This window comes from Taudactylus pleione, unplaced genomic scaffold (genome assembly GCF_031769625.1).
Source record: "Taudactylus pleione unplaced genomic scaffold, aTauple2 ptg001066l, whole genome shotgun sequence".
In the NCBI taxonomy this organism is placed as follows: Eukaryota; Metazoa; Chordata; class Amphibia; order Anura; family Myobatrachidae; genus Taudactylus; species Taudactylus pleione.
In genome coordinates, this window is record NW_028285467.1 from 714292 (window position 1) to 775952 (window position 61661).

At 56.3% G+C, this 61661-nt stretch overlaps 1 protein-coding gene across 1 annotated transcript; it reads right to left on the bottom strand.

Moving 5' to 3' along the window:
* Positions 1-25417: 25417 nt before the first annotated feature.
* Positions 25418-52791, bottom strand: LOC148453894 (uncharacterized). The gene is made up of 8 exons (XM_088461550.1): positions 52698-52791; positions 48299-48376; positions 48070-48196; positions 47415-47495; positions 37535-37648; positions 36928-37017; positions 36506-36664; positions 25418-26706 (listed from the first exon to the last, which is right to left on the bottom strand). The coding sequence occupies exons 2-8, from the start codon at positions 48344-48346 to the stop codon at positions 25559-25561; spliced, it is 1767 nt and encodes a 588-aa protein (XP_088317676.1). The 5' UTR covers positions 48347-48376; positions 52698-52791; the 3' UTR covers positions 25418-25558.
* Between the last annotated feature and the right edge of the window lie 8870 nt (positions 52792-61661).

Sequence of the window (61661 nt, forward strand, 5' to 3'; positions counted from 1 at the left end):
TCAGCAGAGCGATGGCCTCCAGTTACCCAGCTCCGGGGCCGCACAGCGCATACATTCAGCAGAGCGATGGCCTCCAGTTACCCAGCTCCGGGGCCGCACAGCGCATACATTCAGCAGAGCAATGGCCTCCAGTTACCCAGCTCCGAGGCCGCACAGCGCATACATTCTGCAGAGCGATGGCCTCCAGTTACCCAGCTCCGAGGCCGCACAGCGCATACATTCTGCAGAGCGATGGCCTCCAGTTACCCAGCTCCGGGGCCGCACAGCGCATACATTCTGCAGAGCGATGGCCTCCAGTTACCCAGCTACGGGGCCGCACAGCGCATACATTCTGCAGAGCGATGGCCTCCAGTTACCCAGCTCCGGGGCCGCGCAGCGCATACATTCAGCAGAGCGATGGCCTCCAGTTACCCAGCTCCGGGGCCGCACAGCGCATACATTCAGCAGAGCGATGGCCTCCAGTTACCCAGCTCCGGGGCCGCACAGCGCATACATTCAGCAGAGCAATGGCCTCCAGTTACCCAGCTCCGAGGCCGCACAGCGCATACATTCTGCAGAGCGATGGCCTCCAGTTAGCCAGCTCCGGGGCCGCACAGCGCATACATTCTGCAGAGCGATGCCTCCAGTTACCCAGCTCCGGGGCCGCACAGCGCATACATTCAGCAGAGCGATGGCCTCCAGTTACCCAGCTCCGGGGCCGCACAGCGCATACATTCTGCAGAGCGATGGCCTCCAGTTACCCAGCTCCGGGGCCGCACAGCGCATACATTCAGCAGAGCGATGGCCTCCAGTTACCCAGCTCCGGGGCCGCACAGCGCATACATTCTGCAGAGCGATGGCCTCCAGTTACCCAGCTACGGGGCCGCACAGCGCATACATTCTGCAGAGCGATGGCCTCCAGTTACCCAGCTCCGGGGCCGCGCAGCGCATACATTCAGCAGAGCGATGGCCTCCAGTTACCCAGCTCCGGGGCCGCACAGCGCATACATTCAGCAGAGCGATGGCCTCCAGTTACCCAGCTCCGGGGCCGCACAGCGCATACATTCAGCAGAGCGATGGCCTCCAGTTACCCAGCTCCGGGGCCGCACAGCGCATACATTCAGCAGAGCGATGGCCTCCAGTTACCCAGCTCCGGGGCCGCACAGCGCAAACATTCAGCAGAGCGATGGCCTCCAGTTACCCAGCTCCGGGGCCGCACAGCGCATACATTCAGCAGAGCGATGGCCTCCAGTTACCCAGCTCCGGGGCCGCACAGCGCATACATTCTGCAGAGCGATGGCCTCCAGTTACCCAGCTCCGGGGCCGCACAGCGCATACATTCTGCAGAGCGATGGCCTCCAGTTACCCAGCTCCGGGGCCGCACAGCGCATACATTCTGCAGAGCGACGGCCTCCAGTTACCCAGCTCCGGTGCCGCACAGCGCATACATTCTGCAGAGCGACGGCCTCCAGTTACCCAGCTCCGGGGCCGCACAGCGCATACTTTCTGCAGAGCGACGGCCTCCAGTTACCCAGCTCCGGGGCCGCACAGCGCATAGATTCTGCAGAGCGATGGCCTCCAGTTACCCAGCTCCGAGGCCTCATAGCGCATACATTCTGCAGAGCGATGTCCTCCAGTTACCCAGCTCCGAGGCCGCACAGCGCATACATTCTGCAGAGCGATGGCCTCCAGTTACCCAGCTCCGGGGCCGCACAGCGCATACATTCTGCAGAGCGATGGGCCTCCAGTTACCCAGCCCCGGGGCTGCACAGGGCATACATTCTGCAGAGCGATGGCCTCCAGTTACCCAGCTCAGAAGACAGTAGCCCTTTACTGCTCTGCAGAGATGGACTGAAGCAGGGACAAGATAAAATGGCTGCTCAGTATCTCAGTTGGGAGGGGAGAGATGAGGGAGAATCCCTGTGGCATGGCTGTCACAGTGAGGGAGCGCGCCAAGGTAGCGGGGGGGGGGACTGAATGGGGAGAACTTACACCACCCTTGCTGAACAAGATCTCCAAGGGCAATGGCTGCTTCAAGTGAAGTGCCCCATTGCCTGTGCCCTGGTGGTCTAGTGGAGGCACCAGGCGGCCTTGGCCCACCGCAGTCAGCACCACCATTGGTCTCCCAAACCGGTGGTGACAGTCACTAAAGCATGGCTCCCTGTAAGCTCTTACATAATCCAGAGCAACATCCATCCCCCACCCCCCAATATCTATTGCATAATTTTTCCAGTCATCCACATACAGCACACGTGGGCACCTCTCATGTTACCTATGGCTGGGTGGGGGCTGCCATATGGAGCATGAGAGGTGCCATCGTGCTGTATGTGGATGACTAGGAAAATTAAGCAATAGTAATAATCAGTCCTGATCTAAAAATAATATTTACTCATAAACATGATGTAATAGGTTTCAGATCATCTATGTGGACATCGGCCATCTATGTTCAGCACGCCCAGAAATCAGGCGCCCTCCTTTTCTGGGACACTCCCCATCAACACCCCCAATGCCAGCAGCATCTCTACCTGGTCACGATGTTTGGGGCACTGCAAGCGACATCACAGCCTCTGATCTGCACATGCCCAAATTCAAAACCATCTAAGACGTAGGTACAGCAGGGGGTTTGCGTAGATCACTGAAATATGCCCAGAGATGCGAGATTGCAATGCTGGGCACAACTGCTAGCGATCCGCTGACTGAGGTGCCTAAAAACAAGAGATATGGTAAGAACTTACCTTTGTTATCTCTGTTTCTACGAAGTCCATAGGGTCCACAGGGTTGACCTTGGGGTATAGCTGGATCTGGATCCATAGGCACCACGCAGTTAAAGCTTTTGCTGCTCCCAGGATGCACTTGGATCCATCCTCCTCTATACCCTGCCCCGAGCCACAGGCACCTCAGTTGGTAAGCAGCCAAGGCCGGAGGAGGAGACTAAACAGAGAGAAGGAAGGCTGGAACACACAAGAAACCATACTCACAGAAATGGGAGACGGAAAACCGGTGACCATCCACACAGCCCATATGAAGCCAGATGCATCAGGGCGGGCACCCTGTGGACCCTATGGACTTAGTAGAAACAGAAATAACAAAGGTAAGTTCTTACCATATCTCTTCTTTCTACTTCAGGGTCCATAGGGGGTCCACAGGGTTGACCTTGGGGATGTCCGAAAGTAGTTCAACTAAGGGCGGGGATGCTCCTGTGCAGAAAGGAGAACCCGGCGCCCGAAGGATGCATCCTGAGAGGCAAAGGTGTCAAATGCATAGAACCTCAAAAATATCTGAGTGGAAGACCAGGTGGCCGCCTTACATAGCTGAACAGCAGAGGCGCCACGTTAAGCAGCCCAAGAAGGACCCACAGACCGAGTGGAATGAGCCTTAACGGAGGCTGGAACAGATAAACCCTCCTGCGCATAAGCCTCACAAATAACAGAACAAAGCCAATGAGCTAAAGTTTGTTTGTTGGCAGGCCAACCCCTCCTGTGAAAACCAAAGAGGACAAACAAGGAATCAGACTTCCTAACGGAATCAGTCCAGTCAACATAAACTCTGAGAGCACAGACTACATCCAAGGAAGCCTCACCAGCTGAAAGATCAGGTGACTGAAAAGCTGGCACAACAAGTTCCTGATTAATGTGGAACTTAGAAACCACTTTAGGCAAATACTCAGGACAAGTGCGAAGTACCACTCTGTCCTGGTGAAAAATCAGAAAAGGGGGACAACAGGAAAGCGCCCCCAATTCTGACACCCTCCTGGCAGAAGCAATTGCCAGGAGAAAAACAGTCTTAAAACGTTAACCACTTGAGTTCCACTGACTCAAGAGGCTCAAAAGGAGGACCCTGCAGGACCCGAAGAACCACCGCCAAGTCCCAAGGAGCCACAGGAGGCACAAAGGGAGGCTGGATTCGAAGAACACCTTGGAAAAAAGTGTGAACATCTGGCAGTGTAGCAATCCTTCGTTGGAACCACACAGATAGTGCGGACACATGAACCTTCAGGGCGGAAAGACGTAAGCCTAGGTCCAACCCTGACTGAAGAAATTCCAAAATCCTAGAAACTCGGAACACCTGAGAATCATAGTTTCTGGACTCACACCACTGAAAGTAAGTGTGCCACACCCTGTGGTAAATCCGTGCGGAAGCAGGCTTGCGTGCCCTGAGCATGGTACTAATAACCGAACCCGAGAAGCCCCGAGACCTTAAGATGGCTGTCTCAAGAGCCACGCTGTCAAAGACAGCCGACCCAGATCTGGGTAAAGGCAGGGCCCTTGAGACAATAGGTCCTGACGCTGAGGAAGAAGGTACGGAGCGTCGATGGAGAGGCTCCTCAGATCGGAGTACCAAGGACGTCTGGGCCACGCTGGAGCCACCAGCACAAGCATGCCGCCGTCCTGCTTGAATTTCCACAGAACCCAAGGGAGCAGGAATATCAAAGGAAATAGATATGCCAGTTGAAACATCCATTTCACCGACAGTGCGTCCACCAGACTTGCGCCTGCGCCTCTTATCCTTGACCCGTACATTGGCAACTTGTGATTGTGATGGGAGGCCATCAAGTCCAGCTCCTGCAGCCCCCATCTGTCCACGAGTAGCTGAAATACCTCTGGGTGAAGCGACAATTCCCCAGGATGCACATTGTGACTGCTGAGGAAGTCCGCCTCCCAATTGAGGACTCCGGGGATGAAGACCGCCGAGATTGCTGGAATGTGGCACTCCGCCCAAGCAAGGATGCGAGACACCTCCCTGGTGGTTGATGTATGTCACCATGGTGGCCTTGTCGTATTGAACTTAAACCGACCTTCCTTGAAGAGCGGGGCCGGACGACTGTAGGGCCCTGTACATGGCTCACAGTTTCAGAATGTTGATGGGGAGAAGTGCTTCTTTCGCAGTCCAACATCCCTGAAGTGACGAGCCTGTCACTGCCCCCCAACCCCGGAGACTGGCATCTGTTGTGAGCAGGACCCAATACGGGATCCAAAAGGGGCACCGCTCGACTAGATGAGCTGTCTGAAGCCACCAAGCCAAAGACTGCCGAACCTCTGGGGACAGTCCCTGCAGGGGCCTGGAAAGGAACTGGGCAAACTCCACCATGTCGAATGCCGACACCATGGACCCCAGAACTCTCATTGCCGAATGGACTGACAGTCGGCAACTGCTCAGGCAACTGTGTATCCGCAGCTGTAGGGAGGAGACCTTTTCCGGAGTCAGGAAGATCCTTTGCTGACGAGAATCTAGCAGGGCTCCCAAATGAACCATCCGCTGTGATGGAATCAGGGAGGACTTTTTCCAATTTATCAACCACACGTGCGCTTGCAGACAACCGATCGTCAGGTGGAGATGTTGAAGCAGTACCTCCGGAGAGCTCACCAGCAAAAGGAGGTCGACTAGATACGGCAGCAGCCGTACATTCTGGCTTCGAAGATGGGCGGCCATGATCGCCATCACTTTGGTGAATACCCTTGGTGCCGTGGAGAGACCAAAGGGAAACGCCCAAAACTGATAGTGATGCTGCAGGATAGCGAACCTCAGATACCGCTGGTGCTATCGGAACATGGAGGTAGGCGTCCTGGATATCCAGGAAGAACATGCAATTCCCAGGTTCCATCGCCAGAATGATGGAACATAACGTTTCCATCCTGAACTTGGGAACTCTGAGGAATTTGTTCAGAGACTTCAAAATGAGGATAGGGCGATGAGAACCATTTGGTTTCTGCACAAGAAACAGAGTAGAGTAGTACCCCGCCCCCAGTTGTGACTGAGGAACGGGAACAATGACCCCTGCTTTCAGCAAGGACTCTACAGCTTCCTGAATGTGCAAAGCTTTGGTTTTGTCCTGAGAAGGACTCGTGCAGAAAAACTGGTGGGGCGGTCTGTGCCGAAAAGACAGGGTGTATCCCTGGGAGACCACTTCTCGAACCAAGGCATACATGGTGGTATTGTGCCAGCACTGGGCAAATTGAAGAAGTCGGCCTCCCACTCTGGGGTCCCCTAGAGGGAGGCCCGTCCCATCAGGCAGAAGGTTTATCTTCCTGCTTGGAAGAAGGGCGCCTGGCACTCCAAGCCTGCTTCTTGGGCTTAGAAGAGGCCTTGGTCGCCGACTGCCTCGGGAAGGACTGACCTTTGGCCATGCCCTGAACCCAAAAGGACCGACAGGCAGAGCTCCGTACCTTGGTAGGTGCAGAAGCCGAAGGGAGGAAGGCTGACTTAGACTTAGCTAGAGTATCCACTATTTTGTCCAAGTCTGGACCAAAAAGCAACACTCCATTAAAAGGTAAGGCCTCCAGGCCCTTTTTGGAGTCTGCGTCCGCTCTCCAAGACCGCAGCCACAAGGACCGACGTGCCGACACAGCTGCAGCCGACACCCTAGAGGTCAGCAGGCTTGCATCCAACGATGCTTCCCCAATGTAGGAAGCCGCATCCCTCATTTGTCCTATCGACACTCTCTGGATCTCCGGAGCATCATCCGGAAAGGTATCCTCCAAAGCGTTGGCCCAGCTCTCGATGGCCTTAGCCACCCAAGAGATAGCCATGGACGGACGGGATACTGCCCCTGAGAGAGTAGATAGACGTTAAACAAATCTCCACTTTCCTGTCCGTGGGATCTTTCAGGGAGGAGATCGACGGCAAAGGCAACGTAGCGCTCTTAATTAAGCGGGTGACATGGGAATCCACCGCAGGTGGAGTTTCCCATTTCCTGCAATGAGCCTCAGGAAAAGGATAGTTTGAAGCCAACCATTTCTGCGGTTGGAATCTCTTGCTGGGCAACTGCCAGGCCCCCGCCAAATGATCCGTCAACTGGTCGGGAAAAACAGTCGAAGCTACTTTGGCCTTTTTAAAATTAGGGAACTTCGACCTGGGAGCCGGCACATCCTCCTCTATATGAAGGATGGCCCGCACCGCCCTAACCAATGCCGGCACATTAATGGAGGACTTAGCCTCCACCTCCTGGGCCCCGGCATCCGAGTCAGAATCTTCATGGATCTCCCCGTCATCCGAAGACACGTCCGTGAACTGCGCCGCCAGCGAAGCAGAAAAGGGCCGCTTGGACGCCTTTGGGGGCAAATCACTGTGCAACAGACTGGAAAGCTGATGACGAAGCCGCCAGGCTCTGTACAGAGCTGGAGAGGACCTCCACCCAGGGAGGGGGTACCGTTTGAGGATACCCCTGAAAGGGTATCGACTGCTGCGTCACCGTGGGAGATTGCACGTATACAGGCAATCCCGCATACGGACCCACAGTCTGAGACCCGGGAGGAGACTGCACCAGACGCGTCACACCCGGGGAACGGGGGATGGTAGACTGGGGCAACGCCCTAGAAGGGACCGCAAACCGGTCCGCGATCGACGCCAGCACTTGTGTAAACATCGCCCAAGGAGGATCCTGCGCCACCGGGGGTTTAGAGGGACCAGGTACCAGCTGGCACCGCCTGCACAGACCGTCCTGAGACAAATCCGCCCCATCAACCCCTGCCGAACAGCGTCGGCAGGAAAACAACACAGGAGCCACAGAGCGCTCATTCTCCTCATCAGACATGACACAAAACTTTTGTAATAAAAATGTATCACCGAAAAGAGGTGAGGCGTATAACACCAGCGCACTCCCAAGTATGCAACACAAACAGCCCACAATAAGGCACTGAGTAGCACATTGCTGTATGTGATGGACCTCACAAATACGTAGATCTATATAAGTGAGGTACACAGAAAGAATTCCCCTCCCCCACGCACCTGCGGGCTGTAGAAGGAAAGGGATAGGTATAAGCTGACAGTAAGTAGAAAAAAAGCACAGACAGGCAGCACTAGCAAAAGTCACATACCATGCAGGAAGATATACTCACTGCACCTTCAGCTACAATCAACCTCCCAGATTCAGTGTCTGGGAGGGCTACAGCGCTGCAAACACTGTCCTTTGAAGGGGGAGAGGTACGCAGGGGGCCGGTCCACTGTACACCGCCCGGGAGCTCTGCGATGCTGTCTGGAGAAGATGGCCACCGGAGCTCTGAGGAGGAGTGGCTGGGAGATAACAGCCCAGCAACGCCAGCACACGAGAGAAGGCGCGCTGGGCTGAGGGGAGGAGCCGCTAAAGCAGGGAAGGCTGCCGCCCCTGCTAGTAATAAACCCCCAGGGATGCCGGTTCCCTGCCGGAACTTACACCCTGGTGGTCCAGCGGACACGCGGAGTATGCCACAGAGGGGGGGGCGCCGCCGCTACTAGCGCCGCCGGTCTGTCCCCAGAGACCGGCGGCTAAAGACTGCATTTCTCCCGCTTACCTGGCCCCGTGCGTCCAGCAGCAGTCTGTGGGAGGTCCCGGAGCCATGCTAGTACTGACTCCGGGGTCCCACTTTATTAAAATAAAGCTATGGGGCAGCTTATGCAGCCCCACTGCCCAGGGTGACCCGACTCCGGCCGGGCACCAACTAAAAACTGAGGTGCCTGTGGCTCGGGGGCGGGGTATAGAGGAGAACGGACCCAAGTGCATCCTGGGAGCAGCAAAGCTTTAACTGCGTGGTGCCCTTGGATCCAGATCCAGCTATACCCCAAGGTCAACCCTGTGGACCCCCTATGGACCCTGAAGTAGAAAGGGGCGAGCTGTCGATCAACATTAACAGCCGCCCCTTTTGTAGCGAGCTCCAGAGCGAGAGAGTTTCTCTCTCGCTCCGGGGCTTGCACACACGCAGTGCGGCCGCAGGGCCACCCATCGCCCTGGTTGCGAGCACATCGGTGCTTGCGACCGGGTCTGAATGACCCCCAGAGTCTTCGCAGTGAACCACTTGACATCCACTGATTCCAGTGGCTCGAATGTAGGTTTCTGAAGTGTGTGGAGCACCACTGAAAAATCCCAATCGAGCCACAGGAGGGACAAAGGGAGGTTGTATACGTAGAACACCTTGCAGGAAGAGGAGCAATTCTGCGCTGGAACCAGATGGACAGAGCAGAGAAGTGTACTTTCAGAGATGCTAGACGGAGTCCAACATCCAGTCCAGCCTGAAGAAAGGCAAGTATTCTAGAAATCTTAAAAAGTTGAGGGTCATATTTTGTAGGAGTACACCATTGGAAATATGTAGCCATATCGGGTAATAAATCCTGGCAGATGCCAGTTTATGTGCTCTGAGCATGGTCTGGACCACAGAGCTAGAAAGTCTCTTAGACCTTAGGAGGGATGTCTCAAGTGCCAAGCCGTTAAAGACAGATGGGCCAGGTCCGGATTCTAGACAGGGACCCTGAGACAACAGGTCTGGTCATAGAGGAAGTTGGAGAGGAGCGTCTATGGAGAGATTTTGAAGATCGGAGTACCAATGGCATCTGGGCCAAGCCGGAGCTACCAACAGGACTGTGCCCCCTTCCTGTTTTAACTTCCAAAGAACCAGAGGAAGAAGGTAAACTGGAGGGAAGAGGTACGCCAAATGGAAGGTCCACCTCACAGATAATGCATCCACAAAGGCTGCGTTGGGGTCCCTTGTCCTGGCTCCATACACTGGAAGTTTGTGGTTGTGTCATGAGGCCATGAGATCCACATCTGGTAGACCCCAATTGTCCACCAGGAGCTGAAAGCCTTCTGGATGTAGAGACCACTCCCCTGCATGCATGTCGTGACAGCTGCAGAAATCCACTTCCCAATTGAGAATTCTTGGGATGAACACTGAGGAGATGGATAGGAGATGGCGTTCGGCCCATGTGAGAATGCGGGACATTTCTGCCATTGCTGTCCGACTTCGAGTGTCTCCTTGGTGATTGAGGAAGGCCACTGCCGTGGCATTGTTGGACTGTACTTGTACTGGTCTGCCCTGAAGAATATCCTGTGCCAGGGTGAGAGCTCTGTAGATGGCTTGGAATTCCAGGACATTGATAGGCAAGATCACCTCGAGTGCTGGCCAGCCACTGCGCGTTTAGGAGTGCCCAGTCTGGGATCCAAAAAGGGCGCCCCCTTGTTTAAGTGGGACGTCTGTAGCCACCAGGCTAGGGACAGTTGAACCTCCAGGGAGAGGTCCATCATCTGGGATCTGAGCAGATGGGACAGCCCATTCCACCTGGAGAGAACCAGGTGTTGTAGGGGTCTGGAGTGAAACTGAGCAAACTCCACCATGTGAAAGGTGGACACCATGGATCCCAGGGTCTGCATTGCAGAGTAAAGTGACACTTGGTGACTGTGTAGTAGTCTGCGGACCTGATGCTGTAATACCGAGATTCTGTCTGCTGTTGGGAAGATACTCTGAACCTGAGAGTCCAGGAAGGCTTCCAGATGTACCATTCTTTGAGAAGGTGTCGGAACGATGAAATCTGATGATTTGCATTATATGCAGAGGGCAAGAATGCTGTCTTGGAAGCTGCCATGGTAGTCACAATTTTGTCCAATTCTGGGCCAAACAGGATCTCCCCAGAATAAGGCAGAGACTCCAATGCCTTTTTAGAGTCTGAGTCTGCCTTGCATGAGCGCAGCCAGGCAATACGGCGGGCTACTACAGAAGTGGCAGATGCCTTGGACGCTAGGACAGCAGTATCCAGAGTTGCTTCACCCAAATAGGAGGCTGCATCTCTAATGTGAGATATATAGGACAAGCTGTTCCCTCGACGCATCAGAGGGAAATTACTCTTCTAGGGCCTCTGCCCAACTCTCAATGGCTTTTGCCGCCCAGGCCATAGCCCTAGCAGGACAAGTAATAGCACCTGTAATAGAGTATATGGATTTGTGACAAGCTTCTATACGTCTATCTATAGTCTCCTTCAAGTAGGTTGCAGTATGGATGGGTAAGGTAGCATTCTTTACCAGACGTGTTACGTGGGAATCCACTGCTGGGGGAACTTCCCATTTAGTGCAATCAGTAGCGGGAAGAGGGTAAAAGGAACTAATACGTTTAGGCAGCTGAAGTCTTTTACTGGGCATATTCCATGCCTCACTCATATGATCAGATAGCTGGTCAGAGTGAGGAAACTCTGGCAAAACTACCTTCTGTCGCTTAAATACTGGCTGTTTTGCCCTAGGAGCGGGTTCTGTCTCTTCTATTTGCAGAATAGATTTTACAGCTCTCACCAGTGCAGGTATATTCAATTTAGAGGGGGGTTCCTCATCTCCCGAAGGGGAGTCAGAGTGAGTGAGGTCTGCATATTCTGCCTCCCCAGATGATAAATCAGAATCTGATAGCTGGGAGGACAGTGAAGATAACACAGTACGCTTAGTAGAGTTACTAGGTAAGGGTCTCTCCTTTTGCAGCATTTGGTGAAAGGCTATAGAGGAATCCGCCAGACTCTGCACTGAGGTAGAAAGTATGTCTACCCATGGGGGAGGCAAAGGATGTGCAGGCAGTACCTGCTGTGGCCATCCCATAGGGGGAGCCACCAGGTGGACCGCAGTTTTTGCCAGAACCTGTGAAAAAGTAGCCCAGGGTGGGTCCTGAGGAGAGGACACCGGGGCTGATGGGCTGAGCAGGACGTACAGGATACCAGAGTGGGAGGAGCAGGCTGCTTGTTATTCCAACCTCTGCCAGACATAGCTGTAAGATTAATGTAACACACAATCTGGCACAGTGCAGTGAGCAACCCAGATGTATGTGTAATATGGCACAGTGTAGTGCACACCAGCGATTTATAGTATGTGAGAGCCATCACAATATAGGGAGATATGAGGTACAATGAATACCCTATACCTTAGTATGTCAGGGTTATCGTGGAATAACAAGAGATATGGTAAGAACTTACCTTTGTTATCTCTGTTTCTACGAAGTCCATAGGGTCAACAGGGTGACCTTGGGGTATAGTTGGATCCTGGATCCTCGGGCACCACGGAGTTAAAGCTTTCAGCTGCTCCCAGGATGCACTCGGGTCCATCCTCCTCTATACCCCGCCCCCGAGCCACAGGCACCTCAGTTGGTGAGCACCCCAGGCCGGAGGAGGAGACGAAACAGAGAGAAGGAAGACTGGAACACACAAGAACCATACTCACAAAAATGGGAGACGGAAAACCGGTGACCAGTCACAGAGCCCATATGAAGCTAGGTGCGTCAGGGCGGGTGCCCTGTGGACCCTATGGACTTCGTAGAAACAGAGATAACAAAGGTAAGTTCTTACCATATCTCTTGTTTTCTACTTCAGGGTCCACAGGGTGACCTTGGGGATGTCCCAAAGCAGTCCAACTAAGGGCGGGGACGCTCCTAGTCTGATAGGAGAACCCGGCGCCCAAAGGATGCATCCTGAGAGGCAAAGGTGTCAAACGCATAGAACCTCAAAAAGGTCTGAATGGAAGACCAGGTGGTCGCCTTACACAGCTGAACAGCAGAGGCGTCACGGCTAGCAGCCCAAGAAGGGCCCACAGACCGAGTGGAATGAGCCTTAACAGAGGCTGGAACAGGTAAACCCTCATGCATAAAAGCCTCAATAATAACAGAACGAAGCCAACGGGCTAGAGTCTGTTTGTTGGCAGGCCAACCCCTCTTGTGAAAACTGAAGAGGACAAACAATGAATCAGACTTCCTCACAGAACTAGTCCTGTCCACATAAACCTGGAGTGCACGGACAACGTCTAAGGAAGCCTCCCCAGCAGAAAGATCAGGCGACTGAAAGGCTGGTACAACAATTTCCTGACTAATGTGGAACCTGGAAACCACCTTAAGCAGGAAATCAGGACGAGTGCGGAGCACCGCTCTGTCCTGATGAAAAACCAGAAAAGGGGAACGACAGGAAAGCGCCCCCAAATCCGAAACCCTCCTGGCAGAAGCAATTGCCAAGAGGAAAACCGTCTTAAAAGTTAGCCACTTGAGCTCAACTGACTCCAAGGGCTCAAAAGGAGGACCCTGTAAGGCCCGAAGAACCACCTCCAAATCCCACGGGGCCACAGGTGGCACAAAGGGAGGCTGGATTCTTAAAACACCCTGGAAAAAGGTGTGTACGTCCGGCATAGCAGCAATCCTGCGCTAGAACCACACCGACAGAGCAGACACGTGCACATTCAGTGAGGAAAGACGTAATCCTAAATCCAAACCCGACTGAAGGAAAGCCAGAATACGCGAAACCCAGAACACCTGGGGATCATATCTTCTGGCCTCGCACCACTGAAAGTAAGTGTGGTAAATCCTCGCGGAAGCAGGCTTGCACGCCCTCAGCATGGTGGTAATAATGGAGCTAGAAAAACCCCGAGACCTCAGGACGGCTGTCTCAAGAGCCACGCCGTCAAAGATAGTCGACCCAGATCCGGGTGAAGACAGGGCCCCTGAGACAACAGGTCCCGTCGTTGAGGCAGGAGGTACGGAGCGTCGATGGACAGGCTCCGCAGATCGGAGTACCACGGCCTTCAGGGCCACGCTGGGGCCACCAGGATCAGTGTGCCTCCGTCCTGCTTGAACTTGCACAGGACCCGAGACAGCAGAGATATCGGAGGAAACAAGTAAGCCAGGCGAAACAGCCATTTCACCGACAGCGCGTTTATCAGACTTGCGCCTGCGTCCCTTGTCCTTGACCCATACACGGGCAGCTTGTGATTGTGACGGGACGCCATCAGGTCCAGCTCTGGCAGCCCCCACTTGTCCACGAGTAGTTGGAATACCTCTGGATGAAGCGACCATTCCCCGGGATGCACGTCGTAACGGCTGAGGAAGTCTGCCTCCCAATTGAGGACTCCCGGGATGAAGACTGCCGAGAGAGCTGGAAGATAGCGTTCCGCCCAAGCCAGGACGCGGGACACCTCCGACATCGCAGCTCGACTGCGAGTCCCTCCCTGGTGATTGATGTACGCCACCGTGGTGGCGTTGTCTGACTGCACCTGAACGGCCCTTCCGTGAAGAGCGGTGCCGGACGACTGCAGGGCTCTGTACACTGCCCGCAGTTCCAGGATGTTGATGGGAAGAATCGCTTCCTCCGCCGACCAACGACCCTGAAGTGACAAGGAGCCTGTCACCGACCCCCAACCCCGGAGACTGGCATCCGTCGTGAGCAGAACTCACTCCGGGATCCAAAAAGGGCGCCCCTCGAGATGAGCAGTCTGTAGCCACCAGGCCAGGGACAGACGCACCTCCGAGGACAACACCAGCATCTGAGAGCGGATCCTGTGTGGCAATCCGTTCCATTCCGAAAGAATAAGCCTCTGCAGGGGCCTGGAATGGAACTGGCCAAACTCCACCATGTCGAATGCCGACACCATGGACCCCAAAACTCTCATCGCTGAGTGCACCGACACTCTGCCCCTGCTCAGACAACTGTGAATCCGCAGCTGTAAGGAGGAGACCTTCTCTGGAGTCAGAAAAAGCCGTTGCTGACGAGAGTCCAGAAGGGCCCCCAAGTGAACCATCCGCTGTGATGGGATGAGGGAGGACTTCTTCCAGTTGATCAACCACCCGTGCGCCTGTAGACAAGCGACCGTCAGGTGGAGATGCTGGATCCGTACCTCCAGGGAGCTTGCCAGCAAGAGGAGGTCGTCTAGATACGGTAGCAACCGTATCCCCTGGCTCCGAAGGTGAGCCGCCATGACCTTGGTAAATACCCTTGGTGCCGTGGAGAGGCCAAAGGGTAGAGCCCTGAATTGGTAGTGGTTGTGGAGAATAGCAAACCGCAGAAACCGTTGGTGCGATGTTGCTATAGGCACATGGAGGTAGGCCTCCTGGATATCCAGAGAGACCATATAATCCCCCGGTTCTATCGCCAGAATGATGGAACGCAAAGTTTCCATCCTGAATTTGGGAACCCTGAGAAATCTGTTCAGGGACTTCAAATTGAGGATGGGGCGATGAGAGCCATTGGGTTTCTGCACCAGAAACAGCGCAGAGTAATACCCCATCCCACGTTGAGATTGTGGCACGGGTATAATGACTCCCGCCATCAGCAAGGCCTCTATGGCTTCCTGAACCTGCAAGGCCTTGGTTTTGTCCTGAGAAGGACTCGTGCAAAAAAACTGGCGAGGCGGCCTGTGCCGAAAAGACAGGGCGTACCCCTGGGAGACCACTTCTCGCACCCAGGCATCCGTGGTGGTATTGTGCCAGCACTGGGCGAATTGAAGAAGTCGGCCTCCCACTCTGGGGTCCCCCAGAGGGAGGCCCACCCCATCATGCCGAAGGCTTATCTTCTTGCTTGGAAGAAGGGCGCCTAGCACTCCAGGCTTGCTTCTTTGGCTTTGAGGCGGTCTTGGTTGCGGACTGCCTCGGGAAGGACTGACCTTTTGCCTTGCCCTGAACCCGAAAGGAGCGAAAGGCCGAGCTCTGGACCTTAGCAGGTGTCGTAGCTGAAGGGAGGAAGGCTGACTTGGACTTTGCCAGGGTATCTACTATTTTGTCCAGGTCCGGACCAAATAGTAACTCTCCATTAAAAGGTAAGGCCTCCAAGCCTTTCTTTGAATCAGCGTCTGCTCTCCAAGACCTCAACCACAAGGATCTGCGAGCAGATACTGCTGCCGCCGAAACCCTAGAGGTCAGCAAGCTAGCATCCAAAGATGCTTCTCCAATGTAGGAAGCGGCATCTCTCATCTGTCCTAACAACGCCCTCTGGACATCCGGAGCTTCATCCGTAAACGTATCCTCCAAGGCGATGGCCCAACCCTCAATGGCCTTGGCCACCCAGGAGATGGCCATGGATGGCCGGGCTACAGCCCCTGAGAGAGAGTAAATAGACTTTAGACAAGTCTCCACCTTCCTGTCCGTAGGATCCTTCAGCGAGGATATAGACGGCAATGGCAAAGTAGCACTCCTGATGAGGCGTGTTACATGGGAATCAACCGCAGGCGGAGTTTCCCATTTCTTACAATGCGCCTCCGGAAACGGATAATTGGACGCCAACCGCTTCTGTGGCAGGAATCGCTTACTGGGCGTCTGCCAGGCCACCGCCATGTGATCCGTCAACTGATCAAAGGGAACGCTGCAGAAGTAACCTTAGCTTTTTTAAAACTAGGATACCTCGACTTGGGAGCGGGTGCCTCATCCTCAATCAGAAGAATGGCCCGCACCGCCCTAACCAGAGCCCGCACATTGATGGAAGACTTAGTGTCTACCTCCTGGACTGAGGCATCTGAGGCTGAGTCATCCTGCACCTCGCCATCATCCTTTGGCCCCTCAGAGTCCGAAAAAAGCGCAGCCTGCGCCATAACTGTGCGTTTAGACGCCCTGGAGGGCACGTCACTGCGCAACATCGATTGAAAAGCCTAAGATGCTGCCGCCAAATCTTGGACAGTGTGGGAAAGCGCATCCACCCAGGGTGGAGATGCCACAGGAGCCTGAAACGACACCACAGCCTGCTGCGCCACCGGGGTGGACTGTATATACATTGGCAACCCCGCATAGGGACCAACAGGCTGAGACCCCGGGGGAGTCTGCAATAATTGTGGGACACCCGGGGAAAGGGGGATGGTAGGCTGGGGCAACGCCCTAGTAGGGACGGCAGTCGGGACCGACAGACGGTCCGCGATGGACACCAGCACCTGGGAAAACATCGCCCATGGTGGCTCCTGCGACATAGGAGGATTAGACGTACCAGGGACCGCCTGGCACCGTCCGCACAGGCCGTCCTGTGACAAATCCTCCCTATCCACTCCTGCAGAACAGCGCCTGCAGGAGAACAATACCGGAGCCACGGAGTGCTCAATCTCCTCCTCAGACATGACAGACTATATAATTAAATATACAGTTATGACATAGGAAGAAAACGTGCGCATTCACCAGTGTGCTGGACAACAGCCCACAAAATGGTACTGTGTAGCACACAACCGTATGTGACGGACCTCACGAATACGTGATCTATATAAGTGAGGTCAGTAGAAACACCCTTCCCCCGCACACCTTAGGTCTTGTAGGAGAAGTAAAGGGATAGGTATAAGCTGACAGTAAGTAGAAATTAGCACAGACAGGCAGCACTAGCAAAAGTCACATACCATGCAGGAAGATATACTCACTGCACCTTTCCACTACAATCAACCTGCCCAGATTCAGTGTCTGGGAGGGCTATAGTGCTGTGTACACTGTCCTTGTCGGGAGAGAGGTACACAGGGGGACCGGTCCGCATGCTCCCTGAGAGTATCTGCGCTGCCACAGAGAAAATGGCTGCTGGAGACCTCAGAGGAGGAGTGGCCATTTATCTGCAGCTCAGCGACGCCAGACTACTAGCTGAAAGGTGCGCTGAGCTGAGGGGAGGAGCCGCTAGACAGGGAAGGCTTCCTCCCCTGGCTAGCATATTACCCCCCAAGGTTGCCGGCATCCCGCTTGCCGTTTATTCACCCTGGTGGTCTAGTGGTCTGGCGGGGTATGCCTCGGCTGGAGGGGGAGCCCGCCGCCACCATTAGCGCCCCCGGTCTGTCCCCTAGACCGGGGGCATGGGACTGCATTTTTAAAAGGAACCCGCGCACCGCCGCTAATCAGCGGTGCGCGGCTTACCTGGATCTCCCCGGCGTCTCCGGCAGCAGTCCCGGGGGAAACTAGAGTCCGGCTAGTACAGACTCTGGCTTCCCCCGCCGCGATCCCCAGTGCAGTACTGCCGTCGCGGCGCCAGCAGGGAGAAGGAGCAGCAGCGTGGGCGTCTGTACAGACAGCCCATCGCTGCCGCTCTGGAGAAAAACTATTAAAAATAAATTTAACTAAGTTAAAACAAGAGATATGGTAAGAACTTACCTTTGTTATCTCTGTTTCTACGAAGTCCATAGGGTCCACAGGGTTGACCTTGGGGATATAGCTGGATCAGGATCCATGGGCACCACACAGTTAAGCTTTTAGCTCCCAGGATGCACTTGGGTCCTCCTCTATACCCCGCCCCCGAGCCACAGGCACCTCAGTTGGTAAGCAGCCTAGGCCGGAGGAGAATATGGAACAGAAGACTGGAACACACAAGAAACCATACTCACAGAAATGGGAGACGGAAAACCGGTGACCAGCCACACATCCCATTTGAAACCAGGTGCGTCAGGGCGGGCGCCCTGTGGACCCTATGGACTTCGTAGAAACAGAGATAACAAAGGTAAGTTCTTACCATATCTCTTGTTTTCTACTTCAGGGTCCATAGGGGGTCCACAGGGTTGACCTTGGGGATGTCCCAAAGCAGTTCAACTAAGGGCGGGGACGCTCCTGTGCTAAAAGGAGCACCCGGCGCCCAAAGGATGCATCCTGAGAGGCGAAGGTGTCAAACGCATAGAACCTCAAAAACGTTTGAATTGAAGACCAAGTGGCCGCCTTACACAGCTGAACAGCAGAAGCGCCACGTCTAGCAGCCCAAGAGGGACCCACAGACCGAGTGGAATGAGCCTTAACAGAGGCTGGCACAGGTAAACCCTCCTGTGCATAAGCCTCACAAATAACGGAACGAAGCCAACGGGCTATCGTTTGTTTGTTGGCAGGCCAACCCCTCTTGTGAAAACCAAAGAGGATAAACAAGGAATCAGACTTCCTAACCGAAGCCGTCCGGTCTACATAAATTCTAAGCGCCCGGACCACATCTAAGGAAGTCTCACCAGCTGAAAGATCAGGGGACTGAAAAGCTGGCACAACAAGTTCCTGATTAATATGGAACTTCGAGACCACTTTGGGCAAAAACTCAGGACGAGTGCGGAGCACCGCTCTGTCCTGGTGAAAAATCAGGAAAGGAGGGCGACAGGAAAGCGCCCCCAATTCAGACACCCTCCTGGCTGAAGCAATTGCCAGGAGAAAAACCGTCTTAAATGTCAGCCACTTGAGCTCCACCCACTCAAGAGGCTCAAACGGAGGACCCTGCAGGACCCGTAGCACCACTGCCAAGTCCCAAGGAGCCACAGGAGGCACAAAGGGAGGCTGGATCCTGAGAACACCTTGGAAAAAGGTGTGAACGTCTGGCAGTATTGCAATCCGCCGTTGAAACCACACGGACAAAGCGGACACATGAACCTTCAGAGATGCAAGGCGTAAGCAGAGGTCCAATCCTGACTGAAGAAATTCCAAGATCCTAGAAACTCGGAACACCTGAGGATCATAATGTCTAGACTCACACCACTGAAAGTAAGTGTGCCACACTCTGTGATAAATCCGTGCTGAAGCAGGCTTGCGTGCCCTGAGCATGGTACCAATAACCGAACTGGAGAAGCCCCGAGACCTCAAGACGGCTGTCAAAGACAGCCGACCCAGATCCGGGTAAAGACTCCTGAGATCGGAGTACCAAGGCCGTCTGGGCCACGCCGAGCCACCAGCATGAGCGTGCCGCCGTCCTGCTTGAATTTCCGCAGAACCCGAGGAAGTAGGGATATCGGAGGAAACAGATACGCCAGGTGAAAAGACCATTTCACCGACAGCGAGTCCACCAGACTTGCGCCTGCGTCTCTTGTCCTTGACCCGTAAACGGGCAACTTGTGATTGTGACGGGAGGCCATCAAGTCCAGCTCTGGCAGTCCCCATCTGTCCACGAGTAGCTGAAACACCTGTGGGTGAAGCGACCATTCCCCGGGATGCACATCGTGACGGCTGAGGAAGCCCGCTTCCCAATTGAGGACTCCGGGGATGAAGACCACCAAGATCGCTGGAATGTGACACTCCGCCCAAGTCAGGATGCGAGACACCTCCGACATCGCTGCCCGACTGCGAGTTCTGCCTTGGTGGTTGATATACGCCACCGTGGTGGCATTGTCGGACTGCACCTGTACCGCCCTACCTTGAAGAGCGGGGCCGGACGACTGCAGGGCCCTGTATACTGCCCGCAGTTCCAGGATGTTGATGGGAAGAAGTGCTTCTTCCGCAGACCAACGACCCTGGAGAGACAATGAGCCGGTCACTGCCCCCAACCCCGGAGACTGGCATCCGTCGTGAGCAGGACCCAGTCCGGGATCCAAAAGGGGCGCCCCTCGACCAGATGAGCTGTCTGAAGCCACCAAACCAAAGATTTCCGAACGTCCAGAGACAACACCAGCACCTGAGAGCGGATCCGGTGAGGTAACCCGTTCCATTCCGATAAAATCAGCCCCTGCAGGGGCCGGGAATGGAACTGGGCAAATTCCACCATGTCGAATGTCGACACCATGGACCCCAGAACTCTCATAGCCGAATGGACCGACAGGCGGCAACTGCTCAGGCAACTGCGTATCCACAGCTGTAGGGAGGCGACCTTCTCCGGAGTCAGGAAGATCCTTTGCTGACGCGAATCCAGCAGGGCTCCCAAATGAACCATCCGCTGTGATGGAATCAGGGAGGACTTTTTCCAATTTATCAACCACCCGTGTGCTTGCAGGCAAGCAATCGTCAGGTGGAGATGTTGAAGCAGTACCTCCGGGGAGCTCGCCAGCAACAGGAGGTCGTCCAGATACGGCAGCAGCCGTACATTCTGGTTCCGAAGATGTGCGGCCATGACCGCCATAATCTTCGTGAACACCCTCGGTGCCATGGAGAGACCAAAGGGTAGCGCCCGGAACTGATAGTGGTGTTGAAGGATAGTGAACCTCAGATACCGCTGGTGCGAAGATGCTATCGGAACATGGAGGTAGGCGTCCTGGATGTCCAGGGACACCATATAATCCCCCGGTTCCATCGCCAGAATGATGGAACGTAACGTTTCCATCCTGAACCTGGGAACTCTGAGGAACTTGTTCAGAGACTTCAAGTTGAGGATAGGGCGATGAGAGCCATTGGGTTTCTGCACCAGAACCAGAGACGAATAATACCCCGTCCCTCGTTGTGATTGAGGAACGGGAACAATGACCCCTGCTTTCAGCAAGGACTCTATAGCCTCCTGAACCTGTAACGCCTTGGTCTTGTCCTGAGAAGGACTCGTGCAGAAAAACTGGTGGGGTGGTCTGTGCCGAAAAGACAGGGCGTACCCCTGGGAGACCACTTCTCGAACCCAGGCATCCGTGGTGGTATTGTGCCAGCACTGGGCAAATAGAAGTCGGCCTCCCACTCTGAGGTCCCCCAGAGGGAGGCCCGTCCCATCAGGCCGCAGGTTTATCTTCCTGCTTGGAAGAAGGGCGCCGAGCACTCCAGGCTTGCTTCTTGGGTTTAGAGGCAGTCTTACTCGCAGACTGTCTCGGGAAGGACTGACCTTTTGCCTTACCCTGAACCCGAAAGGAACGAAAAGCCGAACTCCGAACCTTAGCAGGCGGTGCCGCCGAAGGGAGGAAGGCCGACTTGGATTTAGCCAGGGTATCCACTATTTTGTCCAAGTCCAGACCAAACAGTAATTCCCCATTGAAAGGTAAGGCCTCCAGACCTTTCTTTGAATCAGAGTCTGCTCTCCAGGACCGTAACCATAAGGATCGGCGGGCAGACACCGCTGCAGCCGATACCCGCGAGGTCAGCAGACTAGCATCTAAAGAAGCTTCTCCAATGTAAGAAGCAGCACTCATTTGTCCCAACAACGCCCGTTGGACATCCGGAGCGTCGTCCGGGAAGGTATCTTCCAATGCATTGGCCCACCCCTCAATGGCCTTGGCGACCCAGGAGATGGCCATGGACGGTCGGGCCACTGCCTCAGAGAGGGAGTAAATAGACTTTAAGCAAGTCTCAACTTTCCTGTCCGTGGGATCCTTCAGCGAGGATATCGACGGTAATGGTAAGGTAGTGCCCCGAGTTAAACGGGTGACATGGGAATCCACCGCCGGTGGAGTTTCCCATTTTTTACAATGTGCCTCAGGGAAGGGATAATTAGAAGCCAACCGCTTCTGAGGAAGGAGTCTCTTACTGGGCGCCTGCCAAGCTACCGCCATATGATCCGTCAACTGATCCGACAGGGGAAACACTGCAGAAGCCACCATAGTTTTTTTTAAACTAGGAAACTTCGACTTAGGAACCGGTGCCTCATCCTCTATAAGAAGAATAGCTCGCACCGCCCTAACTAGTGCTCGCACATTAATGGACGACTTGGTATCCATTTCCTGGACCGAGGCGTCCGAGTCAGTGTCATCAGGGACCTCCCCATCATCTGAGGATCCCTCTGAGTCCGATACCTGAGCAGCCCGTGTCATGAGTGGGCGTTTAGAAATCCTAGAAGGCATGTCAGTCTGCAACATTGACTGAAAAGCAGAGGAAGCGGCCGCCAAATTTTGCACGGAGTTGGAAAGCACATCCACCCAGGGTGGAGGAGTCGCCATAGGGGCCTGAAAAGGTACCACAGGCTGCTGCGGCCCAGGGGAAGCCTGTATATACATAGGCAAACCCGCATAGGGACCCACTGACTGAGACCCAGGAGGACTCCGCAATAACTGCGGAACACCCGGGGAATGAGGGATGGTCGGCTGGGGTAACGCCCTAGTAGGGAAAGCAGTCGGGACCGACAGACGGTCCGCAATAGACACCAGCACTTGAGAAAACATCGCCCACGGTGGTTCCTGCGTCAGAGAAGGTCTGGATGGGCCAGGAGCCACCTGGCATCGACTACACAGGCCATCCTGTGACAAATCCTCCCTATCCACTCCTGCAGAACAGCGTCCGCAGGATGCCAACACCGGAGCCACTGAGCGCTCAACCTCCTCGTCTGACATGACAGAATATATTATATATCTGGCAACAGGGCAGAAGTAAACGCACTCACCAGTGTGCTGAACAACAGCCCACAATATGGCACTGTGTAGCACACAACTGTATGTGACGGACCGCACAAATACGTGATCTATATAAGTGAGGTCAGTAGAAACGCCCTTCCCCCGCACACCTGTAGGGCTTGTAGGAGAAGGAAAGGGATAGGTATAGGCTGACAGTAAGTAGAAATTAGCACAGACAGGCAGCACTAGCAATAGTCACATACCATGCAGGAAGATATACTCACTGCACCATCCGCTACAATCACCCTCCAAGATTCAGTGTCTGGGAGGGCTATAGTGCTGTGTACACTGTCCTTAAATCGGGGGAGAGGTACACAGGGGGACCGGTCCGCGTGCTCCCTGAGATCTGCGCTGCCACAGAGAAAATGGCCCCCAGAGACCTCAGAGGAGGAGTGGCCTGGTAACTGCAGCTCAGCGACGCCAGACTCCGTGCTGAAAGGCGCGCTGAGCTGAGGGGAGGAGCCGCTGACAGGGAAGGCTTCCTCCCCTGGCTGGCCAATAACCCCCGGGATGCTGGCTTCCCGCTTGCCGGTTATCCCTGGTGGTCTAGTGGTCCCACGGGTTATGGGGGGCCCGCCGCCACTGCCAGCAGCCTCCGGTCTGTCCCCAGGACCGGAGGCTAAAGGACTGCATTTTAAGGCATTCCGCGCGCCGCCGCTAGCCAGCGACGCGCGGCTTACCTGAATCCCCGGCGACTCCGGCAGCAGTCCTGGGAGGTAGACAGAGTCCGGCTAGCACGGACTCTGCCCTCCCGCCGCGATCCCCAGATCAGTACTGGCGTCGCGGCGCCAGTCGGGGATCAGAGCGGCAGCGTGGGCGTCTGAATAGACAGCCCTTCGCTGCCGTCTGTAGTAAAAAGAAAGTATTTAAATAAATAAAATCTATTAGAAAAATAAAAAGCTTCTGGGGCTGCTCCTGCTGCATAGGGGTATAGAGGAGGACCCAAGTGCATCCTGGGAGCTAAAAGCTTAACTGTGTGGTGCCCATGGATCCTGATCCAGCTATATCCCCAAGGTCAACCCTGTGGACCCCCTATGGACCCTGAAGTAGAAATAAAAATTAAAAGCTTTAGGGGGCTGCTCCTGCAGCCCCCCCAGCAGGGTGACCCGACTCCGGCCGGGCACCATCTTAAACTGAGGTGCCTGTAGCTCGGGGGCGGGGTATAGAGGAGGATGGATCCGAGTGCATCCTGGGAGCAGCTGAAAGCTTTAACTCTGTGGTGCCCGAGGATCCAGGATCCAGCTATACCCGAAGGTCGCCCTGTGGACCCTGAAGTAAAAAAAGGGAGAGGTATAAGCTAACAGAAAAAAAGGAAACAGACAGCAGCGCTATAACATGTCACATACAATGCAGAATATACAATATAACCACAGTGGGAACTAAAATCAGCTACAGCGCTGTATAACCTGGCCCTTGGGAGAGGTATATACGAAGATTGGAGCAAGCGTTCCTGGAGACCTGAATGCAGAAAATGGCTGCCGTGATGCTCAGAGGGGGAGGTGGGGGAGGGAGGAGCAGCAAGACCGCAGTGGAATGGCGCCCTGAGCTAGGGGAGGGGCCGCAGGGAGAGCGTCTACTCCCCCATGCTGACAACAACCACTGGGTCCCTGCTCGTAGTAATGTCCCCTGCACCAGTACATGGTCTAGTGGAGTCCCAGACAAACCGGTGTCCACACCAGCACCTCCGGTCTGTCTCCCGAGACCGGAGGTAAGACTGCACATAGACGCGGGTCCTCGCATTACCTGTCCCCTTGAGTCCCGGCTGCAGTCTGGGGTCTGGGGAGCTCTGCTAGCTAGGTCCCCCTCAGAGCCCCGCCGGGAATACCTAGCCGAGGGCTGGTATCACGGCGCTGCGGAGGGGTGATGGAGGATTGTCTTCGCGCTGCTGCTCTGTAGGAAATAAATTAAAGGTAAAGTCATAAAAATAAGCTTAATAGCAGCCCCACTGTTATAACGGTGACCCAGCTCCTGCCGGACACAATGAAACTGAGGTGCCCTCAGGCTGTGGGGGGGGGGGGTATAGGGGGAAGGACCGGAGCATGCTGGGATTGAAAAGCTTTGCTGTTGGTGTCAGGTCCTCCAAGTCCCACCTACACCCCAATGTCTTAACCAAATCACTGTCACTTACACAGGGAGTCCACACATACAGAGATAATATTTGCATACACGTGATTACAGCTTATAAATAAATTATTGACACACACATATATATATGGGCCTTATATACACACACACACACATATATATATTATATACACACACATTATATGTGTGTGTCAATAATGTAGTTATAAGCTCTAATCACGTGTATGCAAATTGTTGCTTAACTAGCAGATATAACACATACCGCGCCACTGCAGCTTAATATGTTTTACTCATGTGTATTTTATATCTGAATGGTTTCATGCGGGCGATTTCGGGATCCTGGTGCGGCCTGCATATAACGATCAGTAGGGGGGCGTGCGAGTGCCCCAGACACATACGATACACGATTTGATATTAGATACAATTACAGCTTAAAATCCATTTTTACTCTTATGTGTATTTTATATTTGAGTAGTTTCATGCTATTTATGAAAATTATTAATTGGTCTTTATGAATAAATGGTATTTTGAGGTCGGCATTTTTGTAATTAATACCAGTCTTCATTTTTGCATACACCCCTGCTGTTCTTCTGGGGAACGGATAGTTCATTTCTAACATTTGTTTTTACATTGTATCTAGGTGAATTCTTGGCTGACTGGAATAGGAGAGGTATCAGACCAGCAGCAATGTACCAAATAAAAGCTATTTCTCCTTCAATGATGGTTCCAACATCTGATTCGGCCTCTTCAGAACCATCTCAGTTGACATCTGAAACCCCATTACCTCCCAGTAGCCCCCAAAAAACAAAGCACTTTGCTGTATCTGCAATTTCCCATCGTAACCATACGGCCTTCTGCAATCCGGGTGTGTTCATGGCAGTGTGCGCCAAAAACGATTAAATTAAATTAAAGCTTAAATACATTTATGAAATAAATAAGTTGAAATGGTAAAACATCAGCTTTTACATTAAACAGTGGATTCATGGGCAAGGAGCGAGACACCGGGAGGTGGCGGGCAGTGTTGGACCACACAGTCCTCTCAGATGGTCAACAACGCTTGCCGGGATCACCGGGCAGGGTCTCCTCAGCTTCCCGCCCATTGTAACACTCCAGCCCCTTGATTACGTGGCCGTCTTTCCAGGTCACATCTTTGTTTGTTTCTACAGAGTCCTCGTATATTTTTCTCCAGAAAGAGTCGATCTTCCCAACGTGGACCCTCTGATGCCGGACTAAGGTGGAGTGTTGGGTGAAGCTCTTGCCGCACTGGGTGCAGATGTACGGCCGGTAGCCCGTGTGGATCTGCTGATGGGCCTTCAGGTTGGAGATCTTGCTGAAGCCCTTCTGGCAGACGTCGCACGTGTAGGGCTTCTCCCCCGTGTGTATCTTCTGATGGCCCGTGAGGTGAGAGTGTTCGCTGAAGCACTTCCCGCATTCGGCGCACTTGTACGGCCTCTCCCCCGTGTGTGTCCGGATGTGGTTGCTCAGGTGGCCCTTTTGGCTGAAAGTCTTTTCGCAGGCGGTGCACTTGTACGGCCGGGCGCCCGAGTGCTTGCGCCGGTGTCGCACCAGGCTGGAGTGCTGGCTGAAGCAGATCTCGCACTCCGGGCACTTGTACGGCTTCTCCCCGGTGTGGATCCGCTGGTGGACGATGAGGTTGGAGTTCTCGCTGAAGCTCTTCTCACACATGTTGCACTTGTATCGCTTCTCCCCCGAGTGGACCCTCAGGTGAACCGTGAGGTGGGAGTTTTCGCTGAAGGTCTTGTTGCACTCCGTGCACCTGAAGGGCCTCTCCCCGGTGTGGATCCTCCTATGAGCCTTTAAGTGAGAGTTCCGCGTGAAGCCCTTCCCGCATTCCGTGCAGCGGTAACGCTTCTCCCCCATCAGCATCAGCCGCTGTTTGCTGTGGATGCTGTAATTCTCATAAAAGCCCCGGTCAAACTCGCTGCGCGGCAGCGCTGCCGCCCTCTGGCAGTCCCTCATCAGGAAGGCGGGGTGAGCCAAGCTGCTCAGATACTTCTCAAACTCCATGGCGTTCTCCAGGGTGTACTCATGGGGCAGGGCCCGATTCAGTGCGATTCCAGTTTCGGAAAAGAGGAAAATGTTGTCGCCATCGGGCCCGATAAGGGGGACGGGTCCACACAATTTCTCAGCTTCTCCAGCAGACGTTTCCTCCATGCTGTTCTCGCTCTCAAACTCTGCACGGGGCAAACACATCAGAGAAGACAACGTAAGCGGTCAGACTCACAGGACTGGAATCCACAAGAGCGCGCATGAAGGGTGTGAGGGGCGAGGGCCGCGACAATGCTAGGGGCCTGATTCAGAGGTGGGCGAAGTGGCGATTATACACGGAGTTGGCCGATATTCTTTCTCCCGCGCGTGAGTAAGAGTCGCAAGCTCATACGGTCCGACAGCACACAGACGATGCGAGCGGGTGTCTGAGTCCTTGCACCGTCGGGAAGGGAATTGTAGTGGCGTTAGCGTACAGATGCCATGTCTGCTTCCATCTCTGAATCAAGCCCTAGATGGTATCTCAGGAGGCCTCACCAGGAGCTCATGTCTCTCATATACATGTGGGACAGAATCGGCTCTCTATGGGTACTAGACTGGGTAGTTATATGCTAATAGATGGTACATTCCGTGAGGAAACTGCTGCTTTTACTAACTACGAACAATTACACAAAATCTACTTCTTATAATCACTCTATGACTAGGACTATAGAATATTCATGGATTGATTTTTAATATAGTGACAGTGAGAGGATGAGGCGGGAGCAGGCGTGTGCTGCGGCACCAGGGGACCGCTGGGATCGGGTTACCATAATATAGTGACAGTGTGAGGATGAGGCGGGAGAAGGCGCGTGCTGCGGCACCAGGGGAGCGCTGGGATCGGGTTACTATAATATAGTGAGAGTGTGAGGATGATGGCGGAGCAGGCGCGTGCTGCGGCACCAGGGGAGCGGTGGGATCGGGTTACTATAATATAGTGACAGTGTGAGGATGATGCGGGAGCAGGCGCGTGCTGCGGCACAAGGGGAGCGCTGGGATCGGGTTACTATAATATAGTGAGAGTGTGAGGATGATGGCGGAGCAGGCGCGTGCTGCGGCACCAGGGGAGCGGTGGGATCGGGTTACTATAATATAGTGACAGTGTGAGGATGATGCGGGAGCAGGCGCGTGCTGCAGCACCAGGGGAGCGGTGGGATCGGGTTACTATAATATAGTGACAGTGTGAGGATGATGCGGGAGCAGGCGCGTGCTGCGGCACCAGGGGAGCGGTGGGATCGGGTTACTATAATATAGTGACAGTGTGAGGATGATGGCGGAGCAGGCGCGTGCTGCGGCACCAGGGGAGCGGTGGGATCGGGTTACTATAATATAGTGACAGTGTGAGGATGACGACGGAGCAGGCGCGTGCTGCGGCACCAGGGGAGCGGTGGGATCGGGTTACTATAATATAGTGAGTGTGAGGATGAGGCCGGAGCAGGCGCGTGCTGCGGCACCAGGGGAGCGGTGGGATCGGGTTACTATAATATAGTGAGGATGAGGCCGGAGCAGGCGCGTGCTGCGGCACCAGGGGAGCGCTGGGATCGGGTTACTATAATATAGTGACAGTGTGAGGATGAGGCCGGAGCAGGCGCGTGCTGCGGCACCAGGGGAGCGGTGGGATCGGGTTACTATAATATAGTGAGAATGTGAGGATGATGGCGGAGCAGGCGCGTGCTGCGGCACCATGGGAGCGGTGGGATCGGGTTACTATAATATAGTGACAGAGTGAGGATGAGGCCGGAGCAGGCGCGTTCTGCGGCACCAGGGGAGCGGTGGGATCGGGTTACTATAATATAGTGACAGTGTGAGGATGAGGCCGGAGCAGGCGCGTGCTGCGGCACCAGGGGAGCGGTGGGATCAGGTTACTATAATATAGAGACAGTGTGAGGATGAGGCCGGAGCAGGCGCGTGCTGCGGCACCAAGGGAGCGCTGGGATCGGGTTACCATAATATAGTGAGTGTGAGGATGAGGCCGGAGCAGGCGTGTGCTGCGGCACCAGGGGAGCGGTGGGATCGGGTTACTATAATATAGTGACAGTGTGAGGATGAGGCCGGAGCAGGCACGTGCTGCGGCACCAGGGGAGCGCTGGGATCGGGTTACTATAATATAGTGACAGTGTGAGGATGAGGCCGGAGCAGGCGCGTGCTGCGGCACCAGGGGAGCGGTGGGATCAGGTTACTATAATATAGAGACAGTGTGAGGATGAGGCCGGAGCAGGCGCGTGCTGCGGCACCAAGGGAGCGCTGGGATCGGGTTACCATAATATAGTGAGTGTGAGGATGATGGCGGAGCAGGCGCGTGCTGCGGCACCAGGGGAGCGCTGGGATCGGGTTACTATAATATAGTGACAGTGTGAGGATGAGGCCGGAGCAGGCGCGTGCTGCGGCACCAGGGAAGCGGTGGGATCGGCTTACTATAATATAGTGAGAGTGTGAGGATGAGGCGGGAGCAGGCGCGTGCTGCGGCACCAGGGGAGCGGTGGGATCGGGTTACTATAATATAGTGAGGATGAGGCGGGAGCAGGCGCGTGCTGCGGCACCAGGGGAGCGGTGGGATCGGGATACTATAATATAGTGAGAGTGTGAGGATGAGGCGGGAGCAGGCGCGTGCTGCGGCACCAGGGGAGCGGTGGGATCGGGTTACTATAATATAGTGACAGTGTGAGGATGAGGCCGGAGCAGGCGCGTGCTGCGGCACCAGGGGAGCGGTGGGATTGGGTTACTATAATATAGTGACAGTGTGAGGATGATGGCGGAGCAGGCGCGTGCTGCCGCACCAGGGGAGCGTTGGGATCGGGTTACTATAATATAGTGAGGATGAGGCCGGAGCAGGCGCGTGCTGCGGCACCAGGGGAGCGCTGGGATCGGGTTACTATAATATAGTGACAGTGTGAGGATGAGGCCGGAGCAGGCGCGTGCTGCGGCACCAGGGGAGCGCTGGGATCGGCTTACTATAATATAGTGAGAGTGTGAGGATGAGGCGGGAGCAGGCGCGTGCTGCGGCACCAGGGGAGCGGTGGGATCAGGTTACTATAATATAGTGACAGTGTGAGGATGAGGCCGGAGCAGGCGCGTGCTGCGGCACCAGGGGAGCGGTGGGATCTGGTTACTATAATATAGTGACAGTGTGAGGATGAGGCCGGAGCAGGCGCGTGCTGCGGCACCAGGGGAGCGGTGGGATCTGGTTACTATAATATAGTGACAGTGTGAGGATGAGGCCGGAGCAGGCGCGTGCTGCGGCACAAGGGGAGCGGTGGGATCGGGTTACTATAATATAGTGAGAGTGTGAGGATGAGGCGGGAGCAGGCGCGTGCTGCGGCACCAGGGGAGCGGTGGGATCAGGTTACTATAATATAGTGACAGTGTGAGGATGAGGCCGGAGCAGGCGCGTGCTGCGGCACCAGGGGAGCGGTGGAATCTGGTTAGTATAATATAGTGAGGATGAGGCCGAAGCAGGCGCGTGCTGCGGCACCAGGGGAGCGCTGGGATCGGGTTACTATAATATAGTGACAGTGTGAGGATGAGGCCGGAGCAGGCGCGTGCTGCGGCACCAGGGAAGCGGTGGGATCGGGTTACTATAATATAGTGACAGTGTGAGGATGAGGCGGGAGCAGGCGCGTGCTGCGGCACCAGGGGAGCGCTGGGATCGGGTTACCATAATATAGTGAGTGTGAGGATGATGGCGGAGCAGGCGCGTGCTGCGGCACCAGGGGAGCGCTGGGATCGGGTTACTATAATATAGTGAGGATGAGGCCGGAGCAGGCGCGTGCTGCGGCACCAGGGGAGCGGTGGGATCGGGTTACTATAATATAGTGACAGTGTGAGGATGATAGCGGAGCAGGCGCGTGCTGCGGCACCAGGGGAGCGGTGGGATCGGGTTACTATAATATAGTGAGAGTGTGAGGCCGGAGCAGGCGCGTGCTGCGGCACCAGGGGAGCGCTGGGATCGGGTTACTATAATATAGTGAAGATGATGGCGGAGCAGGCGCGTGCCGCGGCACCAGGGGAGCGGTGGGATCGGGTTACTATAATATAGTGAGAGTGTGAGGATGATGGCGGAGCAGGCGCGTGCTGCGGCACCAGGGGAGCGGTGGGATCGGGTTACTATAATATAGTGACAGTGTGAGGATGATGCGGGAGCAGGCGCGTGCTGCGGCACCAGGGGAGCGGTGGGATCGGGTTACTATAATATAGTGACAGTGTGAGGATGATGGCGGAGCAGGCGCGTGCTGCGGCACCAGGGGAGCGCTGGGATCGGGTTACTATAATATAGTGAGGATGAGGCCGGAGCAGGCGCGTGCTGTGGCACCAGGGGAGCGCTGGGATCGGGTTACTATAATATAGTGACAGTGTGAGGATGAGGCGGGAGCAGGCGCGTGCTGCGGCACCAGGGGAGCGGTGGGATCAGGTTACTATAATATAGTGAGAGTGTGAGGATGAGGCCGGAGCAGGCGCGTGCTGCGGCACCAGGGGAGCGGTGGGATCAGGTTACTATAATATAGTGACAGTGTGAGGATGAGGCCGGAGCAGGCGCGTGCTGCGGCACCAGGGGAGCGGTGGGATCTGGTTACTATAATATAGTGACAGTGTGAGGATGAGGCCGGAGCAGGCGCGTGCTGCGGCACAAGGGGAGCGCTGGGATCGGGTTACTATAATATAGTGAGAGTGTGAGGATGAGGCCGGAGCAGGCGCGTGCTGCAGCACCAGGGGAGCGGTGGGATCGGGTTACTATAATATAGTGACAGTGTGAGGATGAGGCCGGAGCAGGCGCGTGCTGCGGCACCAGGGGAGCGGTGGGATCGGGTTACTATAATATAGTGACAGTGTGAGGATGAGGCCGGAGCAGGCGCGTGCTGCGGCACCAGGGGAGCGCTGGGATCGGGTTACTATAATATAGTGACAGTGTGAGGATGAGGCGGGAGCAGGCGCGTGCTGCGGCACCAGGGGAGCGGTGGGATCGGGTTACTATAATATAGTGAGAGTGTGAGGATGAGGCGGGAGCAGGCGCGTGCTGCGGCACCAGGGGAGCGGTGGGATCGGGTTACTATAATATAGTGAGAGTGTGAGGATGAGGCGGGAGCAGGCGCGTGCTGCGGCACCAGGGGAGCGGTGGGATCGGGTTACTATAATATAGTGACAGTGTGAGGATGATGGCGGAGCAGGCGCGTGCTGCGGCACCAGGGGAGCGGTGGGATCGGGTTACTATAATATAGTGACAGTGTGAGGATGAGGCGGGAGCAGGCGCGTGCTGCGGCACCAGGGGAGCGGTGGGATTGGGTTACTATAATATAGTGACAGTGTGAGGATGATGGCGGAGCAGGCGCGTGCTACGGCACCAGGGGAGCGCTGGGATCGGGTTACTATAATATAGTGAGGATGAGGCCGGAGCAGGCGCGTGCTGCGGCACCAGGGGAGCGCTGGGATCGGATTACTATAATATAGTGACAGTGTGAGGATGAGGCCGGAGCAGGCGCGTGCTGCGGCACCAGGGAAGCGGTGGGATCGGGTTACTATAATATAGTGAGAGTGTGAGGATGAGGCGGGAGCAGGCGCGTGCTGCGGCACCAGGCGAGCGGTGGGATCAGGTTACTATAATATAGTGACAGTGTGAGGATGAGGCCGGAGCAGGCGCGTGCTGCGGCACCAGGGGAGCGCTGGGATCGGGTTACCATAATATAGTGAGTGTGAGGATGATGGCGGAGCAGGCGCGTGCTGCGGCACCAGGGGAGCGCTGGGATCGGCTTACTATAATATAGTGAGAGTGTGAGGATGAGGCGGGAGCAGGCGCGTGCTGCGGCACCAGGGGAGCGGTGGGATCAGGTTACTATAATATAGTGAGAGTGTGAGGATGAGGCCGGAGCAGGCGCGTGCTGCGGCACCAGGGGAGCGGTGGGATCGGGTTACTATAATATAGTGACAGTGTGAGGATGAGGCCGGAGCAGGCGCGTGCTGCGGCACAAGGGGAGCGCTGGGATCGGGTTACTATAATATAGTGAGAGTGTGAGGATGAGGCCGGAGGAGGCGCGTGCTGCAGCGCCAGGGGAGCGGTGGGATCGGGTTACTATAATATAGTGACAGTGTGAGGATGAGGCCGGAGCAGGCGCGTGCTGCGGCACCAGGGGAGCGGTGGGATCAGGTTACTATAATATAGTGACAGTGTGAGGATGAGGCCGGAGCAGGCGCGTGCTGCGGCACCAGGGGAGCGCTGGGATCAGGTTACTATAATATAGTGACAGTGTGAGGATGAGGCCGGAGCAGGCGCGTGCTGCGGCACCAGGGGAGCGGTGGGATCGGGTTACTATAATATAGTGAGAGTGTGAGGATGAGGCGGGAGCAGGCGCGTGCTGCGGCACCAGGGGAGCGGTGGGATCGGGTTACTATAATATAGTGACAGTGTGAGGATGAGGCCGGAGCAGGCGCGTGCTGCGGCACCAGGGGAGCGGTGGGATCGGGTTACTATAATATAGTGAGTGTGAGGATGATGGCGGAGCAGGCGCGTGCTGCGGCACCAGGGGAGCGCTGGGATCGGCTTACTATAATATAGTGAGAGTGTGAGGATGAGGCGGGAGCAGGCGCGTGCTGCGGCACCAGGGGAGCGGTGGGATCAGGTTACTATAATATAGTGACAGTGTGAGGATGAGGCCGGAGCAGGCGCGTGCTGCGGCACCAGGGGAGCGGTGGGATCTGGTTACTATAATATAGTGACAGTGTGAGGATGAGGCCGGAGCAGGCGCGTGCTGCGGCACCAGGGGAGCGGTGGGATCTGGTTACTATAATATAGTGACAGTGTGAGGATGAGGCCGGAGCAGGCGCGTGCTGCGGCACAAGGGGAGCGGTGGGATCGGGTTACTATAATATAGTGACAGTGTGAGGATGAGGCCGGAGCAGGCGCGTGCTGCGGCACCAGGGGAGCGGTGGGATCGGGTTACTATAATATAGTGAGTGTGAGGATGATGGCGGAGCAGGCGCGTGCTGCGGCACCAGGGGAGCGGTGGGATCAGGTTACTATAATATAGTGACAGTGTGAGGATGAGGCCGGAGCAGGCGCGTGCTGCGGCACCAGGGGAGCGGTGGGATCGGGTTACTATAATATAGTGACAGTGTGAGGATGAGGCCGGAGCAGGCGCGTGCTGCGGCACCAGGGGAGCGGTGGGATCTGGTTACTATAATATAGTGACAGTGTGAGGATGAGGCCGGAGCAGGCGCGTGCTGCGGCACCAGGGGAGCGGTGGGATCGGGTTACTATAATATAGTGACAATGTGAGGATGAGGCCGGAGCAGGCGCGTGCTGCGGCACCAGGGGAGCGGTGGGATCGGGTTACTATAATATAGTGAGTGTGAGGATGATGGTGGAGCAGGCGCGTGCTGCGGCACCAGGGGAGCGCTGGGATCGGGTTACCATAATATAGTGAGTGTGAGGATGATGGCGGAGCAGGCGCGTGCTGCGGCACCAGGGGAGCGGTGGGATCGGGTTACTATAATATAGTGAGAGTGTGAGGATGATGGCGGAGCAGGCGCGTGCTGCGGCACCAGGGGAGCGGTGGGATCGGGTTACTATAATATAGTGACAGTGTGAGGATGAGGCCGGAGCAGGCGCGTGCTGCGGCACCAGGGGAGCGGTGGGATCGGGTTACTATAATATAGTGAGTGTGAGGATGATGGCGGAGCAGGCGCGTGCTGCGGCACCAGGGGAGCGCTGGGATCGGGTTACCATAATATAGTGAGTGTGAGGATGATGGCGGAGTAGGCGCGTGCTGCGGCACCAGGGGAGCGGTGGGATTGGGTTACTATAATATAGTGACAGTGTGAGGATGATGGCGGAGCAGGCGCGTGCTGCGGCACCAGGGGAGCGCTGGGATCGGGTTACTATAATATAGTGAGGATGAGGCCGGAGCAGGCGCGTGCTGCGGCACCAGGGGAGCGGTGGGATCGGGTTACTATAATATAGTGACAGTGTGAGGATGAGGCCGGAGCAGGCGCGTGCTGCGGCACCAGGGGAGCGGTGGGATCGGATTACTATAATATAGTGAGGATGAGTCCGGAGCAGGCGCGTGCTGCGGCACCAGGGGAGCGGTGGGATCGGGTTACTATAATATAGTGAGTGTGAGGATGAGGCCGGAGCAGGCGCGTGCTGCGGCACCAGGGGAGCGGTGGGATCGGGTTACTATAATATAGTGACAGTGTGAGGATGAGGCCGGAGCAGGCGCGTGCTGCGGCACCAGGGGAGCGGTGGGATCAGGTTACTATAATATAGTGACAGTGTGAGGATGAGGCCGGAGCAGGCGCGTGCTGCGGCACCAGGGGAGCGGTGGGATCAGGTTACTATAATATAGTGACAGTGTGAGGATGATGGCGGAGCAGGCGCGTGCTGCGGCACCAGGGGAGCGCTGGGATCGGGTTACTATAATATAGTGAGGATGAGGCCGGAGCAGGCGCGTGCTGCGGCACCAGGGGAGCGGTGGGATCGGGTTACTATAATATAGTGACAGTGTGAGGATGAGGCCGGAGCAGGCGCGTGCTGCGGCACCAGGGGAGCGGTGGGATCGGGTTACTATAATATAGTGACAGTGTGAGGATGAGGCCGGAGCAGGCGCGTGCTGCGGCACCAGGGGAGCGGTGGGATCAGGTTACTATAATATAGTGACAGTGTGAGGATGAGGCCGGAGCAGGCGCGTGCTGCGGCACCAGGGGAGCGGTGGGATCGGGTTACTATAATATAGTGAGAGTGTGAGGATGAGGCCGGAGCAGGCGCGTGCTGCGGCACCAGGGGAGCGGTGGGATCGGGTTACTATAATATAGTGACAGTGTGAGGATGAGGCGGGAGCAGGCGCGTGCTGCGGCACCAGGGGAGCGGTGGGATCAGGTTACTATAATATAGTGACAGTGTGAGGATGAGGCCGGAGCAGGCGCGTGCTGCGGCACCAGGGGAGCGGTGGGATCGGGTTACTATAATATAGTGAGAGTATGATGGCGGAGCAGGCGCGTGCTGCGGCACCAGGGGAGCGGTGGGATCGGGTTACTATAATATAGTGACAGTGTGAGGATGAGGCCGGAGCAGGCGCGTGCTGCGGCACCAGGGGAGCGGTGGGATCGGGTTACTATAATATAGTGAGAGTATGATGGCGGAGCAGGCGCGTGCTGCGGCACCAGGGGAGCGGTGGGATCGGGTTACTATAATATAGTGACAGTGTGAGGATGAGGCGGGAGCAGGCGCGTGCTGCGGCACCAGGGGAGCGGTGGGATCAGGTTACTATAATATAGTGACAGTGTGAGGATGAGGCCGGAGCAGGCGCGTGCTGCGGCACCAGGGGAGCGGTGGGATCGGGTTACTATAATATAGTGAGAGTGTGAGGATGACGACGGAGCAGGCGCGTGCTGCGGCACCAGGGGAGCGGTGGGATCGGGTTACTATAATATAGTGAGAGTGTGAGGATGATGGCGGAGCAGGCGCGTGCTGCGGCACCAGGGGAGCGGTGGGATCGGGTTACTATAATATAGTGACAGTGTGAGGATGAGGCCGGAGCAGGCTCTCACTTCTCAGGCGGGTGGGGACCCTATTAGGAAGGGATAACCTGAATATAGGAATTTGTGATGAACACGCTCAGAAGCTGCCAGGTACACAGAAGGAGTGGGTGGGTTACCCACGTCTCACAGCCCACCTGTAAGGGGGAATTTATAGGGGGCTTTCGGAACTTGTTGCACCGGTTGTCTTACTGGGACGTGACTATTCTTACAATGTGGGGCGGCTCTTCCATCAGAGAGGAGAGATCTGGTCACCGGGTGATCTACTGGCAGGCTTCAGTGGTGATCTATCAGACGTAGGGGACAGAGGCCCCAGCACGCGCCCATTCTGCTCACCAACAGGATGTACTGGGACCCTGCTGGACTGGGCACAGGTGAGGGGCAGACCATCTGTCTAAGCCAGGGATTCTCATTACTACTACTCACTGATGGCGTGGTCAGACATCTCGGCACTGTCGTCAGACTGGCGATCACTCTGGCACGCCTTCTCGTTCTCCTCCTTATCCGACACCACTGGCTCCTGCTCGTCCTCCATGTTCTCGTGTTTCACCACAACGACCATCTCATGCGGCGTTGGTGACGGAGCTGACAACACATATAATAATATAGCTAAAGATGGCTGCCAACACAAGAGACTGACCAGGGTTTCTAAACCTCTACCCCCAAGCAGGTCATGTTTTCAGGATTTCTGTCTGTGGAAGCAGGGTGGATAATTACTGACCCAGCAACATAGATTAAATCACCTGTGCATGATTAAACACATCCACAAAACATGACCTGCTGGTGGCAGCTGAGGACTGGAGCTGAGGACCTCTGGGATAGAAGGAGGAAGCCAGCTGTCCGCTCACCTTTACAGTCCCCAGGCTCCCGCTGGGGGTAGTACGCGTCCATCTCCTGTTTCACCTTCATGGGATGTTCTGGTTTCCGTCCGCGATTGCCTGGATCATTAATGGAGAGCACAGGATGAGGCCTACGCACAGACACGTTACAGAAGTAGCCCCGATACATACATCATCATCAAACTATCATCGTCCGGTCACCTCACGGTCTGCCATCTTGGAACCCAGTGTTCCGACTCTGCCTCACAGACAAACAAACCAAGCGGGGTATCCCCTGTGCTACACGATGGAGGACCCAATAGTGGGGCGGACATGGAGTCTGGAGGCCGAGACCCACTCTAGACTTAAACGTGCGGCTAATATTATCATTGCGTGGGGCCTGGGGGACATTAATGTTGTTTCTCATTCGTGTTTCATCCATGCTGCATCACATGACACATCACATGCTCCGCTGGCCCCACATACATGTGCATAATCTGACTGAAGCCAATAATCCCGGCCACGGGTCACTGACCAGAGAGGAAGCCAATCCTGTCACGTGATCGGATTATCTGCCCACCTGAATGCTGGGAAACGTAGGAGGAGCGCGGTCTGTCATCGCCATCCTGCCGCTTACCTCGTGTGGGCTCCAGTAGAGGTCTTCCTCTGCCTGCTGCCAGGGAGACGTTAGAGGGCTCCTGCTCGTCTTCTTCTACGTGTAGCAGGATGTCTGGGACAAGCACCGCATTACCTGTCATACAGAGACATGAGGGGCGCTCAGGCAGATTCCAGGACACACCAATGGTTATCACCACCGTCCTGGGGCATCACCACCTGGACCTGTCTGATGGATCTATCACAGCATCCTAACAATTCAGTATATTCACCTGTGCTCCCCGATGGATCTCCACAAACCATGGGCTGCCGGGGCCTCAGCACAGGTGTGAGGACCAGAGATCAGACTTACACAATACCGGGCACTGAGACCACCATAAATCTCCCTCCGGGCACTGGGTCCACCATAACTCCTCCGCACTAGACACTGAGACTGCCATTACTCCCCCGCACCAGACACTGAGACTGCCATTACTCCCCCGCACCAGACACTGAGACCGCCAATACTCCCTCCGGGCACTGGGTTCACCATAACTCCCCCGCACTGGACACTGAGACTGCCATTACTCCATCGCACCAGACACTGATACCGCCATTACTCCCCCGCACCAGACACTGAGACTGCCATCATTACTCCCCCGCACCAGACACTGAGACTGCCATCATTACACCCCCGCACAAGACACTGAGACTGCCATTACTCCCCCGCACTAGACACTGAGACTGCCATTACTCCCCCGCACCAGACACTGATACTGCCATTACTCCCCCGCACCAGACACTGATACTGCCATTACTCCCCCGCACCAGACACTGAGACTGCCATTACTCCCCTGCACCAGGCAGAGACTGCCATTACTCCATCGCACCAGACACTGATACCGCCATTACTCCCCCGCACCAGACACTGAGACTGCCATCATTACTCCCCCGCACCAGACACTGAGACTGCCATCATTACTCCCCCGCAACAGACACTGAGAGTGCCATTACTCCCCCGCACCAGACACTGATACTGCCATTACTCCCCCGCACCAGACACTGAGACTGCCATTACTCCCCCGCACCAGACACAGAGACCGCCATTACTCCCCCGCACCAGACACTGAGACTGCCATCATTACTCCCCCGCACCAGACACTGAGACTGCCATCATTACTCCCCCGCAACAGACACTGAGAGTGCCATTACTCCCCCGCACCAGACACTGATACTGCCATTACTCCCCCGCACCAGACACTGAGACTGCCATTACTCCCCGGCACCAGACACAGAGACTGCCATTACTCCCCCGCACCAGACACTGAGACTGCCATTACTCCCCCGCACCAGACACTGAGACTGCCATTACTCTCCCGCACCAGGCAGAGACTGCCATTACTCCATCGCACCAGACACTGATACCGCCATTACTCCCCCGCACCAGACACTGAGACTGCCATCATTACTCCCCCGCACCAGACACTGAGAGTGCCATTACTCCCCCGCACCAGACACTGATACTGCCATTACTCCCCCGCACCAGACACTGAGACTGCCATTACTCCCCCGCACCAGACACAGAGACTGCCATTACTCCCCCGCACCAGACACTGAGACTGCCATTACTTCCCCGCACCAGACACAGAGACTGCCATTACTCCCCCGCACCAGACACTGAGACTGCCATTACTCCCCCGCACCAGACACTGAGACTGCCATTACTCTCCCGCACCAGGCAGAGACTGCCATTACTCCATCGCACCAGACACTGATACCGCCATTACTCCCCCGCACCAGACACTGAGACTGCCATCATTACTCCCCCGCACCAGACACTGAGACTGCCATCATTACTCCCCCGCACCAGACACTGAGACTGCCATTACTCCCCCGCACAAGACACTGAGACTGCCATTACTCCCCCGCACCAGACACTGAGATTGCCATTACTCCCCCGCACCAGACACAGAGACTGCCATTACTCCCCCGCACCAGACACTGAGGCTGCCATTACTCCCCCGCACCAGACACTGAGACTTCCATTACTCAACTGCACCAGACACTGATACTGCCATTACTCCCCCGCACCAGACACTGTGTGTCCACCGCACCAGACACTGAGACTGCCATTACTCCCCCGCACCAGACACTGATACTGCCATTACTCCCCCGCACCAGACACTGATACTGCCATTACTCCCCTGCACCAGACACTGAGACTGCCATTACTCCCCTGCACCAGGCAGAGACTGCCATTACTCCATCGCACCAGACACTGATACCGCCATTACTCCCCCGCACCAGACACTGAGACTGCCATCATTACTCCCCCGCACCAGACACTGAGACTGCCATCATTACTCCCCCGCACCAGACACTGAGAGTGCCATTACTCCCCCGCACCAGACACTGAGACTGCCATTACTCCCCCGCACCAGACACAGAGACTGCCATTACTCCCCCGCACCAGACACTGAGACTGCCATTACTCCCCCGCACCAGACACTGATACCGCCATTACTCCCCCGCACCAGACACTGTGTGTCCACCGCACCAGACACTGATACTGCCATTACTCCCCCGCACCAGACACTGAGACTGCCATTACTCCCCTGCACCAGGCAGAGACTGCCATTACTCCATCGCACCAGACACTGAGACTGCCATTACTCCCCCGCACCAGACACTGATACTGCCATTACTCCCCCGCACCAGACACTGAGACTGCCATTACTCCCCCGCACCAGACACGGAGACTGCCATTACTCCCCTGCACCAGGCAGAGACTGCCATTACTCCCCCGCACCAGACACTGATACTGCCATTACTCCCCCGCACCAGACACTGAGACTGCCATTACTCCCCCGCACCAGACACAGAGACTGCCATTACTCCCCCGCACCAGACACTGAGACTGCCATTACTCCGCCGCACCAGACACTGATACCGCCATTACTCCCCCGCACCAGACACTGTGTGTCCACCGCACCAGACACTGATACTGCCATTACTCCCCCGCACCAGACACTGAGACTGCCATTACTCCCCTGCACCAGGCAGAGACTGCCATTACTCCATCGCACCAGACACTGATACTGCCATTACTCCCCCGCACCAGACACTGAGACTGCCATTACTCCCCCGCACCAGGCACAGAGACTGCCATTACTCCCCCGCACCAGACACTGAGACTGCCATTACTCCCCCGCACCAGACACAGAGACTGCCATTACTCCCCCGCACCAGACACAGAGACTGCCATTACTCCCCCGCACCAGACACTGAGACTGCCATTACTCCCCCGCACCAGACACTGAGACTGCCATTACTCTCCCGCACCAGACACTGAGACTGCCATTACTCCCCTGCACCAGACACTGAGACTTACATTACTCCACTGCACCAGACACTGATACTGCCATTACTCCCCCGCACCAGACACTGTGTGTCCACCGCACCAGACACTGAGACTGCCATTACTCCCCCGCACCAGACACTGAAACTGCCATTACTCCCCCGCACCAGACACAGACTGCCATTACTCCCCCACACCAGACACTGAGACTGCCATTACTCCCCCGCACCAGACACTGAGACTGCCATTACTCCCCCGCACCAGACACTGATACTGCCATTACTCCCCCGCACCAGACACTGATACCGCCATTACTCCCCCGCACCAGACACTGTGTGTCCACCGCACCAGACACTGATACTGCCATTACTCCCCCGCACCAGACACTGAGACTGCCATTACTCCCCTGCACCAGGCAGAGACTGCCATTACTCCATCGCACCAGACACAGAGACTGCCATTACTCCCCCGCACCAGACACAGAGACTGCCATTACTCCCCCGCACCAGACACTGAGACTGCCATTACTCCCCCGCACCAGACACTGAGACTGCCATTACTCCCCCGCACCAGGCAGAGACTGCCATTACTCCATCGCACCAGACACTGATACCGCCATTACTCCCCCGCACCAGACACTGAGACTGCCATTACTCCCCTGCACCAGGCAGAGACTGCCATTACTCCATCGCACCAGACATTGAGACTGCCATTACTCCCCCGCACCAGACACTGAGACTGCCATTACTCCCCCGCACCAGACACTGAGACTGCCATCATTACTCCCCCGCACCAGACACTGAGACTGCCATTACTCCCCCGCACCAGACACAGAGACTGCCATTACTCCCCCGCACCAGACACAGAGACTGCCATTACTCCCCCGCACCAGACACTGAGACTGCCATTACTCCCCCGCACCAGACACTGAGACTGCCATTACTCCCCCGCACCAGACACTGAGACTGCCATCATTACTCCCCCGCACCAGACACTGAGACTGCCATTACTCCCCCGCACCAGACACTGAGACTGCCATTACTCCCCCGCACCAGACACAGAGACTGCCATTACTCCCCCGCACCAGACACTGAGACTGCCATTACTCCCCCGCACCAGACACTGAGACTGCCATTACTCCCCCGCACCAGACACTGATACCGCCATTACTCCCCCGCACCAGACACTGTGTGTCCACCGCACCAGACACTGATACTGCCATTACTCCCCCGCACCAGACACTGAGACTGCCATTACTCCCCTGCACCAGGCAGAGACTGCCATTACTCCCCCGCACCAGACACTGATACTGCCATTACTCCCCCGCACCAGACACTGAGACTGCCATTACTCCCCCGCACCAGACACGGAGACTGCCATTACTCCCCTGCACCAGGCAGAGACTGCCATTACTCCCCCGCACCAGACACTGATACTGCCATTACTCCCCCGCACCAGACACTGAGACTGCCATTACTCCCCCGCACCAGACACAGAGACTGCCATTACTCCCCCGCACCAGACACTGAGACTGCCATTACTCCGCCGCACCAGACACTGATACCGCCATTACTCCCCCGCACCAGACACTGAGACTGCCATTACTCCCCCGCACCAGACACGGAGACTGCCATTACTCCCCTGCACCAGGCAGAGACTGCCATTACTCCCCCGCACCAGACACTGATACTGCCATTACTCCCCCGCACCAGACACTGAGACTGCCATTACTCCCCCGCACCAGACACAGAGACTGCCATTACTCCCCCGCACCAGACACTGAGACTGCCATTACTCCGCCGCACCAGACACTGATACCGCCATTACTCCCCCGCACCAGACACTGTGTGTCCACCGCACCAGACACTGATACTGCCATTACTCCCCCGCACCAGACACTGAGACTGCCATTACTCCCCTGCACCAGGCAGAGACTGCCATTACTCCATCGCACCAGACACTGATACTGCCATTACTCCCCCGCACCAGACACTGAGACTGCCATTACTCCCCCGCACCAGGCACAGAGACTGCCATTACTCCCCCGCACCAGACACTGAGACTGCCATTACTCCCCCGCACCAGACACAGAGACTGCCATTACTCCCCCGCACCAGACACAGAGACTGCCATTACTCCCCCGCACCAGACACTGAGACTGCCATTACTCCCCCGCACCAGACACTGAGACTGCCATTACTCTCCCGCACCAGACACTGAGACTGCCATTACTCCCCTGCACCAGACACTGAGACTTACATTACTCCACTGCACCAGACACTGATACTGCCATTACTCCCCCGCACCAGACACTGTGTGTCCACCGCACCAGACACTGAGACTGCCATTACTCCCCCGCACCAGACACTGAAACTGCCATTACTCCCCCGCACCAGACACAGACTGCCATTACTCCCCCACACCAGACACTGAGACTGCCATTACTCCCCCGCACCAGACACTGAGACTGCCATTACTCCCCCGCACCAGACACTGATACTGCCATTACTCCCCCGCACCAGACACTGATACCGCCATTACTCCCCCGCACCAGACACTGTGTGTCCACCGCACCAGACACTGATACTGCCATTACTCCCCCGCACCAGACACTGAGACTGCCATTACTCCCCTGCACCAGGCAGAGACTGCCATTACTCCATCGCACCAGACACAGAGACTGCCATTACTCCCCCGCACCAGACACAGAGACTGCCATTACTCCCCCGCACCAGACACTGAGACTGCCATTACTCCCCCGCACCAGACACTGAGACTGCCATTACTCCCCCGCACCAGGCAGAGACTGCCATTACTCCATCGCACCAGACACTGATACCGCCATTACTCCCCCGCACCAGACACTGAGACTGCCATTACTCCCCTGCACCAGGCAGAGACTGCCATTACTCCATCGCACCAGACATTGAGACTGCCATTACTCCCCCGCACCAGACACTGAGACTGCCATTACTCCCCCGCACCAGACACTGAGACTGCCATCATTACTCCCCCGCACCAGACACTGAGACTGCCATTACTCCCCCGCACCAGACACAGAGACTGCCATTACTCCCCCGCACCAGACACAGAGACTGCCATTACTCCCCCGCACCAGACACTGAGACTGCCATTACTCCCCCGCACCAGACACTGAGACTGCCATTACTCCCCCGCACCAGACACTGAGACTGCCATCATTACTCCCCCGCACCAGACACTGAGACTGCCATTACTCCCCCGCACCAGACACTGAGACTGCCATTACTCCCCCGCACCAGACACAGAGACTGCCATTACTCCCCCGCACCAGACACTGAGACTGCCATTACTCCCCCGCACCAGACACTGATACCGCCATTACTCCCCCGCACCAGACACTGTGTGTCCACCGCACCAGACACTGATACTGCCATTACTCCCCCGCACCAGACACTGAGACTGCCATTACTCCCCTGCACCAGGCAGAGACTGCCATTACTCCCCCGCACCAGACACTGATACTGCCATTACTCCCCCGCACCAGACACTGAGACTGCCATTACTCCCCCGCACCAGACACGGAGACTGCCATTACTCCCCTGCACCAGGCAGAGACTGCCATTACTCCCCCGCACCAGACACTGATACTGCCATTACTCCCCCGCACCAGACACTGAGACTGCCATTACTCCCCCGCACCAGACACAGAGACTGCCATTACTCCCCCGCACCAGACACTGAGACTGCCATTACTCCGCCGCACCAGACACTGATACCGCCATTACTCCCCCGCACCAGACACTGTGTGTCCACCGCACCAGACACTGATACTGCCATTACTCCCCCGCACCAGACACTGAGACTGCCATTACTCCCCTGCACCAGGCAGAGACTGCCATTACTCCATCGCACCAGACACTGATACTGCCATTACTCCCCCGCACCAGACACTGAGACTGCCATTACTCCCCCGCACCAGGCACAGAGACTGCCATTACTCCCCCGCACCAGACACTGAGACTGCCATTACTCCCCCGCACCAGACACAGAGACTGCCATTACTCCCCCGCACCAGACACTGAGACTGCCATTACTCCCCCGCACCAGACACTGAGACTGCCATCATTACTCCCCCGCACCAGATACTGAGACTGCCATCATTACTCCCCCGCACCAGACACTGAGACTGCCATTACTCCCCCGCACCAGACACTGAGACTGCCATTACTCCCCCGCACCAGACACAGAGACTGCCATTACTCCCCCGCACCAGACACTGAGACTGCCATTACTCCCCCGCACCAGACACTGATACCGCCATTACTCCCCCGCACCAGACACTGTGTGTCCACCGCACCAGACACTGATACTGCCATTACTCCCCCGCACCAGACACTGAGACTGCCATTACTCCCCTGCACCAGGCAGAGACTGCCATTACTCCCCTGCACCAGGCAGAGACTGCCATTACTCCCCCGCACCAGACACTGATACTGCCATTACTCCCCCACACCAGACACTGAGACTGCCATTACTCCCCCGCACCAGACACAGAGACTGCCATTACTCCCTCGCACCAGACACTGAGACCGCCATTACTCCCCCGCACCAGACACTGTGTGTCCACCGCACCAGACACTGATACTGCCATTACTCCCCCGCACCAGACACTGAGACTGCCATTACTCCCCTGCACCAGGCAGAGACTGCCATTACTCCATCGCACCAGACACTGATACTGCCATTACTCCCCCGCACCAGACACTGAGACTGCCATTACTCCCCCGCACCAGGCACAGAGACTGCCATTACTCCCCCGCACCAGACACTGAGACTGCCATTACTCCCGCGCACCAGACACTGAGACTGCCATTACTCCCCCGCACCAGACACAGAGACTGCCATTACTCCCCCGCACCAGACACAGAGACTGCCATTACTCCCCCGCACCAGACACTGAGACTGCCATTACTCCCCCGCACCAGACACTGAGACTGCCATTACTCCCCCGCACCAGACACTGAGACTGCCATTACTCCCCCGCACCAGACACAGAGACCGCCATTACTCCATCGCACCAGACACTGATACCGCCATTACTCCCCCGCACCAGACACTGAGACTGCCATTACTCCCCCGCACCAGACACTGAGACTGCCATCATTACTCCCCCGCACCAGACACTGAGACTGCCATCATTACTCCCCCGCACCAGACACTGAGACTGCCATCATTACTCCCCCGCACCAGACACTGAGACTGCCATCATTACTCCCCCGCACCAGACACTGAGACTGCCATCATTACTCCCCCGCACAAGACACTGAGACTGCCATTACTCCCCCGCACCAGACACTGATACTGCCATTACTCCCCCGCACCAGACACAGAGACTGCCATTACTCCCCCGCACCAGACACTGAGACTGCCATTACTCCACTGCACCAGACACTGATACTGCCATTACTCCCCCGCACCAGACACTGTGTGTCCACCGCACCAGACACTGAGACTGCCATTACTCCCCCGCACCAGACACTGATACTGCCATTACTCCCCCGCACCAGACACTGATACTGCCATTACTCCCCCGCACCAGACACTGTGTGTCCCCCGCACCAGACACTGAGACTGCCATTACTCCCCCGCACCAGACACTGAGACTGCCATTACTCCCCCGCACCAGACACTGAGACTGCCATTACAACCCCGCACCAGACACTGTGTGTCCACCGCACCAGACACTGAGACTGCCATTACTCCCCCGCACCAGACACTGATACTGCCATTACTCCCCCGCACCAGACACTGATACTGCCATTACTCCCCCGCACCAGACACTGAGACTGCCATTACTCCCCCACACCAGACACTGAGACTGCCATTACTCCCCTGCACCAGGCAGAGACTGCCATTACTCCCCCGCACCAGACACTGATACTGCCATTACTCCCCCGCACCAGACACTGATACTGCCATTACTCCCCCGCACCAGACACTGAGACTGCCATTACTCCCCCGCACCAGACACTGATACTGCCATTACTCCCCCGCACCAGACACTGAGACTGCCATTACTCCCCCGCACCAGGCACTGTGTGTCCCCCACACCAGACACTGAGACTGCCATTACTCCCCCGCACCAGACACTGATACTGCCATTACTCCCCCGCACCAGACACTGAGACTGCCATTACTCCCCCGCACCAGACACTGAGACTGCCATTATTACTCCCCCGCACCAGACACTGAGACTGCCATTACTCCCCCGGACCAGACACTGAGACTACCATTACTCCCCCGCACCAGACACTGAGACTACCATTACTCCCCCGCACCAGACACTGAGACTGCCATTATTCCCCCGCACCAGACACTGAGACTGCCATTACTCCCCCGCACCAGACACAGAGACTGCCATTACTCCCCCGCACCAGACACTGAGACTGCCATTACTCCCCCGCACCAGACACTGAGACCGCCATTACTCCCCTGCACCAGACACTGAGACTGCCATTATTACTCCCCCGCACCGGACACTGAGACTGCCATTACTCCCCGATTAGGTACTGAACTCACGCACTTGTTGAGGGGTTCTCATTGCGTCCAATGTCACTCGACTTCTCAATCTTCACCAGCAGCTCTGGATTAAGGATTCTGAACCCTGTGGACATTGGATAGAAGACTGAGGGTATATCGGAGACTGCGGTATATCACAGCATAGGAGTGACCCTGACTAGGCAGCATCGCATAGAGCAAAGTCTTATCCCCTGTGACCCCAGATCATTGGGAGGACTGTGACCTCAGAGCATTGGGAGGACTGTGACCTCAGAGCATTGGGAGGACTGTGACCCCAGAGCATTGGGAGGACTGTGACCCCAGAGCATTGGGAGGACTGTGACCTCAGAGCATTGGGAGGACTGTGACCTCAGAGCATTGGGAGGACTGTGACCTCAGAGCATTGGGAGGACTGTGACCTCAGAGCATTGGGAGGACTGTGACGTTGGAAACATGATGTGTAGTGCAGGTGAATGTGTATCGCGCTGTGCCCCTGATGTCATACCTCGCCTCCCAATGATGTCACACACTAGGCCACTGACAAGAGAACTCAGGGAGAAGACAAATGGACTACAGGAATGAGAAAGAAAACAATGGCACCTGTCCTACTAACTAGCACCGTCATAAGGTAAAGTCCTATAAGAAGAGAATACAGGTGTGTACATACCCCCATCCCTCACCTAAATCTCGCAGTGCCGAGTGTATCTCCCTCATGGCCGAGCGGTACAGTTCCTGCTGCCACTCCTCCATGATGTCCCAGTCCTCCTGCTGGAAGCAAGCCGCTACGTCATGGAAGGTCACCGTCACCTGTAGCGGTCGGGGGGGGATGGAATACGGCAGTCAGGCAACCTGTGGCTTTCCATCTGCAACTGAACTACAAGTACCAGCATGCCTTGGACACTTTCTTACCATTGCAGACGTCGAGCTGCATTTTTTCTTCTCTTTACGTTTCTCCATCGGGATATTGGGAGCGGCTCACTCTGGTGCCTGAGAACACAAAAAGAGTGTCAGCTCCTGTGTCCAATATAACAGGGGTCTAATGCGTTACAGGAAGCTGCACCAGGCACAGACACCAGCACAGAGCAGGCTAACTAAATCAGCTCCTGGGACCAGCAGTGTCCTGTCATTAGAGAGTCAGCTCCTCGGACCAGCAGTGTCCTGTCATTAGAGAGTCAGCTCCTGGGACCGGCAGTGTCCTGTCATTAGAGAGTCAGCTCCTGGGACCGGCAGTGTCCTGTCATTAGAGAGTCAGCTCCTGGGACCAGCAGTGTCCTGTCATTAAAGAGTCAGATCCTCGGACCAGCAGTGTCCTGTCATTAGAGAGTCAGCTCCTGGGACCGGCAGTGTCCTGTCATTAGAGAGTCAGCTCCTGGGACCGGCAGTGTCCTGTCATTAGAGAGTCAGCTCCTGGGACCAGCAGTGTCCTGTCATTAGAGAGTCAGCTCCTGGGACCGGCAGTGTCCTGTCATTAAAGAGTCAGCTCCTGGGACCGGCAGTGTCCTGTCATTAGAGAGTCAGCTCCTGGGACCAGCAGTGTCCTGTCATTAGAGAGTCAGCTCCTGGGAGCGGCAGTGTCCTGTCATTAGAGAGTCAGCTCCTGGGACCGGCAATGTCCTGTCATTAGAGAGTCAGCTCCTCGGACCAGCAGTGTCCTGTCATTAGAGAGTCAGCTCCTGGGACCAGCAGTGTCCTGTCATTAGAGAGTCAGCTCCTGGGTGCGGCAGTGTCCTGTCATTAAAGAGTCAGCTCCTGGGACCAGCAGTGTCCTGTCATTAAAGAGTCAGCTCCTGGGACCAGCAGTGTCCTGTCATTAGAGAGTCAGCTCCTGGGACCAGCAGTGTCCTGTCATTAAAGAGTCAGATCCTCGGACCAGCAGTGTCCTGTCATTAGAGAGTCAGCTCCTGGGACCGGCAGTGTCCTGTCATTAGAGAGTCAGCTCCTGGGACCAGCAGTGTCCTGTCATTAGAGAGTCAGCTCCTGGGAGCGGCAGTGTCCTGTCATTAGAGAGTCAGCTCCTGGGAGCGGCAGTGTCCTGTCATTAAAGAGTCAGCTCCTGGGACCAGCAGTGTCCTGTCATTAGAGAGTCAGCTCCTGGGAGCGGCAGTGTCCTGTCATTAGAGAGTCAGCTCCTGGGACCAGCAGTGTCCTGTCATTAGAGAGTCAGCTCCTGGGAGCGGCAGTGTCCTGTCATTAGAGAGTCAGCTCCTGGGACCAGCAGTGTCCTGTCATTAAAGAGTCAGATCCTCGGACCAGCAGTGTCCTGTCATTAGAGAGTCAGCTCCTGGGACCGGCAGTGTCCTGTCATTAGAGAGTCAGCTCCTGGGACCGGCAGTGTCCTGTCATTAGAGAGTCAGCTCCTGGGACCAGCAGTGTCCTGTCATTAGAGAGTCAGCTCCTGGGACCGGCAGTGTCCTGTCATTAGAGAGTCAGCTCCTGGGACCGGCAGTGTCCTGTCATTAGAGAGTCAGCTCCTGGGACCAGCAGTGTCCTGTCATTAAAGAGTCAGATCCTCGGACCAGCAGTGTCCTGTCATTAGAGAGTCAGCTCCTGGGACCGGCAGTGTCCTGTCATTAGAGAGTCAGCTCCTGGGACCGGCAGTGTCCTGTCATTAGAGAGTCAGCTCCTGGGACCAGCAGTGTCCTGTCATTAGAGAGTCAGCTCCTGGGAGCGGCAGTGTCCTGTCATTAGAGAGTCAGCTCCTGGGAGCGGCAGTGTCCTGTCATTAAAGAGTCAGCTCCTGGGAACGGCAGTGTCCTGTCATTAGAGAGTCAGCTCCTGGGACCAGCAGTGTCCTGTCATTAGAGAGTCAGCTCCTGGGTGCGGCAGTGTCCTGTCATTAGAGAGTCAGCTCCTGGGACCAGCAGTGTCCTGTCATTAAAGAGTCAGCTCCTGGGACCGGCAGTGTCCTGTCATTAGAGAGTCAGCTCCTGGGACCAGCAGTGTCCTGTCATTAGAGAGTCAGCTCCTGGGAGCGGCAGTGTCCTGTCATTAGAGAGTCAGCTCCTGGGACCGGCAATGTCCTGTCATTAGAGAGTCAGCTCCTGGGACCAGCAGTGTCCTGTCATTAGAGAGTCAGCTCCTGGGACCAGCAGTGTCCTGTCATTAGAGAGTCAGCTCCTGGGTGCGGCAGTGTCCTGTCATTAAAGAGTCAGCTCCTGGGACCAGCAGTGTCCTGTCATTAAAGAGTCAGCTCCTGGGACCAGCAGTGTCCTGTCATTAGAGAGTCAGCTCCTGGGACCAGCAGTGTCCTGTCATTAAAGAGTCAGATCCTCGGACCAGCAGTGTCCTGTCAGAGAGTCAGCTCCTGGGACCGGCAGTGTCCTGTCATTAGAGAGTCAGCTCCTGGGACCGGCAGTGTCCTGTCATTAGAGAGTCAGCTCCTGGGAGCGGCAGTGTCCTGTCATTAGAGAGTCAGCTCCTGGGAGCGGCAGTGTCCTGTCATTAAAGAGTCAGCTCCTGGGACCAGCAGTGTCCTGTCATTAGAGAGTCAGCTCCTGGGAGCGGCAGTGTCCTGTCATTAGAGAGTCAGCTCCTGGGACCAGCAGTGTCCTGTCATTAGAGAGTCAGCTCCTGGGAGCGGCAGTGTCCTGTCATTAGAGAGTCAGCTCCTGGGACCAGCAGTGTCCTGTCATTAGAGAGTCAGCTCCTGGGACCAGCAGTGTCCTGTCATTAGAGAGTCAGCTCCTGGGACCAGCAGTGTCCTGTCATTAGAGAGTCAGCTCCTGGGAGCGGCAGTGTCCTGTCATTAGAGAGTCAGCTCCTGGGACCAGCAGTGTCCTGTCATTAGAGAGTCAGCTCCTGGGACCAGCAGTGTCCTGTCATTAGAGAGTCAGCTCCTGGGACCAGCAGTGTCCTGTCATTAGAGAGTCAGCTCCTGGGACCAGCAGTGTCCTGTCATTAGAGAGTCAGCTCCTGGGACCGGCAGTGTCCTGTCATTAAAGAGTCAGCTCCTGGGACCGGCAGTGTCCTGTCATTAGAGAGTCAGCTCCTGGGACCGGCAGTGTCCTGTCATTAGAGAGTCAGCTCCTGGGACCGGCAGTGTCCTGTCATTAGAGAGTCAGCTCCTGGGACCAGCAGTGTCCTGTCATTAAAGAGTCAGATCCTCGGACCAGCAGTGCCCTGTCATTAGAGAGTCAGCTCCTGGGACCAGCAGTGTCCTGTCATTAGAGAGTCAGCTCCTGGGACCGGCAGTGTCCTGTCATTAGAGAGTCAGCTCCTGGGACCAGCAGTGTCCTGTCATTAGAGAGTCAGCTCCTGGGACCGGCAGTGTCCTGTCATTAGAGAGTCAGCTCCTGGGACCAGCAGTGTCCTGTCATTAAAGAGTCAGCTCCTGGGTGCGGCAGTGTCCTGTCATTAGAGAGTCAGCTCCTGGGACCGGCAGTGTCCTGTCATTAGAGAGTCAGCTCCTGGGTGCGGCAGTGTCCTGTCATTAGAGAGTCAGCTCCTGGGTGCGGCAGTGTCCTGTCATTAGAGAGTCAGCTCCTGGGACCAGCAGTGTCCTGTCATTAAAGAGTCAGATCCTCGGACCAGCAGTGTCCTGTCATTAAAGAGTCAGCTCCTGGGACCGGCAGTGTCCTGTCATTAGAGAGTCAGCTCCTGGGACCGGCAGTGTCCTGTCATTAGAGAGTCAGCTCCTGGGTGCGGCAGTGTCCTGTCATTAGAGAGTCAGCTCCTGGGACCGGCAGTGTCCTGTCATTAGAGAGTCAGCTCCTGGGTGCGGCAGTGTCCTGTCATTAGAGAGTCAGCTCCTGGGTGCGGCAGTGTCCTGTCATTAGAGAGTCAGCTCCTGGGACCAGCAGTGTCCTGTCATTAAAGAGTCAGATCCTCGGACCAGCAGTGTCCTGTCATTAAAGAGTCAGCTCCTGGGACCGGCAGTGTCCTGTCATTAGAGAGTCAGCTCCTGGGACCGGCAGTGTCCTGTCATTAGAGAGTCAGCTCCTGGGTGCGGCAGTGTCCTGTCATTAGAGAGTCAGCTCCTGGGACCAGCAGTGTCCTGTCATTAAAGAGTCAGATCCTCGGACCAGCAGTGTCCTGTCATTAAAGAGTCAGCTCCTGGGACCAGCAGTGTCCTGTCATTAGAGAGTCAGCTCCTGGGACCAGCAGTGTCCTGTCATTAGAGAGTCAGCTCCTGGGACCGGCAGTGTCCTGTCATTAGAGAATCAGCTCCTGGGACCGGCAGTGTCCTGTCATTAGAGAGTCAGCTCCTGGGACCGGCAGTGTCCTGTCATTAGAGAGTCAGCTCCTGGGACCAGCAGTGTCCTGTCATTAGAGAGTCAGCTCCTGGGACCAGCAGTGTCTCCTAACTCACCCGGGTACAATCACACCGGAGCCGCCTCAGCTGAAGCCAAAAACCGGAACCGGAAGTAGCGCGACCCCGCCCCGTATAGCTGTCACGTGATCGGGAAACCTCCCCCTGTAACGCCGGAGTCCCCCTCATACACCTCACTGCTCCCCATATCCCCCTCATACACCTCACTGCTCCCCATATTCCCCCTCATACACCTCACTGCTCCCCATATCCCCCCTCATACACCTCACTGCTCCCCATATCCCCCCCATACACCTCACTGCTCCCCATATCCCCCCATACACCTCACTGCTCCCCATATCCCCCCTCATACACCTCACTGCTCCCCATATCCCCCCCATACACCTCACTGCTCCCCATATCCCCCCATACACCTCACTGCTCCCCATATCCCCCCTCATACACCTCACTGCTCCCCATATCCCCCCCATACACCTCACTGCTCCCCATATCCCCCTCATACACCTCACTGCTCCCCATATCCCCCCTCATACACCTCACTGCTCCCCATATCCCCCCCATACACCTCACTGCTCCCCATATCCCCCCATACACCTCACTGCTCCCCATATCCCCCCTCATACACCTCACTGCTCCCCATATCCCCCCCATACACCTCACTGCTCCCCATATCCCCCCATACACCTCACTGCTCCCCATATCCCCCCTCATACACCTCACTGCTCCCCATATCCCCCCCATACACCTCACTGCTCCCCATATCCCCCCATACACCTCACTGCTCCCCATATCCCCCCTCATACACCTCACTGCTCCCCATATCCCCCCCATACACCTCACTGCTCCCCATATCCCCCTCATACACCTCACTGCTCCCCATATCCCCCCTCATACACCTCACTGCTCCCCATATCCCCCCCATACACCTCACTGCTCCCCATATCCCCCCATACACCTCACTGCTCCCCATATCCCCCCCTCATACACCTCACTGCTCCCCATATCCCCCCCATACACCTCACTGCTCCCCATATCCCCCCATACACCTCACTGCTCCCCATATCCCCCCTCATACACCTCACTGCTCCCCATATCCCCCCCATACACCTCACTGCTCCCCATATCCCCCCATACACCTCACTGCTCCCCATATCCCCCCTCATACACCTCACTGCTCCCCATATCCCCCCCATACACCTCACTGCTCCCCATATCCCCCTCATACACCTCACTGCTCCCCATATCCCCCCTCATACACCTCACTGCTCCCCATATCCCCCTCATACACCTCACTGCTCCCCATATCCCCCTCATACACCTCACTGCTCCCCATATCCCCCCTCATACACCTCACTGCTCCCCATATCCCCCCCATACACCTCACTGCTCCCCATATTCCCCCTCATACACCTCACTGCTCCCCATATCCCCCCCTCATACACCTCACTGCTCCCCATATCCCCCCCATACACCTCACTGCTCCCCATATCCCCCCATACACCTCACTGCTCCCCATATCCCCCCCTCATACACCTCACTGCTCCCCATATCCCCCCCATACACCTCACTGCTCCCCATATCCCCCCATACACCTCACTGCTCCCCATATCCCCCCTCATACACCTCACTGCTCCCCATATCCCCCCCATACACCTCACTGCTCCCCATATCCCCCCTCATACACCTCACTGCTCCCCATATCCCCCCTCATACACCTCACTGCTCCCCATATCCCCCCCATACACCTCACTGCTCCCCATATCCCCCCATACACCTCACTGCTCCCCATATCCCCCCTCATACACCTCACTGCTCCCCATATCCCCCCCATACACCTCACTGCTCCCCATATCCCCCCATACACCTCACTGCTCCCCATATCCCCCCTCATACACCTCACTGCTCCCCATATCCCCCCCATACACCTCACTGCTCCCCATATCCCCCCATACACCTCACTGCTCCCCATATCCCCCCTCATACACCTCACTGCTCCCCATATCCCCCCCATACACCTCACTGCTCCCCATATCCCCCTCATACACCTCACTGCTCCCCATATCCCCCCTCATACACCTCACTGCTCCCCATATCCCCCCATACACCTCACTGCTCCCCATATCCCCCCATACACCTCACTGCTCCCCATATCCCCCCTCATACACCTCACTGCTCCCCATATCCCCCCCATACACCTCACTGCTCCCCATATCCCCCCATACACCTCACTGCTCCCCATATCCCCCCTCATACACCTCACTGCTCCCCATATCCCCCCCATACACCTCACTGCTCCCCATATCCCCCCATACACCTCACTGCTCCCCATATCCCCCCTCATACACCTCACTGCTCCCCATATCCCCCCCATACACCTCACTGCTCCCCATATCCCCCTCATACACCTCACTGCTCCCCATATCCCCCCTCATACACCTCACTGCTCCCCATATCCCCCTCATACACCTCACTGCTCCCCATATCCCCCTCATACACCTCACTGCTCCCCATATCCCCCCTCATACACCTCACTGCTCCCCATATCCCCCCCATACACCTCACTGCTCCCCATATCCCCCCATACACCTCACTGCTCCCCATATCCCCCCCATACACCTCACTGCTCCCCATATCCCCCCTCATACACCTCACTGCTCCCCATATCCCCCCCATACACCTCACTGCTCCCCATATCCCCCCATACACCTCACTGCTCCCCATATCCCCCCTCATACACCTCACTGCTCCCCATATCCCCCCCATACACCTCACTGCTCCCCATATCCCCCCATACACCTCACTGCTCCCCATATCCCCCCTCATACACCTCACTGCTCCCCATATCCCCCCCATACACCTCACTGCTCCCCATATCCCCCTCATACACCTCACTGCTCCCCATATCCCCCCTCATACACCTCACTGCTCCCCATATCCCCCCCATACACCTCACTGCTCCCCATATCCCCCCATACACCTCACTGCTCCCCATATCCCCCCTCATACACCTCACTGCTCCCCATATCCCCCCCATACACCTCACTGCTCCCCATATCCCCCCATACACCTCACTGCTCCCCATATCCCCCCTCATACACCTCACTGCTCCCCATATCCCCCCCATACACCTCACTGCTCCCCATATCCCCCCATACACCTCACTGCTCCCCATATCCCCCCTCATACACCTCACTGCTCCCCATATCCCCCCCATACACCTCACTGCTCCCCATATCCCCCCTCATACACCTCACTGCTCCCCATATCCCCCCTCATACACCTCACTGCTCCCCATATCCCCCCCATACACCTCACTGCTCCCCATATCCCCCCATACACCTCACTGCTCCCCATATCCCCCCTCATACACCTCACTGCTCCCCATATCCCCCCCATACACCTCACTGCTCCCCATATCCCCCCATACACCTCACTGCTCCCCATATCCCCCCTCATACACCTCACTGCTCCCCATATCCCCCCCATACACCTCACTGCTCCCCATATCCCCCCCATACACCTCACTGCTCCCCATATCCCCCCTCATACACCTCACTGCTCCCCATATCCCCCCCATACACCTCACTGCTCCCCATATCCCCCTCATACACCTCACTGCTCCCCATATCCCCCTCATACACCTCACTGCTCCCCATATCCCCCCTCATACACCTCACTGCTCCCCATATCCCCCCCATACACCTCACTGCTCCCCATATCCCCCCATACACCTCACTGCTCCCCATATCCCCCCTCATACACCTCACTGCTCCCCATATCCCCCCCATACACCTCACTGCTCCCCATATCCCCCCATACACCTCACTGCTCCCCATATCCCCCCTCATACACCTCACTGCTCCCCATATCCCCCCCATACACCTCACTGCTCCCCATATCCCCCTCATACACCTCACTGCTCCCCATATCCCCCCTCATACACCTCACTGCTCCCCATATCCCCCCCATACACCTCACTGCTCCCCATATCCCCCTCATACACCTCACTGCTCCCCATATCCCCCCTCATACACCTCACTGCTCCCCATATCCCCCCCATACACCTCACTGCTCCCCATATCCCCCCCATACACCTCACTGCTCCCCATATCCCCCCATACACCTCACTGCTCCCCATATCCCCCCTCATACACCTCACTGCTCCCCATATCCCCCCCATACACCTCACTGCTCCCCATATCCCCCTCATACACCTCACTGCTCCCCATATCCCCCCTCATACACCTCACTGCTCCCCATATCCCCCCCATACACCTCACTGCTCCCCATATCCCCCCATACACCTCACTGCTCCCCATATCCCCCCTCATACACCTCACTGCTCCCCATATCCCCCCCATACACCTCACTGCTCCCCATATCCCCCCATACACCTCACTGCTCCCCATATCCCCCCTCATACACCTCACTGCTCCCCATATCCCCCCCATACACCTCACTGCTCCCCATATCCCCCTCATACACCTCACTGCTCCCCATATCCCCCCTCATACACCTCACTGCTCCCCATATCCCCCCCATACACCTCACTGCTCCCCATATCCCCCCATACACCTCACTGCTCCCCATATCCCCCCCATACACCTCACTGCTCCCCATATCCCCCCATACACCTCACTGCTCCCCATATCCCCCCTCATACACCTCACTGCTCCCCATATCCCCCCCATACACCTCACTGCTCCCCATATCCCCCCCATACACCTCACTGCTCCCCATATCCCCCCTCATACACCTCACTGCTCCCCATATCCCCCCCATACACCTCACTGCTCCCCATATCCCCCTCATACACCTCACTGCTCCCCATATCCCCCCTCATACACCTCACTGCTCCCCATATCCCCCCCATACACCTCACTGCTCCCCATATCCCCCCATACACCTCACTGCTCCCCATATCCCCCCTCATACACCTCACTGCTCCCCATATCCCCCCCATACACCTCACTGCTCCCCATATCCCCCCATACACCTCACTGCTCCCCATATCCCCCCTCATACACCTCACTGCTCCCCATATCCCCCCCATACACCTCACTGCTCCCCATATCCCCCCCATACACCTCACTGCTCCCCATATCCCCCCCATACACCTCACTGCTCCCCATATCCCCCCTCATACACCTCACTGCTCCCCATATCCCCCCCATACACCTCACTGCTCCCCATATCCCCCCTCATACACCTCACTGCTCCCCATATCCCCCCTCATACACCTCACTGCTCCCCATATCCCCCCTCATACACCTCACTGCTCCCCATATCCCCCTCATACACCTCACTGCTCCCCATATCCCCCCTCATACACCTCACTGCTCCCCATATCCCCCCCATACACCTCACTGCTCCCCATATCCCCCCCATACACCTCACTGCTCCCCATATCCCCCCTCATACACCTCACTGCTCCCCATATCCCCCCCATACACCTCACTGCTCCCCATATCCCCCCATACACCTCACTGCTCCCCATATCCCCCCTCATACACCTCACTGCTCCCCATATCCCCCCCATACACCTCACTGCTCCCCATATCCCCCCATACACCTCACTGCTCCCCATATCCCCCCTCATACACCTCACTGCTCCCCATATCCCCCCCATACACCTCACTGCTCCCCATATCCCCCTCATACACCTCACTGCTCCCCATATCCCCCCTCATACACCTCACTGCTCCCCATATCCCCCCCATACACCTCACTGCTCCCCATATCCCCCCATACACCTCACTGCTCCCCATATCCCCCCTCATACACCTCACTGCTCCCCATATCCCCCCCATACACCTCACTGCTCCCCATATCCCCCCATACACCTCACTGCTCCCCATATCCCCCCTCATACACCTCACTGCTCCCCATATCCCCCCTCATACACCTCACTGCTCCCCATATCCCCCCCATACACCTCACTGCTCCCCATATCCCCCCTCATACACCTCACTGCTCCCCATATCCCCCCCATACACCTCACTGCTCCCCATATCCCCCCTCATACACCTCACTGCTCCCCATATCCCCCCTCATACACCTCACTGCTCCCCATATCCCCCCCATACACCTCACTGCTCCCCATATCCCCCCATACACCTCACTGCTCCCCATATCCCCCCTCATACACCTCACTGCTCCCCATATCCCCCCCATACACCTCACTGCTCCCCATATCCCCCCATACACCTCACTGCTCCCCATATCCCCCCTCATACACCTCACTGCTCCCCATATCCCCCCTCATACACCTCACTGCTCCCCATATCCCCCCCATACACCTCACTGCTCCCCATATCCCCCCCATACACCTCACTGCTCCCCATATCCCCCCTCATACACCTCACTGCTCCCCATATCCCCCCTCATACACCTCACTGCTCCCCATATCCCCCCTCATACACCTCACTGCTCCCCATATCCCCCCCATACACCTCACTGCTCCCCATATCCCCCCCATACACCTCACTGCTCCCCATATCCCCCCTCATACACCTCACTGCTCCCCATATCCCCCCCATACACCTCACTGCTCCCCATATCCCCCCTCATACACCTCACTGCTCCCCATATCCCCCCCATACACCTCACTGCTCCCCATATCCCCCCCATACACCTCACTGCTCCCCATATCCCCCCTCATACACCTCACTGCTCCCCATATCCCCCCCATACACCTCACTGCTCCCCATATCCCCCCTCATACACCTCACTGCTCCCCATATCCCCCCCATACACCTCACTGCTCCCCATATCCCCCCCATACACCTCACTGCTCCCCATATCCCCCCCATACACCTCACTGCTCCCCATATCCCCCCTCATACACCTCACTGCTCCCCATATCCCCCTCATACACCTCACTGCTCCCCATATCCCCCCTCATACACCTCACTGCTCCCCATATCCCCCCCATACACCTCACTGCTCCCCATATCCCCCCATACACCTCACTGCTCCCCATATCCCCCCTCATACACCTCACTGCTCCCCATATCCCCCCTCATACACCTCACTGCTCCCCATATCCCCCCTCATACACCTCACTGCTCCCCATATCCCCCCCATACACCTCACTGCTCCCCATATCCCCCCCATACACCTCACTGCTCCCCATATCCCCCCATACACCTCACTGCTCCCCATATCCCCCCCATACACCTCACTGCTCCCCATATCCCCCCATACACCTCACTGCTCCCCATATCCCCCCTCATACACCTCACTGCTCCCCATATCCCCCCCATACACCTCACTGCTCCCCATATCCCCCCTCATACACCTCACTGCTCCCCATATCCCCCCTCATACACCTCACTGCTCCCCATATCCCCCCCATACACCTCACTGCTCCCCATATCCCCCCTCATACACCTCACTGCTCCCCATATCCCCCCCATACACCTCACTGCTCCCCATATCCCCCCCATACACCTCACTGCTCCCCATATCCCCCCCATACACCTCACTGCTCCCCATATCCCCCCCATACACCTCACTGCTCCCCATATCCCCCCTCATACACCTCACTGCTCCCCATATCCCCCCCATACACCTCACTGCTCCCCATATCCCCCCCATACACCTCACTGCTCCCCATATCCCCCCCATACACCTCACTGCTCCCCATATCCCCCCCATACACCTCACTGCTCCCCATATCCCCCCCATACACCTCACTGCTCCCCATATCCCCCCCATACACCTCACTGCTCCCCATATCCCCCTCATACACCTCACTGCTCCCCATATCCCCCCCATACACCTCACTGCTCCCCATATCCCCCCCATACACCTCACTGCTCCCCATATCCCCCCCATACACCTCACTGCTCCCCATATCCCCCCATACACCTCACTGCTCCCCATATCCCCCCTCATACACCTCACTGCTCCCCATATCCCCCCCATACACCTCACTGCTCCCCATATCCCCCCTCATACACCTCACTGCTCCCCATATCCCCCCTCATACACCTCACTGCTCCCCATATCCCCCCCATACACCTCACTGCTCCCCATATCCCCCCTCATACACCTCACTGCTCCCCATATCCCCCCCATACACCTCACTGCTCCCCCATATCCCCCCCATACACCTCACTGCTCCCCATATCCCCCCCATACACCTCACTGCTCCCCATATCCCCCCCATACACCTCACTGCTCCCCATATCCCCCCCATACACCTCACTGCTCCCCATATCCCCCCCATACACCTCACTGCTCCCCATATCCCCCCCATACACCTCACTGCTCCCCATATCCCCCCTCATACACCTCACTGCTCCCCATATCCCCCCCTCATACACCTCACTGCTCCCCATATCCCCCCCATACACCTCACTGCTCCCCATATCCCCCCATACACCTCACTGCTCCCCATATCCCCCCTCATACACCTCACTGCTCCCCATATCCCCCCCATACACCTCACTGCTCCCCATATCCCCCCTCATACACCTCACTGCTCCCCATATCCCCCCCATACACCTCACTGCTCCCCATATCCCCCTCATACACCTCACTGCTCCCCATATCCCCCCTCATACACCTCACTGCTCCCCATATCCCCCCCATACACCTCACTGCTCCCCATATCCCCCCCATACACCTCACTGCTCCCCATATCCCCCCCATACACCTCACTGCTCCCCATATCCCCCCTCATACACCTCACTGCTCCCCATATCCCCCCTCATACACCTCACTGCTCCCCATATCCCCCCCATACACCTCACTGCTCCCCATATCCCCCCATACACCTCACTGCTCCCCATATCCCCCCTCATACACCTCACTGCTCCCCATATCCCCCCTCATACACCTCACTGCTCCCCATATCCCCCCTCATACACCTCACTGCTCCCCATATCCCCCCTCATACACCTCACTGCTCCCCATATCCCCCCTCATACACCTCACTGCTCCCCATATCCCCCCCATACACCTCACTGCTCCCCATATCCCCCCCATACACCTCAC

Coding starts and splice junctions, on each gene's coding strand:
- LOC148453894 (XM_088461550.1), bottom strand. CDS start 48,346: ATGGAGAAACGTAAAGAGAAGAAAAAATGCAGCTCGACGTCTGCAATG. Junction 48,197..48,298: donor GCAGCTCGACGTCTGCAATG/GTAAGAAAGTGT, acceptor CGACCGCTACAG/GTGACGGTGACCTTCCATGA. Junction 37,649..47,414: donor CAATGAGAACCCCTCAACAA/GTGCGTGAGTTC, acceptor TCTGTATGACAG/GTAATGCGGTGCTTGTCCCA.